General features: G+C 50.5%; 3 protein-coding genes and 1 pseudogene across 5 annotated transcripts; 1 reads left to right on the forward strand and 3 right to left on the reverse strand.

Moving 5' to 3' along the window:
- Window positions 1-1176: 1176 nt before the first annotated feature.
- Window positions 1177-27574, reverse strand: SRRT (serrate, RNA effector molecule). Its single transcript, XM_070767085.1, has 20 exons — window positions 27348-27574; window positions 25127-25264; window positions 20734-20862; window positions 18882-19028; window positions 13340-13528; window positions 9586-9755; window positions 8592-8779; window positions 8409-8504; window positions 7721-7832; window positions 7476-7642; window positions 7309-7370; window positions 5857-5935; window positions 5588-5779; window positions 5043-5213; window positions 4800-4953; window positions 2918-3111; window positions 2611-2767; window positions 2347-2436; window positions 1779-1875; window positions 1177-1455 (listed from the first exon to the last, which is right to left on the reverse strand). Exons 2-20 carry the CDS (start codon window positions 25243-25245, stop codon window positions 1380-1382), a joined length of 2589 nt encoding a protein of 862 aa, XP_070623186.1. The 5' UTR covers window positions 25246-25264; window positions 27348-27574; the 3' UTR covers window positions 1177-1379.
- A 1735-nt stretch (window positions 27575-29309) lies between these two features.
- On the reverse strand, window positions 29310-32440 carry LOC139155016 (stress-associated endoplasmic reticulum protein 2-like). The gene is made up of 3 exons (XM_070730200.1): window positions 32241-32440; window positions 32038-32110; window positions 29310-31946 (listed from the first exon to the last, which is right to left on the reverse strand). The coding sequence occupies exons 1-3, from the start codon at window positions 32400-32402 to the stop codon at window positions 31906-31908; spliced, it is 276 nt and encodes a 91-aa protein (XP_070586301.1). The 5' UTR covers window positions 32403-32440; the 3' UTR covers window positions 29310-31905.
- A 1055-nt stretch (window positions 32441-33495) lies between these two features.
- LOC139154924 (polyamine-transporting ATPase 13A3-like) lies at window positions 33496-59892 on the reverse strand. 3 transcript variants are annotated; one of them, XM_070730030.1, is made up of 33 exons: window positions 59808-59892; window positions 54051-54135; window positions 53613-53706; window positions 52810-52983; window positions 52185-52364; window positions 51940-52091; window positions 51729-51798; window positions 51491-51625; window positions 51328-51400; window positions 48040-48171; window positions 47781-47963; window positions 47540-47697; window positions 45979-46167; window positions 45826-45887; window positions 45197-45347; window positions 44216-44332; window positions 44114-44131; window positions 43843-43996; window positions 43357-43477; window positions 43144-43268; window positions 42367-42545; window positions 42096-42242; window positions 41915-41994; window positions 41768-41810; window positions 40037-40146; window positions 39816-39912; window positions 39212-39284; window positions 38577-38745; window positions 37279-37475; window positions 35987-36075; window positions 34497-34577; window positions 34308-34397; window positions 33496-34043 (listed from the first exon to the last, which is right to left on the reverse strand). In XM_070730030.1, the coding sequence occupies exons 3-33, from the start codon at window positions 53661-53663 to the stop codon at window positions 33876-33878; spliced, it is 3768 nt and encodes a 1255-aa protein (XP_070586131.1). In that variant the 5' UTR covers window positions 53664-53706; window positions 54051-54135; window positions 59808-59892; the 3' UTR covers window positions 33496-33875. The 3 variants fall into 3 exon arrangements, with proteins under 3 accessions (XP_070586131.1, XP_070586132.1, XP_070586133.1); XM_070730031.1 differs by lacking the exon at window positions 53613-53706; XM_070730032.1 differs by lacking the exons at window positions 33496-34043; window positions 34308-34397; window positions 34497-34577; window positions 35987-36075; window positions 37279-37475 and having other exon boundaries at window positions 38711-38795.
- Window positions 59893-61707: 1815 nt separating this feature from the next.
- On the forward strand, window positions 61708-65857 carry LOC139154319 (DNA repair protein complementing XP-A cells homolog pseudogene; annotated as a pseudogene).
- Window positions 65858-69202: the final 3345 nt, after the last annotated feature.

A 69202-nucleotide genomic window follows, 5' to 3' on the forward strand; every position in this document is an offset into this window, starting at 1 on the left:
GAATCCTCAATCTGAGTATTGTATTGGCAGTTCTGTGTTAGCAAAAACTTCAGAAGAGAAGGATTTAGGGGTCGTGATTTCTGACAGTCTCCAAATGGGTGGACAGTGCAGTCAGGCAGTAGGGAAAGCAAGTAGGATGCTTGGCTGCATAGCTAGAGGTATAACAAGCAGGAAGAGGGAGATTATGATTCCACTATATAGAATGCTGGTGAGACCACATTTGGAATACTGTGTCCAGTTCTGGAGACCTCACCTACAAAAAGATATTGACAAAATTGAACGGGTCCAAAGACCGGCTACAAGAATGGTGGAAGGTCTTAAGCATAAAACTGATCAGGAAAGACTCAATGGACTCCATCTGTAGAGTCTGGAGCAGTGTTTCCCAACCTTGGCAACTTGAAGATATTTGGACTTCAACTCCCAGAATTCCTCAGCCAGCAAATGCTGGGGAATTCTGGGAGTTGAAGTCCAAATATCTTCAAGTTGCCAAGGTTGGGAAACACTGGTCTGGAGGACAGAAGGAAAAGGGGGGACATGATCGAAACATTTAAATATGTTAAAGGGTTAAATAAGGTCCAGGAGGGAAGTGTTTGTAATAGGAGAGTGGACACAAGAACAAGGGGACACAATCTGAGGTTAGATCAGAAGCAACATTAGAAAATATTATTTGACTGAAAGAGTCGTAGATGCTTGGAACAAACTTCCAGAAGACGTGGTTGGTCAATCCACAGTCACTGAATTGAAACATGCCTGGGATAAACATAGATCCATCCTAGGATAAAATACAGGACATAGTAGAAGGGCAGACGAGATGGACTGTGAGATGGACCTTTTTTTTACATGACTTCCCCCTGACTTTTAAACATTTTAATAGTTTGGTATTTTTACATGATTTATTCAGTCCCCCCCCCCCCCCCCCCCACGAATTCCGACATTTCCCGAACTGCTGATTTCCCTGATAATTCCCCAATTTCCCTGTTTTCCAGGTTTGCTGGACACCTTGTACCTAAATCCCCCAAATGAGGCACACAGCCCCACCCCCAGCTCAGGGTCCAACTCCAGGAGGACCAAAGGGCCCCTGGTCAGCTGCCCCCGTTCCCAAACACCCTCGGTGGAATGGGGGCAGCAGGGGGGCACTCTGTCCGCAGAGGGGAACAAACAAGGTCCGAGGCCGGGAAGTGGAGAAGCTTTTTATTAAAATCCAAACACAGCTAAATACGTAAAACCGACGGACAGACCTCAAAAGACGGGGGTCCCGACCTGGCTTCACACCTCTACGTGCACGTACGGAGGGAGGGGCGAGAGCACCGTTTGCTTCTTTTTTAAAAAAAAGGCGAGGGGGGGGAGGGATGGGAGGGTGTGAAGCAGAGTGGGGGGGCTCAGAAAAAGTCTACGTCCTCAGGTGCGTCCAAGTCTCTGTACTCCACGATGGCACGGGGGTCTCCGCGGGACATCCTGGGGAGGGAGAGAGAGAATAACAGGGTTGGGGGTCTTCCAGTTCAACAGGGAGGAGACCCTACACCATTTGAGGCAAGGGGATGCCCAGTCCTGTGTTAAAAACCTCCAGTGTTGGAACACCCACAACTTCTGGTGGCGAGCTGTTCCACTGGTTAATATTCTAGGGGCTGGTCTTAGAAAATGGTGTTCACACTTCGCGGGGCCTCGATTGTGTCCCTCTGTTTAATGCAGCGTTAGGACTGCATGGCCACAGGTGAGGGCCCCCCCCCGTTCCTCCCGCCCCCATCCAGACCCGGAAGGCTCCCCTCCCTCCCAGCTACCTGTTCCGTGGCTTATTCGGGTACCCGGCCTGCCCTCGGAAGGTGTCGTAGTTGCCCCTCCCGGCTGCATAGGGAGCCGGAGGGTAGGGAGGTCCACCTGCGGAGAGAGGAGGAGAGACGCTGGACCTCACCTGAACCAACCGGAGAGTTGGAGGGGGCCCAGGCCCTGCTCAAAACGGGAGATTCTGGACAAAATCTAGCAGCATTTATTCATTTCTGTTCATTTACTAAATACACCTGTGCGCTGCCTGACTCCCAAAGTCCCTGGGCGGCTTCCAACAATTAAAAAGAACAATCCTGAAACAGGTAAAAAGACCTGAGTTTGCTCTTCACTAACGTTCTCCATTCCGTATAATAAGAGATGGAAACGCCAGTGTCGCCTTTTAAAAAGTGCACATCGGGGCTTGGCGGCCCCCAACCCATCTCCCGGCCCTGCCCATTGTAGGGTGGCTGTTCTCCCCCCCTCACTGCAGGGGCCCCTGGGGGGTCAGCCCAGGCCCACGAAGCAAGGGGCCCACGGACCCGAACGCTTCCAAAAACACCCCCCTGCCTTCCGCTTCCCACCTACCTCCGTATCCCAGGATGGGTGGGCGTGGCTGTCCGTAGGGCATCAGTCCCTGGGGGGCCTGGGGTGGGTAGGGCAATCCCGGTGCCAGGCCTGAAGGGGGGGCAAGATAAGGCAACATTTGGCCCTCGTCAGGGGAGCCCCAACACCTTTCCTCGGTCTCCTCATTGCCACTGTTCTCGTCTGACGCATCGCCCAGAAGGTGGGGCCACTCCCAGAACTCCCGCAAGGACCCTGAGGGCCGCCCTGCCTCCCCCGCCAACTCACCCTGTCCGGGAACGGGTGGCTGGTTCAGCTTCAACTCAGGCAGGGCCGGCCGCTTGGCGTCCATCAGGAAGTTGTTGAAGAAGGCCACCTCTTTCTTGACCTCCTCAATCTTCTCCGAGTGCTTGTTGAAGATGTGCTTGCGCACAAACTCAGGGCCCTGGCGGGTGGGTGGAGAAGAGGAAGGAGAGGGCGCATCAGGAGAGCCTCGGCCTTGGGGCTGCAAGGAGAAGGCCCCGCCTCCCAGGGGAAAGTAGGTTTTATTAGATTCAAAGACTCGGGGAGAAAGGGGAGGGGCAGGTGGGCGCACCTTGAACTTCTTCCCGCTGAGTGGACACTGCCACTTGTCTTTGCCCAGCTCCAGGGTGTTGGAGGTGACGAAGTTCTCCACTTCCTGCTCGGGGTCTTTCTTGCCCATCTTGAGGGCCTCCTCTTCCGACAGGGACTCCCGGACGCTGAAGAGGGGCATCAGCTTCTCCTCGAAGGCCTTCTGCCACTCGGCCACTGGGAGGGCAAGGAGTCCGTCTAACAGGGCCCCCCCCTCCTCGTGACCATCACCCCCCCTCCATCCCCTGGCACGGCACAACCCATGGAGCAGAGGGGCCTATCCAGGGGCAGGCCCTGCCCCACCCTTTCTTTTTTAATATCAATCAATCAATCATTGGATTTCTATGCCGCCCTTCTGCAGGGGACTTTACATTGTGGATTTTGTGTTTTTTAAGTTGTAATCTGCCAGGGAACTGAGGGCAGCTTGCAGCATTAAAAAATACAAAATCAACACTATAAAATCCCAGGCTAAAAGCTCCATTTCAAGAATCCAAATAGTTTAAAACTACTCTTAAAACTCAGAAACATTTAGGCCATTCGACCTACATTCGTCTCACCGTATATTATACTGTGTTATGGATTTTTGAAGTAATTTTTTATAATGACACCCCTATCTCATTAAGCGATTATCAGGCTGTATTAATTTCTCTCTTTCTCACTCCCCCCCCCCGCTCTCACCTTTCCACCCCTCCCCTCTTTCTCCTCCCCCTCCTCCCTTCCTCCGACTTTCTCAGCCACTACTCCCTCCCTCTCTTTCTTTACCTCTCCTTGAGCGGCTTCAATCCATTTAAAGTTTTACATTAAACTGGCTGATGATCATGTCACTAAATTACATTTATCGGGGTGTCCCCTCCCTTCCTATATACTACCTTTAAAAAGGCCATTTATTCTTTTAATCAAGGGCATACAGATTGAAGCTTCTGCTTACAATTTACTTAGAAAATATTTTTACAGTTCTGTCATCTGAGTCAATTCATTTCTTTACCACGCCTACTCTTGTAATTTTGTGATTATTTCAATCCAAATTCTCATTAGGACCCAGGCCCACTCTTTATTATTATTATTATTATTATTATTATTATTATTATTATTATTAATTAGATTTGTATGCCACGCCTCTCCGAAGACTCTTGGCCCTGCTTGGATGGGAGAGCCAACTTCGGTGTCCCACTCGGGGCAGGACGAGGCTTGGGTGGTCCTCATATTACGGCCAGTTAAGTGACCGTTTCAAAGGTCCAAGGGCGTTGGGAAAAGCTCACAACCGTTTTTCATACTTTACAACCTTTATGGCCAAAATTGGGACAGATGGCAAATCGGGTCAAGCAAAGTCGATGGGGAGGCAACACTCGCTTAATGACCACGTGACTAATTTAAGAGCTGCCGTGATTCACTGTGGCAGAGAAAGGCCGTAAACGGGGCAACACAACGGAAATGTTCGGCCTCCGTTGTGAGTGTTAAGTGGAGCAGTGCTTGTGGAGGAAGTCCTCGACCTACAACCACCAACCTGCTTAGCGACTGTCCGCGCTCACAAGACCCCTGGGGAAAGGGGCCCCCTCGGCCCACTTGTGGCTCCGGTGGCACAGGGTGGGTGTCCTGGGTAGTTGTCAGCCAGCAGACCTTGACCTCACTTGCAGCATCATCCCCGGGGGTCAAGGGGTCACTTGGCGGTGGGGGAGGGGGAGCCAGCTTTGCTTAACAACCTCCTGATTCACTTACCGACGGAAGCGATTTCTGGGACCGTCATGGGGCTCCCGTCCCAGCCGTCCTGCTTGGAGCCCCAGAAACTCCGGCCTTAGCGTTGCTCACCAGGAGGCCCCACCCCCAGCGCAGCCCAAGGGAAGTGGGGGGCGGCAGAGGCCCCGTACCTTCACGGTGGGTGACGCGGTTGGGGGGGATGGGCCCCCGCACGTGGATGATCCCGCACCGGTTGGGCATCTCGTCCTCGTTGAGGTACTCGGAGGTGTTGTAGTAGTCAACCGAGTGGACAATGCGCAGGTAGAGCAGCAACTTGTCCAGAACCTGCGCGGCGTAAGTGGGGAGAGGCTCAGCTCACCTGACACCCTCGAGGGGCAGCCCCCTCCCACCACTCAACACCCCTCCGGACTCACCTTCACCAGCTTCTCGTCCCTCTCCACCGTGATCTCCGCTGGGTTCCCCTCTTTCGGGGTCTCTTCCGAGGGCTCCCCGCTCCGGCCCAGCAGCTCCTCCTCCTCTGCGTTGACCTCCTCGATCAGGTAGTCCGTGATGTTCTTCAGGATGGGGTTCTGAGAGGGCAGGTTCTGGGGGAAAGGGGGGCACAGGATGAGATGAAGCCCCACATTCGCCCGTGGGGGGTCTTTAGCTAAGAACCGTCCATTTGGGGATGCTATAAAAAGTGACTGATGACCGCTTCTTTGCAGTGTCCCTGGGATCACCTGACCCAAATCTGGAGTCTCACTTAGCAACGTTTCACATTTATGACCGTCACAGCATCCTCGGGGAGCGCTGTGGGTCACGTAATCTGCTGACCTCCTGAAAGTTGAGGGGGAAAGTTGAGGGGGAGGTTGGATTCACTGAAGAACCTCAGGACGCCCTTGAAAACGGTAGTGATTCGCTTAACAACGGTGGGAGGGGAAGGTTGTAAAACGGGGCAGAAGCTTTTCCCGAGACTCACCAAGACTTCGGAAGGCAGCTGGGCCTCGCCGGCCCCCCACAGCTGGGTGCGGTCATCCATGGCATGGATGAGCTTGGCCGCCAGCTTGATGTCGTTGCGCAGGATCTGCTTGTGCTGCGTGATGCCGTTGATGTTGCGCACACGGCGGGTCAGGTCCCTGTTGACGCCGGGGCTCAGCTCGCAATCACGCAGCTGGAGGGGGGGGACAGGCAGGTGAGGGACTCTGCCCAGCAGAGAAATGGGCACCCCCCTCCCCACCTCTATTTTACCCGAATATTCTGGAGATTCCAACAGATTTCCTTGATGTTGACGGTGCGGTCGAAGGTCACCCAGCCCCTCCGGAAAAACCTGGGGACGGGAAAAGGGCCATTCAGGTGCTCCACTGGGTGTCTGGCAGGCAGAAAAACCCTCCCCCTCCCCTGCCAGAACAGCCCTGTAGGTCCAGAAGGGAGGGGGGATGTTTGGTGATGGAAAGGTCAGTGGAATCTAGCAAACCCCGGCATCTGAGCCCTATGGGCCTGGCTCTTCTGGATTTTAGGAAATGAGCAAGAAAAAAAATATTTCTTCTTCCCTTCCTTCTTTCTCTCTTCCATTTCCTTCCTCTTTCTCTCTCTTTACAACCCTTAGCTCCAAAATAATAACATTTCCTAATAATATAGACTAGAAGACATTTTCTCTTCTTCTTGCGATTGTTATCTCTCTCATCTGTTTTCCATCTTGCCTTCTTCTATATTGTTCTATTATTCTTCCAGTCAATGTCAGTTCATCTCTGGTCGAAGCTTCCAATGAAGACACATAATCATCATAACTTTCATCCAACAAAGAAAGAATTATGTAAGCTCACTGCCAACTCATAGAAACATAGAACATTGAGGGCAGAAAAAGACCTCATGGTCCATCTAGTCTGCCCTTTTACTATTTCCTGTATTTTATCTTAGGATGGATCTATGTTTATTCCAGGCATGTTTCAATTCAGTTACTGTGGATTTACCAACCACGTCTGCTGGAAGTTTGTTCCAAGGATCTACTACTCTTTCAGTCAAATCATATTTTCTCCCGTTGCTTCTGATCTTTCCCCCAATATTGCAGTAGATATGAGTCATTATCCAGTCACGCACACAGACACGTTAAGGTGCTTATAGTGCTCATTTTAAAGAAACAGCACAGTCCAGACAAACGGTTCTAGTCAGTCAATCTCCAGAAATACAATAACATTCTTACCGGTTTATCTTTGTTATATATCCTCAACAAAGATATTATAGCTTACAAACACGTCAGAATATCAGAGAGAATAACAGAGCGTAACACAGAGACCACTAGGGTCAAAGAGCCAATCAGAATGAAACAACGGAGAGAATGAGCCATGGTCTCTAGCTCCCTCTTATGGCCACTTGCAATACTACAGCCGATCAGAACATAGCATAAAGCCATATTACATCAATCCATACAACCATACATTGTTGGCTTGTTTATATATTACCAACCCAACCTTTTAGACAGAGTACTAACACTTCCTTCTTTTTCTTCCCATTTCTGTCTTGTTTATTTTATAATATCCCATTAATTTTTTTATTTATTAGATTGTATGTCACCCCTCTTCCAAGTCCTCCTTTCCTTCCTTCTCTCTTCCTTTCTCTTTCCTTCCTTCTTTGCTTCCTTTCCCTCCCTCCGTTCATTTCACTCAGAGGAGGAGGGGGAGGGCTGGGACCGCTGACCCTTACCTCCGTTCCGGCTGAGGGTCTGAGAGCGCCACCCGCATGAAGCCAGGGTACCTCTTGCAGAACTAAGGAAGCGGGAAAGACAAGGGGGGTGGGTGTTGAGATGGGTGCACGGTCCTTCCTCCCGGCCGGCCACCCACCCGCTTTCTCCCCCCCAGGGCCAAACTCACCGCCACGATCTCGGCCTGTGGGATGTTGGGGGCGATGTTGCGCACAAAGAGGGAGCAGGTCTTGTGTAGAGCGCGAGGCTTGGGCTCTCCGTCCTTCTCCTTGCCCTTGGGAGAGCCCTCCCCATCCTTCGGGCCAGCCGGCTCCTCCTTGGGCTTCTTGTCTGTGGCTGCAGAGGGACGCAGGTCAGGCCAGGCCTCTCCCTCCAGGCCTCCCAGGACCCTCACCACAGGGCCTCTCCTCTCACCTTTCTCCTCTCCTAGGGGGCGCCCACTCTCGGAATCGCTGTCGGACTCCGAAACGCTCCCCTCATCGTAGCTGTCATTCCCACTGCGCTTCCGTTTGTGCTTGTGGGTGGCCTGAAAAGAAGAGGGCAAGGTCCCTCAAGCTTCCTTGGGGCCAAAGACCCCCCTCCCCATAGTCACATTGGCCTGGTACCCTGGGAAGGGGGGCAGAGGGAAGGGCAGTATGTGTCCCTACATTCCTATTACTCCCCCCGTCCCAAAAGAGCTGGAAACGAGGAGGCCTGCCTCAATTTTGGTATGGATTAGAGAAATTCAGCTTAAAAAAATAAAAGACTTCTGGCTCCAGAAAGATACCACTATATATACCAAATTGGTTCTCGGGGATGGACATTATAACACCCACCCCAATGCTACAGATTTAGAGAAGATGGTCAAATGTTCAAGAGATTTTGGATGTAAAAGAAAATTTAAAATCAACCCAACAATTAAGAGAAACAGGGAATCAAAGTATACTGGTAGCCGTATTTTCAGATTAGGTCAGGATTAGAAAAACAATAAGAAACAATATGGAGTACAGAAACAAAATCCAGCACCAGACATAACCTTATTGGGGCAAGAAATTATGAAAATTTACAAATTGCTACTGATGGGGACCTGACGGGGGCAGAGGACCCCTGCCCGCTCACCCACCTTCTTTGCCTCCTTCTCGGGCTCTTCTTTCTTCTCCCCCCTTTTCTCCTCTTCCTCCTTCTTGCCTTTCTCCTCCACAGCTTCCTCCTCGGGGGTCTGCAAAAGGGGCCTGATCAGTCAAGAGACCGGCCTGGCGCTCAGCCTTGCCTCTCATCCCCCTTCCCCTCCTCTCCCCGTCCCCACCTTGGCCTTCTTGGCCTCCTCCTTCTTCTCCTCCTTCTCGGAGACTTTCCGCTCCTGCTCCGGCATCATCCGGTTGTTGTTGTTCTCCTCCTTCTTCCCTGGCTCCGCCTTGTCCGGGCGCTCCTCTTCCTCCTCCTGCTCCAAGACTTTCAAATCATGCTCGGTCCCGCCTTCCATCTTGATGACCGCTGGGGAGGCAAAAAGCCTTGACTAGTGGACGGAGGCCCCGGGGCAGACTGGAGACCTACCTGTCTATTCCGCTCTCCCTCAAAATTTAATTATTGTTTTTTTAATTGAATTTATATGCCGCCCAACTTCCCGAAGGACTCTGGGCGGCTCACAACAAAGACAACACTAGAATACAATTTAAAAGTAGCTAAAAATATTAATACAAATCATACGTATCATACTCAATATCTCTCATGGCCGGGTCTCATTTTATCAATGGCTCCAGAATATTCTATTCTACTCCATTCCATTTATTCTATTCTAAATTTGACAAATGTCTCTTTTCTTTTTATGTACTGAAAGCATCGCACTATAGACAAATTCCTTGTGTGGCCAATAAAGAATTCTATTCTCTATTCTGTATTCAATTGCATTCAATTCCGTTTATTCTATTCTACTCAATTTTTTGCTCTATGCACACTGAGGGCATCTGCACCAGAGACAAATTCTTAGGCCACGTGTGTCCAATCACACTTGGACAAGAAAGAATTCTGTTCTCTAAAGAGAGATTTTAGACTCTCTTGGATGATGGCAAAACCTTGTGGAATGCCAGTAGGGTGGGGGGGGGCAACGGAGGCAGCTGGCTCCCCAGGGGGCCAGGGAGACCGGCTCTGCCCCGTCCGTTGCCAGATCGCTTCTGCCACGGAAGAGCATCTTCGCAAGGTGGAGGAAGGCGCTCCACGACCACCAAGGGGCAGAGAGCCACAAGGCTGCCACTTCCGGAGCTTCAAGCCACCCAGCAGCCCCGTCGCCTCTGGGCACCTACCAGCGTCCAGCAGTTTGATGATGGCGTTGGCCTTGTCGATGTCCAGCTGAAGGCCTTCGAACCAGCCGTTGTCCATCAGGTAGAGGAAGACGTTGAGCCGGTTCTGCAGAGCGTTCTGGGCCTCCTGCTTCCTCCGTCCGGCTTCTTCCGGGTGGTACTTGGACCGGAACCTGAACGGGATCCAACCGAGGAGGGAAAAGGAACCAAAAACAGACAGAGAAAGAAGGCAGAAGGAGACAACACCTTAACCGGAGAGGGACGGAGCACGCTGCCCATCGGGCACCGTCCATGCATGCAAAGCTCGGGAAGGAGGTGGCGGGGAGAAGAAAGGGGCCTCGGGGAGGGACGGACGGACGGGACCTTAAAAGAACCAGCCAGAGGCGGCTGTGTAACTACACACTCCAAAATCCTGGTTAACAGCCCGGCTGTGTTGTTCAGCTCTCGGGGGGCTCTCCTGCCTACGGGGGGCAGCCGGGGGTCTCCTCCTGAACCTTCAATGCAGCTCCCTGGCTGCCTCTTTAACCAGCTCGTGGGATCCATTCGCAGCTTATTACCCTACCCAATGCTTGACAACGCCAATACCCATCTTCCCCAGCCTATACCTGGCTTCCAGGGGGAGAGGGAAGATGATGAGTGTGGTAGTTGTTCAGGGGGGGGAGGGGGGAGGAAGTGCATTGTACCCCATTCCTGGCCCCACAAAGCATCACTCCGACCCACTCTGGATTTCAGGCTCCCCCCTGACGCCCCCACGGAGCTGGGCCTGCTGCTTAGAGCAGGGGGTCTCCCACTTCACAACGCCAAGACCTTCGGGTTTCCACTCCCAGAATTCCGCATTCCGGGAACTGAGGTCCAAAGGCCTTAGAAGTTGCGAAGAGGTTCTAATGCTAGCTGGCTTGCGAGGAGTTACCGCCCCCTCCCCAGCCCTGGTTTTGCCCCCCACCCTCCTGAAGCCTGCCCCTCCAGGCTTCCCCAGAAGGATCAAGAGAGCCTTGCTGGCTGCCTTGGCCAGAGAGCTGTCACCTTGTGTGGTGAGCTTGCGCCCTCCGCTGGTTGGGCTGGGAATAGGCCCTCTGCTAGGCTTGGGCACCACACCTGATGGGGTAGCGCCCGGTGGGAGGGCTGTGGTGAAAGCGGCAGGCAAGGGGGGGGGACAAGAACTGAACGAGGGAGGGGCCGAGTGGGCAGAACCAAAGCCAAAGCACAGACTCCTACATAACTTGGCCTGGCCAACCGGAAACAAGCCCTTGGAAATCTCAGTTTCCTTTCTCTCAGCTCTGATTTAAGAAGACAGAACAGGTCGTCATACATACACGGAGGGAGCCACACTGCCAGCCTTCCAAGCGAAGAAGAGAGTTTTCTTCGGCGGGTTTTAAGAAACATTGGAACCTCTCTCTTTCTCTCTCTCGCGCTGGGTGCAGGGCTTGGAAAAGAGGAGGAGGAGGAGCCGGCCTGCACGAGCCCTGAGCTGTCTACCTCCTACCGGTTCACACTCAGCTACTCACTGCATTGTGCACAGCGAGGGCCCTGTCTGGCTAAAAAAAGTTCACCACTACCAGCCGAGAGAGGGAGGAAAAAAGAAACGCCAGATTGAAGGCTCTTGGGTGGGCTTGGAGGACGGCTGAGTTTTGGAGTCTCCTGCGAGAGGTTCGTGGGAGGAGGGGAGAAAAGGCTTTGTTATTACAGTTGACATCCAAAACGAAAGGAAAAAGAAAATTACGCCATTAATGAAATCAAAAGTGGTTAAAGCAAAGAGACATCAGATACACCCCCACAGAATATGAACAACAAACCCACCTCCACCTTCTCTCTCTTCTGCCACAGTCCATGCCTGAATGACCCTCTGATTTGGGGGGACGAGGGGTGGGTGGGAGGCCTGGCCCTATCTCTACAGACCCTGCTGGGACCCAGAAGGATCTTGGGGAAATGCCAGAGTCCCTTGTCCACCATCCAGCTGAGTCCCATCGGGTTGGACCTTTGCGAGGAGAGGGGCGTGGTCATGGCCGCAGCGAGACGGGACTCTTGTGGGGGGGGTGCCAAATCCCCGCCGTTTGGGAGTGACGATTCCTGTTGGATCAGCACCCCCAAAAGGCAGCCTCCCTGATGGGGAGGTAGAGAAGGGGTCTTTGTTGCCTTCCGGTTTTGGGGTCAGCATACCCCGTGGAGGGCTACCTTGTGGCCTCGGTCACCACAGTCATGGCGACTACATGCTAGAAAGTGAGAGTTAAAGCATTGGAAGGGTTGCGCCTTTGCGCCTTCTCCGTGGCAGTGGATCCAGGGGGGTCCTACATTTACCGAGGGGCTTCGGGAGATGAAATGCGATGCCCGAGAACCAGTTACTCCGAATCTGATTGAACACTATTTGGTCAGGACTTATTTAGTAGTGATATGGGCAGCAAAATGCACGTTTTCCCGCACTTATTGCATCTGTGGATTCGCACCCCGCTTCCCTTTTTAGGGTGACCTGCTCCCTTAATCCTTAATGTAGAGGGGGCGGAGTACCCCCCCCCCCCTTGCAGGGTGGAGCTGAGGAATTTGTGCAGTTTTTGGTAGACAAAGTCACTCAGATTCGGAGGGACCTGGACTCCGATTGGGCAATTCCAACCGAGATAACAGGGGCGGGTCTTAAGTCCTGTTGTGTGGGCTAAATTTGATCCTGCAACTCCTGAGGAAGTGGACAAGGCAGTGGGAGCAGTTCCTCCACTTGTTTACTGGACTGCGTCCCTCCATGGCTGGTTTCGGCCAGCAGGGAGGTGACACGAGGCTGGTTCCAGGCTGTGGTCAACTCCTTGATGGAGGGGTCCTTCCCACAACCATTAAAGGAAACAGTTGCGAGGCCCCTTCTCAAGAAGCCTCCCCTGGGTCCAGCAGAATTAAAGAACTATCGTCCAGTCTCCAACCTACCCTTTGTGGGAAAGGTTGTGGGGAAAGTGGTGGCACCCCAACCCCTACAGTCCTTGGGTGAAACAGATGGTCTAGACCTTTTTCAATACCGCTTCCGGCCTGGCTACAGCACACAAACGGCTTCGGCCACCCTGATGGATGGTCTCTGGCAAGCCTGAGATAGAGGCCATTCCCCTGCCCTGATGCTACTTGACCTCTCAGCTGCTTTCAATACCATTGACCAGGCGTCCTTCTGCGACGACTAAAGGAGCTGGGAGTGAGAGGCCCCCTTATGCGGTGGTTCTCCTCCCATCTCTCCGGTCAGTCGCAGTCGGTGTTGGTAGGAGGACAGAGGTCGACCCAATCATTTTCACACTTAAAACTGTTGCAGCACAACATGGACACCTGATCAAAGCCTGAACACTGGGCAATGTTTATGATGCTCACATTGTGCGGGGGTCACATGACCCACTATCGTGACCTTCTGGCAAGCCAAAGTCCGGGGGGGGGGGGCAGTTTCACTTAACAACCAGGTTACCAGCTTAACAAATATAGGGATTCACTTAACAACGGTGGCAAGGACAGTTGTAAAATAGGGAAAAACTCAGGAAATGTTTCACTTAGTAACCGAAATGCTGTCATAAGTCAAGGACTGTCTGTGTGTATTGTTCAGACCAGCCAGGATTAACAATAAAGAAGCCACGAATGAAAGCTGGCCTGAAGGAGCCGGCCACTCTCCTTGGGGGTCTAAACCCAGAAACAAGCAACGCCTGGCCAACCCGTTTCTCTCCTGGGGGTCTTCTGAGTCACTGCCTGCACCGAGTGCCCCCTCCCTGCCCTATGAGGTGGGCAGCCCAGCCCACGAGAGACGTACCACTCTTCGTCTTTGTGGGCCAGGAAGAAATTCTGCATCTGCTGGCGGCGGAAATCAAGCTTGTAGTCGTTGTAGCGCTTGACGGCTTCCGTCTCGTCCACGGAGTCATCCAAGGACAGGAGGAACTCCTTGAAATTCTTCATGACCGGCGGAGCGATGCCCAAATCCACTTCTGCAATATTCCCCAGCCTGGATGGAGGAGGAGGAGGAGGAGGAAGAGCAGGGATTAGCTCTCGCCACCACCGTTTCCTTTAGAAACATAGAAGATTTAACGGCAGAAAAAGACCCCATGGTCCATCTCGTCTGCCCTTATACTATTTCCTGTGTTTTATCTTAGGGTGGATCTATGTTTATCCCAGGCATGTTTAAATTCAGTTATTGTGGATTTACCAACCACCTCTGCTGGAAGTTTGTTCCAAGCATCTACCACTCTTTCAGTCAAATAATATTTTCTCACGTTGCCTTTGATCTTTCCCCCAACTAACTTCAGATTGTGTCCCCTTGTTCTTGTGTTCACTTTCCTATTAAAAACACTTCCCTCCTGGACCTTATTCAACCCTTTAACATATTTAAATGTTTCAATCATGTCCCCCCCTTTTCCTTCTGTCCTCCAGACCAGCGTTTCCCAACCGGTGTGCCGTGGCACACTAGTGTGCCGCGAGACATGGCCAGGTGTGCCGCGAGAAGCTCCAGCTGGGCGGGGCGCTGCCTGAGTGTCGTCCTGTGGATGGTCTTGGGCTTCACAGTCGCTTCCTGGTTCCCTCTCCTCCCACCGCCTGTGTCTCCCACCGTCGCCTCCACCAAGCCGGTGCCCGTTGCCGTGGGTTCCTTGAGTGGGAGCTGCCGCTTCCCTCCGTCCAGCTTAGCCACGCTGCCGTAGAAAGCACAGAGGTTATTGCCACCGCTTCTGCCTCCACTCAGGGAGCCACTGTGGTCACCGCGCCTTTTCCTCTCGCTCAGCTCAACCACGATGGCTCCCTGAGTGGAGGCAGAGGTGGCGGCAATAACCTCTGCACTTTCTACGGCAGCGTGGCTGGGCTGCCTGGAAGGAAGCGGCAGCTCCGAGGAATGAGGCGCTGGCGGTAGACACAGGCGGAGGGAGGAGAGGGAACCAGGAAGCAACCGTAAAGCCCCAGACCAGCCACAGGACGACCTTCAGCCAGGGGCACCGGGACCCGCTCGCAGCCATGGTGGGAGCAGCATGAGAAAGAGAGGATTCTATCCCACGAGGAGACGCCCACCGAGCTGCAGGTCCCGCTGCCGTCGCCTTCTTTCCCTCCGCCTCTTTCTCCTCGTGCAGCCTTTGCGAGTCCGCCCTGGCTTTCACTTCGCCCCATGATTTCCCCGCAATTTCATCCAGGCCACCTCTTGCCTCCTTTTGAACTGCGGGGAAATCTGCGGGCGAAGCAAAAGCCAGGGCGGGAGAGAAGCACGGGGGTGGGGAAGGAGGAGAGCCCCTCAGCGCTTCCCCTCCGCCAAGCTGCCTGCTTGTCCTCGCGCCTCGTTGCGACCTCCTGCCTTTTTCCAGGGGCCTTTGGAAGGCACCCAGGGAAGGGGGGGGATTGGGGGTGGCTGCAGCGGCTTCTCGTCCTCCTCATCCGGCTGCTAACGCCCGCCCGGCCCCTCTTGCAGTCCCTTCACCGAGCGCTTTTGTCCCAGGCTGTCAGCGAAAGGGCTACAGGACAGGCGGGGCAGGCGTTCTTCTCACAGCTGAGGCAGGATTTGGAATGTCGGGGGTGTGTGCGTGCGGGCTCCGCATCCCCCTGCCACCCGGAACATTTAAAATAAGAAAAACCTTCGCCGGCCTCCGCAGAGAAGGAAGAGAGAGAAAGAGAGAGAGAGAGCAAGAGAGACATAGCAAGAGAGGCAGAGAGAGACAGAGAAAGAGAAAGAGAGAGAAAGAAAGAGAGCTAGCAAGAGAGAGAGAGACAGAGAAAGAGAGACAGAGAGAGAGACAGAGAGAGAGAAAGAGATAGCAAGAGAGAGAGAAAGAGAAAGAGAGAAAAAGAAAGAAAGAGAGAGAATGAAAGAGAGATAGCAAGAGAGGCAGAGAGAGCAAGGGAGAGAGAAAGACATATAGGGAGGGAAGGAGGGAGAAAGAGCAAAAAAGAGAGGAAGAAAGAAAGAGGGATGGAGAGAGAGAAAGAAGGGAAGGAAGGAAGAGAGAGAAAGAGTGAGGGAGAAATAGAGCGAAATGGAGGAAGATTTTTTTTTTGTCAAAACTTTTCTTTAGCCACCCCACCCCACCCCCCCGTTCAGTGTTCCCCAGGATTTTGAAAATATGAATAATGTGCCGTGGCTCAAAAAAGGTTGGGAAACACTGCTCCAGACTATACAGATGGAGTCCATGAAGTCTTTCCTGATACGTTTTATGCTTAAGATCTTCCACCATTCTTGTAGCCCGTCTTTGGACCCGTTCAATTTGATCCATCTCTTTTTGTAGGTGAGGTCTCCAGAACTGGACACAGTATTATTCCAAATGGGGTCTCACCAGCATTCTATATAGCGGGATCATAATCTTCCTCTTCCTGCTTGTTATACCTCTAGCTATGCAGCCAAGCATCCTACTTGCTTTTCGGCTTTGGTGTTCGGCTTCGGGAGACAGCTGGGAAGCCGCGTGGCTGTTTTAAAAGGTCACAGCCACGCTGGGGGGCTTCCCAGCACCCCCCCGAACCCCGAACTTTTGCCGAACTTCCGGGTTCAGGGTGGAGGGGTGGGAAGCCCCCCAGCACGGCTGTGACCTTTTAAAACAGCCGCGCAGCTTCCCAGCTGTCTCCCGAAGCTGAACGCCAAAGCCGAACTTCCGCATTCGGAGAGAGCTGGGAAGCCGCGCGGGTGTTTTAAAAGGTCGCAGCCGGCCTGGGGGGCTTCCCAGCAACCTCCCGAACCGAACCCGGGGTTCAGAAAAAATTTGTCTCTTCTTACGAACTTTTTTCGAGTTACGAACCGGCGTTTGGGAGGCTGCTGGGAAGCCCCCCAGGCCGGCTGTCACCTTTTAAAACAGCCGCACGGCTTCCCAGCTGTCTCCGAACGCCGGTTCGTAACTCGAAAAAAGTTCGTAAGAAGAGGCAAAATTTTTCTGAACCCCGGGTTCGTATCACGAGTTGTTCGTAAGACGAGGGGTTCGTATCTTGAGGTACCACTGTATATTTATTTTAAATATAATTTTTTAAATTGTTCTTAGCTTAGTTGTTGGAAAGATGGAATTACGATTGATGAAATGAAAACAGAATTTTGGGATGTTTTGTTAACTTTTTAAAGGTAAGAAAATTTTATGCCTGTATAACATTGATGTGCTTTTATTTATATGTGTTTTTTGAAGATGGAGAAAAAAATTATATCCCCCTCAAAAAAATAACAATTCACAGGTCCTTGAAAGCAGGCAGAGTGAAGACTGAAGGCATGAAAGCAAGAGAAACCTTGAGAAAATTGAAACACCAAAGTTTGCCACCTTTTAAGACTTGTGGACCTTCTCCTGGTGACTGGTCCAAAGGCACCCAGTCAGCTCTCACTCCTATGGCGGACACTAGAACTCACCATCTCCTAGATACTGGTTCAAAGTCACTTCTAGGATTTGGAATTCTAGGGGGTTGGAAGTCTTCAAGTCTCCAAATTCTAGGTTTGACCGCTACAGAAACAACTGTGTTTCACTTTACAAATGGAATGGGGACAGAAATGGGAATAGAACAGAAAATAGTGGAATAGAATAGAATAGGAGTAAGAACAGAACAGGAATAAGAATGGAAGCGATGTGCCGGTGTCTGGAGGCTGTTGGGGCCTGGATGGGTGTCAACAGACTCAAACTCAACCCTGATAAGACGGAGTGGCTGTGGGTTCTGCCTCCCAAGGACAATCCCATCTGTCCGTCCATCACCCTGGGGGGGGGAATCACTAACCCCCTCAGAGAGGGTCCACAACTTGGGCGTCCTCCTCGATCCACAGCTCACATTAGAGAACCATCTTTCAGCTGTGGTGAGGGGGGCGTTTGCCCAGGTTCACCTGGTGCACCAGTTGTGGCCCTATCTGGACCGGGACTCACTGCTCACAGTCACTCATGCCCTCATCACCTCGAGGCTCGACTACTGTAACGCTCTCTACATGGGGCTACCTTTGAAGAGTGTTCGGAAACTTCAGATCGTGCAGAATGCAGTTGCGAGAGCAATCATGGGCTTCCCAAGGTATGCCTATGTTACACCAACACTCCGCAGTCTGCATTGGTTGCCGATCAGTTTCCGGTCACAATTCAAAGTGTTGGTTATGACCTATAAAGCCCTTCATGGCATCGGACCAGAATATCTCCGAGACCGCCTTCTGCCGCACGAATCCCAGCGACCGATTAGGTCCCACAGAGTGGGCCTTCTCCAGGTCCCGTCAACTAAACAATGTCGTTTGGCGGGACCCAGGAGAAGAGCCTTCTCTGTGGCGGCCCCGACCCTCTGGAACCAGCTCCCCCCAGATATCAGAGTTGCCCCCACCCTCCTTGCCTTTCGTAAACTTCTCAAAACCCACCTCTGCCGTCAGGTACGGGGGAATTGAAATATCTTCCCCAGGCCTATATAATTTATGTATGGTGTGTTGTGTGCATGTTTTTTAAATTATGGGTTTTTAACTTTGTATTATTAATTTGTATTGAACATTGTTTCTATCACTGCTGTGAGCCACCCCGAATCTACGGAGAGGGGCGGCATACAAATTAAATAAATAAGTAAGTAAGTAAGAATAGAACAGAACAGAAAACAGAACAAAATATTTTGCTATACCAAAAAAGCACACAAAATAACAAGTAGACATGAAAGCTCAGCCAGCATTTAAGAGCAAACAGAACTGAACGTGCAGAGAAGCACCATGCAGAATCAACCGTGCAGATGGGCAAGAGGAGAGGTGGGGCGCATTGGCCTCAAAATCCAGGCGCCTGGGCTTTCCGTCCTTTGCTTTCTTCTCCAGCCAGCCATGACCAGAGCGTGTGGACTCAGAAGGAGGAGGAGGAGGACGCAGCTTCCCTACCCGGGGCTCCCTTTGGCATTTCAGAGCTAGCAAAGGTCCACTTTGGTCCCGCCACTCAAGCACCAGGCCAGAAAATCAGGAGACGAGTTCTAGTCCTGCCTTAGGCATGAAAGCCAGCTGAGTGGCTCTAGGCCGGTCCTCCTCTCTCTCAGCCCCACGCACCTTGCAGGGGTGTTGTGGGGAAAACGGGTGGGGGCAGCCTTGTTGGGCATGTTTGGCCCCTGGAGCTATTTGTAAAGTAGCAACAGCAACAGCACTTAGACCTATAGCCCACTTCCTAGGGCTTTCATGGCCCCCTCTAACCGGTTCACAGAACCAGCCTCTTGCCCCCAACAACCTGGGCCCTCCTTTGACCCACCCTGGAAGGAGGGAAGGCTGAGTCAACCTAGAGCCGGTGGGGAGATTCAAACTGCTGAACTACAGCTGGCAGTTAGCTGAAGTCGTCTCTGCAGGGCTGGCGCCAAATGATAAAAGGTGTGGGGGGGGGCAGGCAGACAGAGGACAGAGAAGACAGAACAAGCCCCAAGAACCCGCTTACCTGGCTTGGATGGGGAGGATGTGGTGCTGCGTCACGTGCATTTCAGGGTGGGCCCAAGGCTGGGGGGGCCCATAAGAGGGGCCCGTAGAGACCCCGCTGTAAGGCATCTCGTAGCCCGAGTGGTAGGGGTCGGTGGTGTGCTCATCCCTGCCGAAGGAAGAACAAAATACTTTCACGCCTGCCTCCCTCCAAGACGAGGGCGGGGGCTTGCCACTGAACCCAGCAAGCAGGAGGGGGGTCACCTCTCTCCGGGGAGACAGACCCAAAGCCCACCCGACACAAAACTATTCTTTTATCATAAGGGCGCATCCACATTGATATTTCAGGACGAAGCAACACAGGAATAAAATACACAAAAACACAGAATGTAAAATGTCAAAATTTTAACAGGGAAATTACCAAGGGGTCTTCGGAGAAGGAGGGCGCACTAGCCCAATTAATAAGTAACATTAAAATTAATAAATAAAATTTATGAAATTGCCAAAATGAATAAGCTGACATTGGAAATACAGAATTCTATCAGACTTGGAGCAGGTGGTACGAATGGGTCCATCAGGAAAAATATCTAAAAGTTTGAAGAGTTATAAACAATTTGAAATAAAATGAATATAAGTAATCTTATTAATCCATCAACCAAACCATGATGGATATATAGTATTAAGAAAAGGTGTTGTCTAGCAATTTTTTCTTTTACTATTCATGACATAGGTAATACCACTAAAAAATACAAGATTAAGATTTAGCAAACAAGTGATACATTAGAGCAAAGTATAAATCAATAGGCTGATTTTATTAGGCTGTAATAAATGTCAACAGGATGGTTGACCTCTGCGTAAATTGTCAAATGTTTAAGATTTGATATGTAATTGTAAATATGATTGATTATATACACTGCTCAAAAATAATAAAGGGAACTCTCAAAGAACCCATCCCAGATCTGAAGGAATGAAATATTCCCATTGAATCCTTTGTTCTGTACAAAGTTTTAAACCTGCCTGGGACAAACATAGATCCATCCTAAGATAAAATACAGAAAACAGTATAAGGGCAGACTAGATGGACCATGAGGTCTTTTTCTGCCGTCAGACTTCTATGTTTCTACGTTTCTAAAGTTGAATGTGCACAACAGCAGGTGAAATTGACTGTCAATCAGGGCTGCTTCCTAAGTGGACAGTTTGATTTACTTGGAGTTATATTGTGTTCTTTAAGGGTTCCCTCTTTTTTTTGAGCTGTGTATTTATTTATTCATTCATTCATTCAATTTTTATGCCGCCCTTCTCCTTAGACTCAGGGTGGCTTACAATATGTTAGCCATAACACTTTTTAAAAACAGAGCCAGCCTATGGCCCCCACAATTTGGGTCTTCATTTGACCCACCTCGGAAGGATGGAAGGCTGAGTCAACCTGGAGCCGGTGATGAGATTTGAACCGCTGACCTTCAGGTCTAGTCAGCTTCAGTGGCCTGCAGTACAGCACTCTACCTGCTGCGCCACCCCGGCTCATATATGTTTATGTTTATGTGTTTGTATAAATCATGTTTTGTCTGTTTTTTTATGGTTTTTGTTTTGAATGCAAATACTTAATAAATATTATTTTAATAATAATAAATAAATAAATTGCAAATATTATTTTTTTTACTTCGTTTGTCACAGCCACAAAAACCAGGGGAACCTCTGTTATACAGGCTCCATTTAGACGCTCAGTCACCACAGGTTGGGGCTCTTCGTTTTTCGGCCCCAAAGTCACAATTAGTAATCGGGCCCCACTTGTTGGGGGCTCTGGGGCCCCTGCCAGGGTGGTGTTTTGGCCGAATGCAAAATAGCCCCACAGAAGACACGACAAGAGAACTCACCAATCCCGTCTCATGCGTTTCTGGGGCGGGCTCAGGTCGTGACGAGGGGGGGAGAAGCGTTCACGCCTGCTCCGGTCATAATCCCGATATTCCCCCCTGCTCCGGCGTTCCCGGCCTCGGTCCCATTCCCTAGCGGAAAGGAGAAATTTTTCGGGATTTGCATCCTGTTGGCCCTGCCTGCGTCCCTTGCAACCGTAAAAATGGCAAGAAAACAAACATCCCCTCGCGACTTCACGAAACCAAATTGCCTCTGCAAGAGAGTTTGTTTGGATGGGCTGGCTAAGCGCCGTTCGGATTTTCAGGGGTAGAGAGAGGGCACCGGAAACGTGGTGGTTTTCTTGCAGAAGTTTCTCTACTAGCTCCACTTTTAAAACTGCGGGAGCATCATCTATGACCCTTGTTTGGTTTAGCCCCTGCTAAATATTCCTTTGGCAACGGGCAGGACAAAGAACGCCTCTTTCCAGGCGGACGTGCAAAAGCCTCGAGGTATTTTGTGCAGGTCTCTTTGCTAGCAAGCCCTGCATATTTCTTTTTTTAAATTGTATTCAATTTATGTACATTTTAAAAGATGTTACATAATCCATAATTTTCAATCATAATCATTGTGACATTGTGACCAGGGGAGACAGGATAGCAGCCTTCCAATATCTCAGGGGTTGCCCCAAAGAAGAAGGGGTCAATCTGTTCTCCAAAGCACCCGAGGGCAGAGCAAGAAGCAACGGGTGGAAACTAAACAAGGAGAGAAGCAACTTAGAACTAAGGAGACATTTCCCGACAGTCAGAACGGTTGACCAGTGGAATAGAAGTTGCCTCCAAAGGTTGTGGGTGCTCCAACACTGGAAATATGTTGGAGAATCATTCGCCTGAAGTGGTTTATGGTTTCCTGCCTAAGCAGGGGGCTGGACTAGAGGACCTCCAAGGTCCCTTCCAACTTAGCTGCTGTTGTTATATTTATTATTACTACTTCCCAAAGGCCGATTAGAGCCCACAGGATTGGTCTTCTCTAGGTCCCATCAGCCAAACAGCCAATAATAATGTTATTATTATAACATTCAGCACATCTAAACGAAAGCCAATCCTGCTGTCTCTCTTGATAGCTGACCCTCTTTCTTTTAATTTATCTTACAGTGCAAGATACCAACAGTTTACATTCAGTTTTATGTGAAACTTTTCTCTTCCACTCTCTTCCTATTAATTCCTACAGTAACATGTTTATATCTTCCTATTTTACTTATTATTTCACTGAAAGAGTAGTGGATCCTTGGAACAAACTTCCAGCAGACGTGGTGGATAAATCCACAGTCACTGAATGTAAACCTGCCTGGGATAAACCTATATCCATCCTAAGATAAAATACAGGAAAGAGTCTAAGGGCAGATGGACCATGAGGTCTTTTTCTGCCCTCAATCTTCCATGTTTCTATGTTTCTAACAATGCAGTTTACTTCATTAACCATATACAGTAATACTATATCTATTTAACATTTCATATATATATATATCTTCCCTTTATTTTCTCCTTTCTAGCCAATCATAAAATATACTCCACACTTCACAGAAATTCAAGCCTCCCTTGTCGTTTAGTTCCAAAGTCATTTTATCCAATTCTGCACATTCAAATATATATTTTTAATAACAATTCTATTGCCGTTCCTTCTTGTTTCCAATGTTGAGAGACAAATTCTTACTGCCATGATGCGCTGTATAAGATAGTAATGTTCTTTTCTCATTTTTTTTGTTCTATTATGCCGAGTAAAAAAAATTCCGTTTCATATGAAGTTCTTGTGTTGTAATTTCCTTCATCCAAGTCTGGATTTGTACCAATTTTTTTTTTTTTTAATTTGAGGGCAGGTCAACCACATACTGTTTGTCTTTACCTACCGGAGGAATCCTTGGTGCTGCCTAATTTCCCTTGTTTTCCTGCAGATATTTCATTACCTAAGCTGGCTAGTATCATTAGTGCTAGAAGGGAGGAGGGTTTGGGGGAGGAAGGAGAAGACGACGGCTGTGGGATCGTTGGTGCTCACTAAGGCTCAGTGGTTTTCTTGCAGATGTTCCAACTAGGGGACATTATCAGTTGGGTCTTGAAATATCTGCCAGAAAATAGCCCAGCTCAGAACGCACAGAACAGTGTTTCCCAACCTTGGCCACTTGAAGATATCTGGACTTCAACTCCCAGAATTCCCCAGCCAGCGTTCCAGATATCTCCAAGTGGCCAAGGTTGGGAAACACTGGCATAGAGGACTCCTGATTTCAACCTTGACCTACAAACGTTCTCCTTCATTAGTCCTACCTGTCCGGATATGTATCTATAAGCAGAGTAACGCAGGAGGACGAGATAAGACATCACAATCTATTGTGGCAGGGCAAGACAGCAAAGAAGACTATTATTTAATAACACATATACTAACATGGGCAAGATTGGCATTCGCACAAAATCGGAAACAAGAAAAGACACCAAATGAAGAGGTGGTGATCAACAAAATGTTAGACTGCGCTAAATTAAGTAAATTAACATATGAATTACAAGGTGAACAAAATAAGAACTACTATAGAGTGTGGGAGAATCTGTATAAATGGATAAGAGGAAAAAAAGAATAAAACAAGAAAAGGAATTAGTATTAAGGAAATATAATGGGGGGAAAAACCAGAATTGTTAAATATTATTATGTATAACAGATAAGTATAAATGTTAAATGTTGTTTGTATGTTTGGTGATATAAAACAATAAAAAAAGAATAATAAAAAAAGAATCTATTGTGGCAATTTAATGAACCAGATAAATGAACAAAGACACGTTTGTATAAAACAGTAGTTTACTCTTCAGTGAAAAATATTATCTTCCATTACAGGAATTTCACATCAGCCGTATTTGGCTTACTTACAAGAAGATATCTTCGGGACCGCCTCCTGCCGCACGAATCCCAGCGACCGGTTAGGTCCCACAGAGTTGGCCTTCTCCGGGTCCCGTCGACTAAACAATGTCGTCTGGCGGGACCCAGGGGAAGAGCCTTCTCTGTGGGGGCCCCGACCCTCTGGAACCAGCTCCCCCCTGAGATTAGGATTGCCCCCACCCTCCCTGCCTTTCGTAAACTCCTTAAGACCCACCTTTGCCGTCAGGCATGGGGGAACTAAAACACCTCCCCCTTGCCCATGTTGTTTTGTTGATTGATTGACTGTGTGCCTGTTTTTTATATATACTGTTTTTTATGAGATTATTAATTTCAATTGGAATCTGGATGGGTGGGCATTGGATTTGGTATTGTGTACTGTACTGTTTTTTATTATTGTTGTGAGCCGCCCCGAGTTTGCGGAGAGGGGCGGCATATAAATCCAATAAACCTAAACCTAAACCTAAGATATTAGATGTTAAGACCTGGCTTTGCCGACAGGACTGGGGGCCGTGAACTCTAACATCAGACGTGCCCGAATAATGTTTGGCTGGTGTGTATGTTTGTTATTGATTTTTTTTTTTTGGGGGGGGGGGGTTATAATGGGTTCATTAGGGTTATGAGAGGGTTTTAATCTACTGTTGATGTTTGACTTCGTTTTATTATTGTACTATTGTATTATTTTTTCTTGTTATAAGCCGCCCTGAGTCCTACGGGATTGGGCCGCATGGCAATTGAATAAATTAAATTAAAATTATATTCAACCATTCCAGGTTACAAGTAGATACTAAACCTATCCAGGTTTCTCCCTAGCACTATCTCAGTTCTACTCAATATCTAACTCAGGCTCACACTGCTCCAGCCACCACCACCAACAGCAAACGACCAACAAAGTGTTGGCTATGACCTATAAAGACCTTCATGGCACCGGACCAGATTATCTCCGGAACCACCTTCTGCCGCATGAATCCCAGCGACTGATTAGGTCCCACAGAGTTGGCCTTCTCCGGGTCCCGTCAACTAAACAATATCTTTTGGCGGGACCCAGGGGAAGAGCCTTCTCTGTGGTGGCCCCGGCCATTTGGAACCAGCTCCCCCCAGAGATTAGAATAGCCCCCACCCTCCTTGCCTTTCGTAAGCTCCTTAAAACCCACCTCTGACGTCAGACATGGGGGAACTGAGATATTTCTTCCCCCTAGGTTTATAAAATTTATGCATGGTAGGTTAGTATGTATGATTGGTTTTTAAAATAAGGGTTTTTAGCTGTTTTAGTATTGGATTGTCGCATGTTGTTTTTACCACCGTTGTTAGCCGCCCCGAGTCTACGGAGAGGGGCGGCATACAAATCCAATAAATAAATAAACAAGGATATTTCCAAATTGGAAGGCCAAACCTTCAGCCTGTCCAGTGGACCCAAAAAGCAAAGAAGAGCTTTGCGTCCATTTGGGTCTTTCTCTAACTCCCACCCCCTGCCCACCCCCTTCTCTGTTCCCCAGGGATCACCTGTCACTCCAGTCATCTCGGCGTCGATCATCTCGCTCTCGAGAGCGATCGTAGTCACTTCTCTCACGACGGAATTTGTCCCTGCGCCTCCGGTCATACTCATCATCGCTGTCCCCCATTGCGTTGGGCCAAGACCATCTGGAGAGGAGAGGGGGGAGGACAGAGACAGAAGGAAGCAGAAGTCACTCTGGCCCCAGGGAAAATGGGTGGGTTGCCTGGAGGGAGCAGAGGGACCCTGGGCACCAGTGCTGAACTCCCCCCAGCCACCCCCCCTCCTTAGCATCAAAGGAAGCTTCAAAGAACTGAGGGTGTGCGGAAGGGATACTGTGTTTGCAGGAATTTGTTTATATTAAATTTATAAGATGCTGATTGTTATTTGCGAAAACTAAAAAGTTGATCATATACCTTTATTAAGGATTTTACTGCATCGGAAAAAACTGGAAGTCATTGCTTTTTACCTCTTTATTTTTACACACACCACCACTGTCCTTAATTTATTCCTTCTTTATTTTTCCCCATATTTCCTCATGTCCTTGCTCGTATTTTATGTTAAGAAAAAAAGCCCTTTACTGATTATCTTATTTGCTGCCGATTTCACCTTGAGGCTACTCTAGGCAGCCACAACAATAAAGTGGAAAACATCGAAAGGAAACTGAAACAAATTGAAAGTAAAATAGTGTACGTATACATATAATAATAAGGCCGAAATAGATCTATCCTAGTCTCCCTTAATTTTCAAATTCAGCCAAAACATGTGACATATACTATATATATATGTGCATAGACATGCATGTAACACACATACGACACACATACACACAACACACATATCTGTATGTGTAACATACATGCCTACATAAGTATACATACTTATAAACATACATGTGTGTGTATATAACGCACAAACACATATCTGTACATGTAACACATACATGCCTACGGATGAATACTTACAAATATACATGTGTATATGCACACACACATATCTGCATACACATGTACATAACCCCCCCCCCCCCCACACACACATATCTTTTAGTTGCTTTTGTTGTCTATTTATTTATTAAATAAAGATATCAGTTATCTTTTATTCGTATTTGGCTGTGAAACGCCCAGAGTCCTTCAGGAGTTGGGCAGCATATAAGCAATAGCAATAGTAGAAGTAATAATAATAATAATTATTATTATTATTAATAGTAATAAATAAATAATAATAACTCCGTGGGGAGTTGGGTGGCATAAGTAATAGCAATAGTAATAATAGAAATAATAGTAGTAATAACAATTATATCTGTACATGTAACATACATGCCTACACATGTATACATATTTACAAATTTACATGTATATGCACATAAACATGTAATACAGACAACACGCATATCTGTACATATACAGATGTACATATACATACAAACATAGAAGACTGACAGCAGAAAAAGACCTCATGGTCCATCTAGTCTGCCCTTATATTATTTCCTGTATTTTTATCTTAGGACAGATCTATGTTGATCCCAGGCCTGTTTCAATTCAGTTCCTGTGGATTGACCAACCACGTCTGCTGGAAGTTTGTTCCAAGGATCTACTACTCTTTCAGTCAAATCATATTTTCTCACGTTGCTTTTGATCTTTCCCCCAACTAACTTCAGATTGTGTCCCCTTGTTCTTGTGTTCACTTTCCTATTAAAAACATTTCCCTCCTGAACCTTATTTAACCCTTTCACATATTTAAAAGGTCAAATGAGTTTCAGGAGGGAAGTGTTTTTAATAGGAAAGTGAACACAAGAACAAGGGGACACAATCTGAAGTATACATGCCTTTACATGTATGTGTATACGCACACACATATGCGCATACACCTGTACATAATACACATCCTTCATTTCCCTTATTGTCTATTTATTTATTAAATAACAGGGATCAGTTATCTTTTATTCGTACTTGGCTGTGAGTCGCTCAGAGTCCTTCGGGAGTTGGGCGGCTTACAGTAACAATTACTATTATTACTTATGAGTCCTTCGAATAAATAAATTATTATTATTATTATTATTAATAGTAATCAATGAATAATAATACTGGCAACAATAGTAATGATGATGATAACAGGGGCCCAAGCGGGCCCAGAACCAAGGAAGGCTTGTCGCCCCCCACCCACCCACCCGGGGGCCCAGAAGGCCCAGCCGCGGATGATGGGCCCGGCGGGCGGGAACCTCCCCCTCACCGGCGACTCGCTGCAGGATCCGAGAGGCGGCCTCAGGCGGCGCGGTCACCTCCTCGCTATCTCCGCGCGCGCCGGAAGCCAGCAGCGTCTGCAGAACGCATTTCCGGTTACTACCTCCAGACGAGGTGCAAATGCGCCGGACGCCACTCAACAGAGGGAGGCGGGGCTTAAGTGTGCTTCCGCCGGTTCTCTTTAATCAGCCGGGTCTTGTCTTGCGCAATGCTTTCGGGGAGGGGGGAAAGCGGGGAGACAGTTCCCTCATCCACAGCCCTTTGGGCCAAATTGGCGGGCGGCCTGTCACCCGGGTGCGGGTCCATTTAGGAGGAGAGAAACTGTAGGACGCTCTAGGCTCCTGAAGCTCTATTTCCGCCAAATTATTGGGCGAAGCGCGCTTCACCATAAAGACGAGGGACGCCTAGAACGGCACAGACTAGGTTTGAATAGCCCGCCAAAAGCGGCGGAACGGAGAGCTAGGAAAGTGAAGAGTCATCTCACGGACCTCCACAAGGGGTCGCTGACCGCTTCCGGTCGCATATTCCGGGCCACGTGGAGAGAGGCGGGGCTTTCGGGGCTGTTTCAGTCTCCTTTTGCAAACTTTTGCTTCGCTTCCCTTTCGGGTTGCAACCTTAGAAAGCAGGAAATTCTGCATCCTTTAGATCAGTGTTTCCCAACCTTGGCCACTTGGAGATAACTGGAATTCAACTCCCAGAATTCCCCAGCCACCGAATGCTGGCTGGGGAATTCTGGGAGTTGAAGTCCAGATATCTCCAAGTGGCCAAGGTTGGGAAATACTGCTTTAGATGCAATTCTAGGTGGAGACCTAGAATTGCACATGGATGGGAGACCACCAGGAGAGCCTAGAAGCTGGCGGGGGGAGGAGACTACAGGCAGAGACCAAAGGGGAAATTCCCACGGATGGAGGCTTGTTTGAAAGCCAGTCAATGAGATATTTCATGGGACACTTTGTAAGGAAAAGGACTTAGAACCATAATGATAAAGAGACTAGAAACTAAAATATAACCAGAATGATAAAGATAATAGAAACTAAAACATACGAGGAAAGTTTGCAGGAACTGGGCCTGGATAGTCTAGCGAAGAGGAGATCCAGAGGGGACAGAACAGCAGTCCACAAATACTTGAAGGGCTGCCACGGGTAGGAGGGGAACACATTGTTTCCCAAAGCACCAGAGGGCCAGGCTGGGAGTAACGGGTGGAGGCTGTCCAAGGAGAGATTCAACTTTGAAATAAGGAGGAACTTTCTGATGGTGAGAGCGATCAACCAGCGGAGGTTGTGAATGCCCCAACTCTGGACACATTCAAGAGGAGACTGGACTGCTACTGGACTAGTGCAATGTAGGGTTTAATTATTTGGATTTCTATGCCGCCCCACTCCCAAAGGACTCTGGGTAGCTTACAACCAAATACGATGATATAAATACCTCTTCAGTATAAATTATAACTCTCCCTAAAAGTACTACAGTATAAAACACTTTAAAAAATAGCACAAAACCATTTAAAGCCCACAACTGACACAACAACTAAAAACTATACATATCTTTCCTGTTCAGATCCTGATGGCATCTGGTCAATGACCCCAGGCGCACCAGAAAAGCCAAGTCTTCATGGCTTCATGGAAGGCTTCCCTCATTCTTTAGAGCCAGAACAGGTTGGCAGTTTCCAGCTGTTGTTCTGAAGAGTTCCTGGACTGAAAAATAGTTTGAAACCTTTCCTGTCAGCCTCTCTGCATTATTCTTCATATTTTTTTAATATATATGTGTATATTTAAAATAAATCTTTATTGAAGAAAAAAACTTTATATATGTTTACATAGAGATCACAAAAATTTGAACGTGAGGAATATGAGAATACAAACATGTAACTTTTGCATTAAACCTCTTTATACCACAATAGATAGTTGATGTCTTAGTTAAATAAAAAAAGAGCACATTGAGATGGAAAAAGAAAAAGAAAGAAGATTTAGTTTCTTTTCTCTCTCTCTTTTTTCCCTCCTTTATTCTTCATACTTTCACTGCCATCAGGAAATGGGGGTGCAGGGAGGCATTCGGGATTTGGGGGCTGGGAAAGCATGCTGAAGGAGCCCACCATGAGTTCTGAGTTTGTATGAGAAACAGAGAGAAGGGGGGGGGAGTTGCAACCTGGCAGAGATGTGCAGAGCAGACCTGTTTATCAGCAGCTCAAGGTTAACGGCCTGTGCATTCCAGAACTGTGACAAGCCGGGCGAAGATGCACCCACCTGATGCTTGTGGACATTTTGGATGAGGTGTGCTGCCCAAGGGGGAAGTGTTGGGGTTACTTTGTAATGGGCATCTTCCGTGTCTTTTTCTTCTGATTTAGTAAAAGTGACCGTTGAAGTTTTACTTTCCTAAATTCTGAGCCAAGCAAACCTATCATTCCCTCTTTGAGCACTCTTTATCCGCTCTCTGAGGCTGCTTAAATCTGGGACACCAGGAGGTGGACGTGGAGGCAACAGCTGCTCTGTGGAAGTCCCACTGGTGCCCCAATAGCTGCCTCACCCCACAGTGTGGAGGGGGCCAAGCAGCAGCCCAGCTGTTGGGGGTGGGGTTGGTCTTTCAAGGCTTAAGAGGTTGGTGCCATAAACAGACCCCTGACCTGGGCAGGGGGCAGAAGCCAAGGGGGCACCAAGGGATGCTAGACCCCCTTCTGGAAGACCCCTTTGCAGGGGGTGGAGAAAATGTAGCAGCTGGGCTTTGGGTGGTGAGATTGAGCCTGACAGGAAAGCTGTGCAGCAGCTGCCAAAAAAGCCAACACAGTTCTCGGCTGCATCAACAGAGGGAGAGAATCAAGATCACGTGAAGGGTTAATACCACTTTACAAGGCCTTGTTAAGGCCACACTTGGAATCCTGCACTCAGTTTTGGTCACCACGATGCAAAAAGGATGTTGAGACTCTAGAAAAAGTGCAAAGAAGAGCAACAAATGATGATTAGGGGACTGGAGGCTAAAACATATGAGGAGTGTTTGCAAGAACTGGGTTTATGTCTAGTTGAATGAAAAGAAGGACCAGGGGAGACATGAGAGCAGCCTTCCAGTATCTCAGGGGTTGCCCCAAAGAAGAGGGAGTCAATCTATTCTCCATAGCACCCAAAGGTAGAACAAGTGGAAACTAAACAAGGAAAGAAGCAACTGAGAACTAAGGAGACATTTCCTGACAGTTAGAACAATTAATCAGTGGAACAGAAGTTGCCTCCAGAAGTTGTAAATGCCCCAACACTGGAAGTATTTAAGCAGATGTTATATAACCATCTGTCTGAAGTCGTGTAGGGTTTCCTGTCTAAGCAGGGGGGTGGACTAGAATGGGTAGGCAAAGTTTGCTCTTCTATGACACGTGGACTTCAATTCCCAGAATTCCTGAGCTAGCATGATTGGCTCAAGAATTCTGGGAGTTGAAGTCCACAAGTCATAGAAGAGCCAACTTCGCCTACCCCTGGACTAGAGCAGTGTTTCCCAACCTTGGCAACTTGAAGAGATTTGGACTTCAACTCCCAGAATTCCCCAGCCAGTGAATGCTGGCTGGGGAATTCTGGGAGTTGAAGTCCCGATCAGTTCAAGTTGCCAAGGTTGGGAAACACTGGACTAGAAGACCTCCAAGGTCCCTTTTTATTTATTTTATTTATTATTAGATTTGTATACCGACCCTCTCTGAAGACTCGGGGCAGCTCACAACAATAATAAAACAGTGTAACATTGAAACAAATCTAATATTGAAATAAAAAATATATAAAAACCCCAGCAATTAAAACCATACAACACATACATACCAAACATAAAATATAAAAGCCTGGGGGGGATGTCTCAGTTCCCCCTTGCCTGGTGATATAGGTGGGTCTTGAGTAATTTGCGAAAGACAAGGAGGGTGGGGGCCATTCTAATCTCCGGGGGAAGCGGATTCCAGAGGGCCGGGGCCGCCACAGAGAAGGCTCTTCCCCTGGGGCCCTTCCCACTCTGTTGTCGCAGGGCTTTCTGATGAATAAAATAAAGCATCTCTGGTTCTCTATTCACTTCTCGTGACTTTTTACTTCCCTAAAGTAAAACCTTGCTACTTTTTACATAAGTTAAGTTTATACAAACTGCTACCCCCCCATGCAAGTTTGGCAAACGAATAAAATAAAACCACATCCACTTATAAATACTGTGGTTTTTTTTTTAATTCAGCAGCTCAATGGCAGATGGCGATAAGGGCAAAAAGAGGCGGTGGGCTTATGATTAACACAGTGGAGCAAAAAGCAGGCGCCCCAGCAGCCCCTCCCCCGGCTGCAGGCCCCTCCCCCGAAGACCCCCGCCCCCTGGTTTTTCCCTCCTTTAAGGACCCGCTTCAACTCCTGGGGAAGGCAGCCCGAGGGCTTCAGCCCCGTTGTCCATCAGTTCGAGGCCCGCTGGGTCCAGGCAGAAGTTGCTTTGAGGCGGCAAGGAAAGGAAGACGATGCTCGTGGCTGTAAACATTTCCAAGGCGGGGGGCGGGTTGCAGAAAAGGGGACCCCCTCCTCCTCCTCCTCCTCCCAAGGGTCTCCATCGGCTGCTCAGCCTCCCAGGCGGATGCTCTGGATCATCTGGAAGATGGCTGGAACAAGGGGGGGGGATGGAGGGGGGGTCTTCAGGGGGCAGAGGCAGGAAGACCCCCTCCCTCCCCTCGAGGGCTCCCGCAGCCTTACCTGACCCGCAGACCACGAAGACGAAGAGGGCCAGGAGCCACGGCCCCACCGGGGTCTTCTCCTCCTGCGGGGTCTGGAGATGGGGGGGGAGTGGGGAGGTTAGGAGGCGACCCCTCCCCATTCTGCTCCCTCCCTCTTTCCCCCCTCCCCTGCTTTCTCCCAGCCCCCCTCCAGCCCCCTCCCCTTTCTCGCCCCCCCCGTACCGGGGCTCGGTGGGGGCCCCCCCGCTGCGTGATGCTCTTGCTGTGCCGCTCGTTGGCCACTTTCATGCGCTGCACGCCGGACATGGCGGGGGAGGGGGAGCAGCGGGCGGTGGGGAGGGGGGTCTGCGCGGCTGTCGTGGCGTCCCCGCCGCCTTTTCTCATTCTTGGCCCGCGCAGGCGCAGAGCTCCCTCCGCCCCTCCCCCGGGGCCGTCCCCTCCCGCCTCCGCAGCGCAACCTGACCCAGACGCCCTCCCCTCCAAGCCCCCAGAAACCGAAGCAGAGGCTGCAATGCCCCCGCACAACACCCCCCTCCCAGGTGTCTCCCCCTCCCTTAGGCTGGCCCCCTCCCCACACTGCCCCCCCCCAAGAAAGCCAAGAGCGGCTACTATCCGACTTTTAATGTCCTTAACAGGGACCCAAAGTGGGCCTGAAAGGGTGGGGCAGGGTTGCCCTGGGAAGAGGCTTTGGAGGGGGGGGGTCCGTCCAGGAAAAGGTTTGTGGGGACCCCAAGTTCAACCCATTTTTGGATCTGGAGAATTCCAGCCTCACAGCAGCTTAAGAAACCCCCCTGCCCAGCTCTTCTGTGGACAGGATGGACAGACTTGGGGGACACCCCCTCCCCATCCATCTCCTCAGCTCTCCCCCTCCCGACCCCCCCCCAAAAGAGACCCAAGGGGGGCTGGTTGCTGGCTTTTAATGTCCTTAACATGGGCCCAAGGGACCGTTTGGATGGGCACCAGAGGGCCCCAGTTAGTCCTGCAAGGGGGTGGGGGAAAGGGTTACCTGGGAAGAAAAGGAGGGGAGGCTCTGGGGGACCCCAAGTTCCACAATCCCAAATCCCACAATTCGGGGTGTCCCAGCCTCATGGCGGTTTAAACGCCTCCCTCTTTAATAGTCCTGAAAGTGGTGGCGGGGGGTCTGTAAAGGGAGGGGGTCCTCCTGGGAAGAGGCTTCGAGGGCATCTGTCCAGGAAAGGGTTCGAGACTCTGGGGGACCCCAAGTCCTGCAATCCAATTTTCTTCGCAGAGGGGCAGCATACAAATCTAATAAATTATTATTATTATTATTATTATTATTATTATTATTATTTCAGATCCAGATCCAGAGGCTTAAAACAGGTCTCCCTGCCAGTCCAAGCAGGGCTCTTCTGTGGACAGGATGGACAAACAGATGGACGCAAGGAGACCCCATCCCCGTGCATCTCCTCCCCTTGGCCCACCCCCCTCCCCTGACCCCCAAGAGAGTTGAGGCGACTGGTGTCAGGCTTTTAATGTCCTTAACATGGATCCGGGGGGGCCACCAGAGGGCCCCATTTAGTGATGAAAGGGGTGGGTGTTTGTCCAGGAAAGGGAGGGGGCTCAAGGCTCCAGGGGACCCCAAGTTCTGCAATCCCAAGTTTCAGATCTGGTGGATTCCGGCCTCACGGCAGCTCAAAAGAGGTTTCCCTGCCCATCCAAGCCGGGCTCTTCTGCGAACAGATGGATGGACACAGGGGACCCCCCGTCCCGGTCCATCTTCTTCCCGCCCCCCAAGTTGGAGAGGGGGATCCCCGGAAGGGAGTCTGTTCCATCCTGGCGTCATTCTTGGGGACTGAGGGGCTCCACTCCGTGCCAACCAGAAGGGTCCGGGGTCGGTCAGGCATGGGTCTCGGCAGGAGGCACCCTCGCCAGGGTGCTGGTCTTTGACTGGGGGGGCCAGTCCGGGTCGAAGAGAAGCTCCTGGGCCAGGCGCTGGTACTTGGCCTGGGGGGCTGCTTGCCGGCAGCAGGACGACATGGGGGCCCCCCTCTCCCCCAGCTCCAGCTGTGGGGGGCAGAGGAGAGAGCAGGGGCTGAGTGCAAGGCCAGGCTGAGGGACCCACCGGTTGCCTCGGAGCCCCTCGCCCCCCCTTGCCCCCAGATGGTGCGTGGATCCAGGAGGAAAAATCCAGGATTCTCGCACAAGACTTGGCTGGCTGCGCATGAACAGAAGCTAAATCTTGCACCAACGGCCGCAACGGCCTCCAAGGGAGCTCCGGTAGGAGAAGCCCCCACCCACCCACCCACCCACCCAATGGAAGGGCTCTACCTGTGGGAAGGCAGCCTGCCTGGGACAGTCTTCCTTCTGCCTGCCGGAGCAGAGCCGCTGCCAAAGGACTTCGCAGTCGCACACGAACGTCTGGGGAAGTTTGAGAGAGAGAGAGAATGAGAGGCACCCGTCGGCTGTGTGGGAGGGCTGCCTTGCCAGCTCCAAGCCCCCCAAGGGAGGGGAGCTTACCTCCAGGCAGAGGGACAGCACCAGGTTGCTAAACGCCAAGGCCAGCAGCACCAGGCGCCACTTGTAGGGGATGCAGGCCAGCTGTGGAGACAACAGGCGGAGGGTTCACAGGTAGGGCCTGTGCCCTGTTGGGCTCCTCACCTGGGAGAACCTAATCCCGGCTTCGTTTCCGGTCCCCCAACTCCACCTTGCCCAAAACATGCAGGCAGTCCTCGACTTACGGCAGTTCGTTTAGCAACCATTAAAAGTTAAGATGCCACGGAGAGAAGTGACTTAGGAGTGTTTTTCACACTTAATGACCCCTGCAGAATCCACAATGTTCACACACTGTACATTGTTATGGACTCTGTCCATAACTGTTGGGTTGGCAATATAACTGGCTGCAGGCCTTGCGGACTGCCACAAGAGGGAGCTAGAGTCCATAGCTTTGCTTCTCTTTGTCTGGCTGTTCACTGTTAATGGCTGGCTCTGCAATCTCTCTGCATTGTAATCATGTATTGTAGCTAAAATGTGTTTAAGTTTGATATCTTTGCTGATTATGACAAAGACAACTGATAAGAAAGACTATGTACGTGGTAATATTTGAATTGTTGTTCTGATTTATTATGTGTATGATTTTAGACTGTTTCTCTGAAGATGTTATTTCTCAACGTGAACTTGTATGTGCATATATGTATGATTGTATATATGTGTGTACGTGTGTGTATGTATACCATTTGTGGCCAGCTTTTAAGTGCCTAGCTAATTTATACGACAAATGTGGCAACGGAGTTTATTCCTTTCCTTAATAGTCTCAAACTGAATATAGACCTCACAGCTTATGGGTTGTAATTTTAGTAGTAGTGACAATGCACAACAGACTGGATTTTATTATGGATTTTATCTGTTATTTATCATTTTATCCTACAACTTTTGATTGTGTATTCACTGTGTTTTTATTTGTTTTGGTCTATGACTGTAATAATAAATTTGAATTTAATTCAAGCTAGTATATCTGTGTGTGGCTGAGTAGTTACCCACAACTAATCACAATCCAAACATTCCCTTGTGTGCACAACCTTTGATAAACAGGGCCTTCTCTGCCCCTCTATTAACATTTGAACGTGTATCAACCGGCTGGTATTTATGGTGGTTGTGGCATCCAGGGGTCTTGTGGTCCCCTTTTGCGGCCTTCTGACAAGCAACGTCAAAGGGAGTTGGATTCTCTTAATGACCGTGCGACTCATTTAACAACAGCAGCAATTCACTTAACGACCGGGGCCAAGGAAAATGGGACAAAATTCACTTGACAAAGGTTTCACTTAGCCACCGAAAGGTGTGGTGGGAGGGAGGCGGCCGGCCACATCTATCTGCCGCTTCTTCTTGGAGGTGGGGGCCCAGATAAGAGGGCCAGGTGGGGGAACGGAGAGCCCACATCCCTCACATCTTCCTCCACTCCCCACCCCCTATGTGCCATGCCCTTGGACACACGGAGCCGGCAGAGGGCCTACCTGGAATAGCCTGTCCAAGATGGGCAGCGGCCAAAGCAGCAACAGCAGAAGGAAGCCGGACACAAGCAGCAGGGAGGCCAGGAAAGGGCCTGCAGGAGAAAGGAGACCAGGGTCCAGTTGGGTTGGGGTTTTCTGAGGAGCAGCCCCTACCCCGCCCCACCCCAGTCTATGGAGAGGCTGAAAGATTGTAAGGGCCCTGGTTGGATTTGGCAATCTATAAACAAATGATCAATGTATGTTTAAATGTATTCAAATACTATAGCTTTAAAAAGTAGTGTTGCAGTTAGCCACAAGAGGGAGCCAGCAGCACCTCTCTCTCTCTGATTACTCTTTGCTATTTCTGCTTTGTCTATGTGACTATGCTGTAGAACTGTGTTCAAATTATGGTTTAATGTATTTATTTATTTATTGGACTCAGGGTGGCTCACAACAAATCAAAACAATAAACAATATAAATATCTTAAAAATCCAATTAATATAGCTAAAAAACTTTAAAAACTCTAATAACATTTAAAATCCTTCATTCCCTTTCACAACAGCAAGACATACTACACTTATTGTGTAAGAAAGGCTGATAGTATTGTTTAATGTATTGAGAGAAGCTTATAATATTGTCTTTTTATTGCGGAATATCGACTGATGCAATTGTGTATGACCAGGATTGTTCTTGACCGAGCTAGTTATTATTTTTTATTATTATTTATTAGATTTGTATGCCGCCCTTCTCCAAAGACTCGGGGCGGCTCACAACAGTAGTAAGAAACAGTGTAACAATGGAACAAATCTAATAATAAAAATATATATAAAAACCAACAATTAAAAACCATACAGCACATTCATACCAAACATGAAATATAAAAAGCCTGGGGGAGATACCTTAGTTCCCCCATGCCTGGCGATATAGGTGGGTCTTGAGTAACTTGCGAAAGACAAGGAGGGTGGGGGCCATTCTAATCTCCGGGGGGAGTTGGTTCCAGAGGGCCGGGGCCGCCACAGAGAAGGCTATTCCCCTGGGGCCCGCCAAACGACATTGGTCGACGGGACCCGGAGAAGGCCAACTCTGTGGGACCTTATCGGCCGCTGGGATTCGTGCGGCAGAAGGCGGTCCCGGAGGTATTCTGGCCCAATGCCATGTTGCCAAAGGAAATAATGTTCATACACTTAAATGTATCTGGTTATCTGAATTACTACTGGTATCTCTGGGCTATCAGCTGGATTATCTCCTACCTCCGCTTTTCCTCTGGGCATCCTTGGTGACTCAGGGGCTACTCCGCACACTCCTTAGCGCTTACCGTTGGTGCAGGTGGGCTGCCGGAAGGGGCGCCCCTTAGAGAAAGTCAGGGCCACGAAGACATACTGGAAGCAGGACAGGAAAAACAGGGTGGTGTTTTCATAGCTGCGGACCAAGTCGTAGTCCCGGCCTCCGGCATCAGAGGGCGCTGTGGCGTTCGGAGAGGTTGAGCCGTTGGGGGAGAGGCCACCGCAGCTCCTAAACGGGGAACCGAAAGGGGTCATCGCAGCACTGCCACGGTGGGTGACAGGGAGACGCCCACCCTTGAACCCCACTCAAGCCTGGGAAATCCAAAATCCAGGCGGTTCATAAAAGATTTATGGCAAGCCTAAACTCTCTACGAGAACCTGAACTACAGGTAGTCCTCGACTTACAAGGCTTCGCTTAGTGACCGTTTGAAGTTACAACGGAACTGGGGGGAAAAAGGTTTTTCACACTGATGATTCAAAATTCAGATGCTTGGCAACTGATTTGTATTAATGACGGTTATAGGATCCTGGGGTCACGCGATTCCCCTTTTTAATGACTTTTTGACAAGCATTGCTTAACGACCGGCATGACTAACAGCTAGTGATTCACTTATTCAACGAATAATGAATGGATTCACTTAACAACCGTGGCCAGAAAGGTCATAAAACACCCAAAAAATGTCTCACTTAGTGACAGAAATGTTGGGTTCATTTGTGCTGGTAAATTGAGGACAACCTGTATTAATATGTTAGCACTATGTACATAACTGGTTGGATTTGGCAATATATAAAACAAACCAACAATGTATGCTTAAATGTATTGAAACACTATTGCTTAAAGAGTTAGTTTTAAGGATGACCACAAGAGGGAGCCAGAGGCATAATTCTCTCTCTGCTATTTCTATTATGTTTTCTCTGACTGCTGTAGTAAGAACCCTGTGTTCAAATGCTAGTTTATGTATTTGTAAGCTAAGCAAGTACGACTTATAGTTTTGTATATGTATTGACTGATTTAATTATGTATGACTAGAACTGTTATTGACTAAGATATTTGCCAAAGTAAATAATATTTTTATACACTTAATGTATCTGGCTTGTATCACTGGACTGGTACTATCTCTGGGCTATCAGCTGGATACCTGCGAGACCTCCACGTTTCCTCTGTGTACGTGTATCTTTGACTACTCAGAGATTACTCTGCACACTCCTTAACACAAGCAAACTGACGGCAGAGGAGAGTCGGTGGAACCGAAGGGGAGCCAGACTCTGATCGTTTGTGGGCACCCTCCCTTGGGCTTGGCCATCTCCTACGCCCCACTCCCCCACTTACCCGTCCTCCTGGGGGTACCACGGCTGCCGCTGGACAAGGAGGAAGCCCCCCACCTGGAAGGCCAGCGACAGAAGGATCTGGATGAGGACGGAGAGCAGCAACTGTGGAGAGACCAGGCTGTTCGGCGGCCGCTGGGGGACCAACTCCTTCCACGCGCTGTTCAGGCTCACTGGGGGAGAAGGGGGGGGGAGCAGCCATGGTGGAGGGTCAGAAGCCGGCCTAATAAAAGGAGCAGACACACCGGCCTCTCTGTGCACCCTAAAACCCCACAGCTACTTCAGGTTATAACAGCAGCACCGGCACCCTCCCTGACCAGGACACGCCCCCCACCCCCCACCCAGTTCCTGTCTGGACAGAGGGGTCCACGGGCGCAGCCAGAAGGGCTCCGTGTGCAGCCCCTTCACTTGGATTTGTAACTCTATTCATTTTCTATCCAGTTATAAAACTTCATCCAAACATTATAAGAGTCTAAGTAGAAGGTCGGCACAGAAATCAAATGAATAAACAAAACTAAATATTCAGATTCTTCCCTATCTTTAAATTTCATGGTCATTCTATTCATTTCGGCGCAGTCCAAAAATTTTTTAAGCACAATAAACTGGACAACTGACCCGGGTGGCCCGAGGAGCACTTACTGCTGAAGGCCAGGGAGAAGATAATGGCCATGTCGATGAAGAGGTACTGGACATCTCCCAAGTTGCTCAGGACCTGGAAGAGAGAGAGGGTAACGGCTCCCATCGCCCCCTGGCTTCAGCTTTTGGCTGCCCCCAGTATTCCCACCGGGATCACCATACGGGTAGCGGAAATGGCGAGGTGTGCACATCTGGGTCCTCGCGAGATTTCAGCGATTTTCACCTATTTCATGGCTTCTGCGCATGAGCAGAAGCAAAGAAAGAATCGGCAAAAACCATCGATATCTCATGCGAAGACGCTTGACCGTGTGCGATTTTGGTGGTCTTCGGCCCTTCTTTGCTTTGGCTGCATGCATGGAAGCAAAGAAATCAGTGAAAATTGCCAGAATCTCGCACGAGGACATTTGCATGTGGGAGATTTCGGCAATTTCCGGCCTTTCTTTGCTTCTGCGCATGCACGGATGCAACATCTCGTGTGTGTGTGTGTGTGTGTATGGTGCTGGTGTCCAGGACGGATGCGGTAGGAAAAGGTAAGTGCGGCGCATCCCTGCCTGGCTTCACCCCCCACAACCTCAGCGAGCGGGGGTCCCCGAAGGCCAAGACTCACCGAGTAGAGAAGCAGGACGCTGAGATACTGGATGATGCTGTAGAGGGACATGAACTTGAAGACGCAGAAGGAGGTGACCAAGGCGGCTCGGCCCTCCCTGCAGGCAGAGAGAGAGAGAGGCGCCTTCCAAGCGGGTGGACAGCCAAAATCGCCTTCCTCCACCGGGGCAGATCTTCCCCGGAGAGGGTCTCGTGCCAGCCCCCGTGGCAGCAGCCACCTACCGGATGAGGTCCGGCACGCAGGAGATGCTGGGGCTCTTGGAGGTGAAGGGCGAGGCGACCGAGGCCTCCAGCTCCGACAGTGAGATGCCCGCGTGTGCCCGCTTGAGAGCCTGCGGAGGGGAAAGACGCCATGAGCCCGGGCAGGGTCCAGCTGGGAAGATTTGGCCCCAAGCCCCCAGTTAGATACACACCCACCCACCTACCCACCCACCATAGGGTTGCAATAAAAATCACAGGTTATATTGTCGCCTGCTCACGTCCTGCGGTGAGATTGGCTAGAAAATAGCCGCCTCCCATGAGCTCTGCGAAAACCCAGCCTGAAGAACCATTGTCAGGAGATATTCAGACCAGAACCGTCCTGTGAGGACAGTGAAGAAGGAGAGTAATCTCGGACAACCAAGAGGAGCAAGTTCCTGGATCGGTCAGAGACAGCTCTCTGGACTGGCAGCGATGGCCATTTTTAAATGACCGCTATAAAGCTGGGCTAACTGGACTTATGTACAAGAGTGGTGTTTATGTACAAGAGTGGTGTTTGGACGGAGTGCTCAAACCGAGTGAGAGAGTGGCCAACTCACAGGTAAAATGCAATTTTGAATTTGGTCTTTAAAAGAATTTCCTGAGCTGAAAACAGCAGTTAATTGGCATTTGGGAACTGCATAGAGGAATAGGAAAGAAAGCTGGGGGTCCAAAGACGGTCTACAAGAATGGTGGGAGGTCTTAAGCATAAAGACTTAATGAACTCCATCTGCCGAGTCTGGAGGACAGAAGGAAAAGGGGGGACAGGATCAAAACATTTAAATATGTGAAAGGGTTAAATAAGGTCCAGGAGGGAAGTGTTTTTAATAGGAAAGTGAACACAAGAACAAGGGGACACAATCTGAAGTTAGTTGGGGGAAAGATCAAAGGCAACATGAGAAAATATTATTTGACTGAAAGAGTAGTAGATCCTTGGAACAAACTTCCAGCAGACGTGGTTGGTAAATCCACAGTAACTGAATTTAAACATGCCTGGGATAAACATATATCCATCCTAAGATAAAATACAGAAAATAGTATAAGGGCAGACTAGATGGACCATGAGGTCTTTTTCTGCCGTCAGTCTTCTAGGTTTCTATGTTTATAGCTGAAATTAAATAGAGAGTTGATGTAAACTGGATTATGTATATGAAAAGATACACAAGAATGATCTGGACAACACTTTGTTTATAAAATATGGTGGGGGGGAGACAAAAAAAATTGTAAAAAAAGTTGATTAAAATTAAAAAACGAAAGAGGATACTGATATGCTGGCTGGGGAATTCTGGGCCTTGAAGTCCACAAGTCTTAGTGGCCATGGTGGAAGGCCCTGTCCTAGATCTTGGCTGACGAGGTCGCTCTTCTGCTGGAGTGGGTAGGGCGCAGACCACTCCGATTGGACAGTGAGGCAAGAGCAGGGGTGGGCTGCTGCCCGGATGGGGAGGAATGCAGTGGGGCAGTGAAAACGGAGCTCCCCCCCAGAGCACCCAATTTGCGCTGAAAGAGGTTGAAAGAAAATGCAGGGCGTCCTGCAATAGCCACGCCCACCATGTGGTAGTAACAATTTTGGTAGTAGCCCTTCACTGGGCGAGACCCTTCCTCACATAATCTACTCCCCAGTTTAGATTCTCCGCCCTGCCTCCGGAACCAGTAAACTTTGACCAATCCCCCCCTCTTCGTTCCATCTGGGGCCGCAACCTGGATGGGGCCACTTACCCCGCAGTCGTTGGCGCCATCTCCGCACATGCCCACGCAGTAGCTGCAATAAACATCTGGGTCAGGAGGGGGAAGGGGAGGAGAGGCTCCCACGGCCCCCTACCCTGATCTGCTGGGACCACCCTTCTTCACCCGCCCGAGACGTACTCCATTTTCTGCAAGGCTTCCACCAGCTGCGTCTTCTGACCAGGGGCCATGCGGGCATAGATGGTGCCACAAAGCAACAACTGCAACACAAAGCAACAGCTCTGACTTGAGGGAGGGGGCAGGATCTTCCTCCAGAAAGCCAGCCCCCGCCCCCCCCCCCACGTTCCTGGTGGGGCCGCACCTTCGGCAGTAGGTCGGGGAAATGATCCAGGAGGACCGCAAAGGATTTCCCCCCCATGGCAAAATGGTAGCTGATGTCCGGCACAACCGGGTGGGCAGCCATGGGGGGCTCTGCCTCCTCCACTAGCAGCTTCATCTCCAGAGGCCCCTGAGAGACGAGAAAAGGTGCCGTGGGCAAAGATCGTGGCCCCCTCCGGCGGATCCTGCCGGAGCACGGAGTGAGTCCTCCGTCGCGTTCCGGTTGCAGCTCCGTCCCCTCGCCTCCTTCTCACCTGCTGCTCCGACTGGCTCAGCCCCGCCTCCACCGCGGGGAGCTCGTCCACATGTTGCCAGTGGATAGTAGCCGGCTGCCCATCCCTGGGGGGCAGAGCCTCCGTCAGGACCACCTTCCCCTTGGCTGGGATCATGCCACACTCCCAGCCCACGGAAATGGCGGTCAAGAGGTTGTCTCCTGGGCCACAGAGAGGAGGAAGGGAAAATGAAGACCATCACTGCAAGACCTCCCCCCCCCAATTTCTCCCCACTCAAGGAGAGTAGCCCTTCCCTTACAAACTGCCCCCTCCCTTGTAGATTTTGGACCTGCTTTGCAAATGAGTGTTGCAACAGATTCACCAGTGTTCCCACCAGGGGAGGGGGAGACAAGGCCCCCCCTTCTGTTGTTGTTTTTTTCCCCAGTTCACTTCTTAAAATATCCCTATCTCGTCCTGCTCCATTTCTGTTTTAATTTTCACTTTTGAAATTTTGTAGTTTTAATCTTTTGAATAAGATTTTAAAAAATCAGAAACTGCCGAGTGATAGGTAGGAACGCCTCCTCCCCACAGGTAGAAAATGGGGTGGAGGAAGGAAAGATTCATGTCCCTTCCTTCCTTCCTCTTCCCTTTCTTCTTCCTTCCTTCCCTCTCCTTTCTCTCCTTTCCTTTCCCTTCTTCTGCTCTTCTCTCCTTTCCTCTTTTCCTTTTCTCTCCTTCCCCTCTCTCAGAGCTTCATTCATCCCCATAAGGGCAGATATTTCTCCCCTTTGCGCCCACCCACCCACTCGCCAGTCACACCTGTCACCATGACGGAGTGGATGGCGGCCCTCTGCAGCTCGGCCAGGATCGACACCGTGTCCGGTTTCAGCTTGTTCTGCAGCACCACGAAGCCCAGGAAGGCCATGTTGACCTCAATGGCGTCTCTGGGGCAGAAAGGGGCAGCCGCTGGCACCGGGCTGGGCATGCAGGGACCCCATCAGAAGTGGGGGGCACGGGGGAGCCACAACTCACCGGGAAACGTGGTGGATCTTGTGCCACATGTATCTGCTTTCCAGCTGGCGGCTGGCCAGGCCAATGACGCGCATCCCCCTTCGCGTGTAACGCTCCAGCACGCAAGAGAAATCCTCTGGAACTGGGGAGAGGGGCATAGTCAAATGCCGCAGTGACACGGAGTTCCCTTCCCTCTGCAGGGGAACCCCGAGTCCCCATCGTCCAGGAGTCCTGATTCTACTGGAACTGAAGGGAGGTGTTGGGTGTCTGGGGAAGGGAAGGGGCCACGCCACCCTACTGCCGGAGAGCTACTCTGGCTATTACCGAGACCCCCAAGGAGTCCGTGTCCCACAGCCATCCCTCTGTGCGCCTCTCAAACCACCCCTAGCTTTTGCGGGGGCTTCCTTGGAGGGACGGGCAGCTCGGCTGGCCATGGGGCACTAGCAACCTCTGCCAGGTTCCCCCTTTCACCTCCGTGTCTCTTGTTGGCAGAAGACAAAAAGTTACCAGACTCCTGGCAGCAGAGGCTGGCCACCGTCTCTGGCGCGCCTTTCATGTAGGCCACCAGGGGCTTCTCGCCCAGCGTACGGGTCACGACGCTCATGCGCCTCAGGCTGGAGGAGAAGGGGAACTGCGCCAAGATGCCAATCTGGCTGCCTCTCTGCAAGGGGGGTGGGACGGACAAGGGAGGGTGGCAGAATGGGTCAGAACATTGGGCTCAGGAGAAGGCAGTAGAGCCCTCTGGTTGCCATGGATGAGAAGGGGCTGCCCCACTTACCATCATGTCCAGGAGCTCCTGAAAAGAAAGCAGAACGTGGGGGGTCAGAGCTGGGCCCCCAAAGCTCATTCTCGTGCCCCCCCCCCAAGTCCCTCTGCTCACCTCGTCCCCAACAGGCACTTCTGACAGTGCCGGGAGCTGGCAGTTGGGAGGGTAGACGACGGTGGGCTGGATCCGGTCGTGCAGGGCGGTTTCCTCCTGCGTGGGTTCCTCCAGGATCTGCTCAGGGAAGAAGGAACATCTGAGCCCCCCATGACTCCCCAAAGCACGGGCTTCCTTCCAAGAGCCACTTAGCGTCGGGCACCCTGCACAACCTCCGGCAGCCTGTATCTGTTGCGTCCCGTTCACATCCTGTGCAATTAGTCACAGACCCAAGGACATTAAGACACTGGAGACAAGGTACAGACGTCCGGTGTTCCTGGCACCCGAGACATATAGTGAAGATGACGTGGTTTTAGAGGCTGAAGTGCAACCAGGGCCTTCTGCAGCTCCGGAGTTGAGAAACTCAGCAGCTTTTTCTTGATACTATGGTTCGCAGGGCCTCTAGGAGGCATGAGTGGTTACTCAGGAGGAGGTTTAGTCATAAATAGCACTGCTGGCTACTGTGCCACCCTCTCAGGTTATTTAAGGAGGAGTCAAGCGATGCTCCTGAGCAGAGAACAACGCAGTTCATCCTAGAAATCTAGTTTTCCTTCTTCTGTTCGGTTCGTGTTTGAAAGAACCACATTCTTGGTTTCCTTGAGGAGCTCTGGGCTTCCAGCCAACTTCTGTAAGTCTATGCTACTGAATGTTGCTTCAACTTGGTAATTACTGTTTATCTATTCCTGGGACTCTGGCCAGCTAATAAGACTTTATAATCAGTGCGGTGCAGCCCTTGCTGACGTTTGCCTTCTTTTCAAAAAGACTCAAGAAGTAAACGGTAAAACTGTTTATTAGTGAATCCGGTGGTGTGCATCTGGTTTTGATGGGGGGCTCGACGCTGGGACAGAACAGTATCGCTTGGATGCCCTTATGACAAAAGTGCCACAGAGGGGAGGACAGGGAGGAGGGAGGGGCTCACAAGGAAACATGCAAAGGCCTTACCCAGCCGGTGGCCTCAAACATCTTGAGGTCCAGGGGGTCCCCCGAGAGATGCCCCTCCAGAGTGGTAAGCGAGTGGCAGGCAGCCATGGCAGCAACAAACGGGGAACTGGCGACGTGGGGGTCACGGGGATCGAGTCTCGCCGGGAGGAAGCTGGGAAGGGAAAGAACAGCGAATTGTGGCTGACCCTTGCCGGCTGGCAAGCCCAGAGCATCCAGTAGGTCCTCTGGGTCCTCGGGGATTGGGTGGCACATAAGTTAAATAAAAGAAATGAATAAATAAATTGCATGAGGGACATCTGCATGTAGCCATAACCAATTCCTTCTAGATCCATGATGGCAAACCTAAGACATGCTGTGCTACAGGTGGCATGCGGAGGCATATCAGAGGGTACATGAGGCATTGCTCTACATCAGCTCCAGCGCGCATGTGCAGACTTGGGGAAGGCTGTTTCGCTCTCGGGAGACTTCAGCGAAGCTTCCGTGAAGCACCAGAGTGTAAAACCTTGCCCAATAGGCAAACTAGAAGTTTGGAAAAAGACACTTCTGGATGTATTCTTCACCCTCCCAGTTTTCAGTGGGGTTTCCCTGACTACTCGGGGCCCATGCTGCTCACTCCTTAGCGCACTCACCGCCCTTCCTCTGCTTGCACGAAGCCCCAGAGGTCAAGGCCGTCTTCGGTCAAGGTGCCGGTCTGCAAAGGACGAGAGCACCCCGGTCAGCCAAGGTCCAAGGAAAGCCGGCCCCTCCCCCTGTCTCCCCGGCAGAGGGGGGGCTATGGGCACCTTGTCGAAGCACATGAGGTTGAGCTGCCCACAGAGGTTGATGCGCTGGGGGCTGAGGGAGAAGATCTGCTTGCGGCGCAGGCGGCGCTGGGCGTAGACCACCCCAGCTGTCATGGCTGCTGGCAAGGCCGGGGGCACCGTGATGGTCAGGATGTCCAGCGATTCCAAGATGATGCGGCTAATGGGCTCCTGGCGAGAAAAGGGGGAGCCTTCGGTCAGAGCTCCTGATCCCCCGAGTTCCAGAGAGGCCCAATTAGATTTATTGCCTGTCTATTTACATCCATCCATCCAACCTCTCTCCATTCTATCATCCATCCATCATGTTTCTACCTACCTACCTACCTATCATATATACAGTGATCCCTCTATTATCGCGAGGGTTCCGTTCCCAGACCCCTCGCGATAATTGATTTTTCGCAATGTAGGGTTGCGGAAGTAAAAACACCATCTGCGCATGCGCGCCCTTTTTCCCATGGCCGCGCATGCGTAGATGGTGGAGTTTGCGTTCCCCGCCGCCCACGCAAAGGGGAAACCCCGATTTGGCTCCTCGCTGCTGCTGCGCTACCGAGCAGATCAGCTGTTGGGCGGCCGAAGGAACCTTCCCTGGGTCTTCCCCTCTTGCTGGCGGGCGGGCGAGCGGCGGGCATCAGCGAGGAGCCGGGGTTTCCCCTTTGCGTGAGCGGCCGGGAAGACCCAGGTTGGGGGTTTGGGGGGGTGCTGGGAAGCCCCCCATGCCGGCGGCGACCTTTTAAAACAGCCGCGCGGCTTCCCAACTGAGTCCTGAAGCCAAACGCGGAAGTTCGCCTTTGGCGTTTGGCTTTAGGACTCAGTTGGGAAGCCGCGAGGCTGTTTTAAAAGGTCGCCGCCGGCATGGGGGGCTTCCCAGCACCCCTCCTGAACCTGGGTTGGGGATTCGGGGGGGTGCTGGGAAGCCCCCCAGGCCGGCGGCGACCTTTTAAAACAGCCGCGCCGCTTCCCAGCTGACTCCCGAAGCCAAACGCGGAAGTGGTTTTTTTTTTAATTAATATTTTTCAAAAATCGCGATATAGCGTTTCGCGAAGATCAAGATCGCGAAACTCGAGGGATCACTGTGTGTATATATACAGTATATATATCTCCTATATCTACCTACCTATTATCTATCTATGACATCTATCATCCATAATCTCAATCTCTCTCTCTATCTATCTACTGTATCTACCTATTATCTATCTATGACATCTATCCATCCATCTATCTATGTATCATTTATCTATCTATCCGTCTGTCTGTCTACCTGTCTCATCCATCCATCTTTACCCTTTTCTCTCCCTTCTTCTCCCCCTTAAATCTGCACGCCACACAAACTCCCCCGGTGACTCTGGGCAACATCCAAATTGTGGTGAGATAGGTTTCTTTGCCCCCGTGTGCAGATGCTGCCTGTTATACAAACTGAGAGGGGTGGTGGGGATCTTATTCAAGAGGTCCCCCCCACCCCTTTCTCCCTGCTATCCATTCACGGGGGGCAGGTCCCCCACCAGCCCCCGCCCCTCCATGCCAACCTCCGCCTGGGCTCACCCACCGCCTGCTGGATGCTGCGAATCACGGAGTAGAGCATGCCCACGCCAGCCACGCCAACCAGGCAGAGGACGAAGCGGAAAGCGTCTCGGTAGAGGCGGAAACCGAGGGGCTTCGGGAACAGGACGGAGCAGACCAGCTGCCCCTTGGAGGTGGAGAAACCTGGCGACGGAAGAGGCCGGAAGTCCAGAGCCCAGTCGCGGCCCCTTCCCACCCACCAGAAACCTGTGCCAAAAGGGCCTCACCTGTCCGGATCACCAGCGCCCGTACCCGCTGCCCGGAGTAGTACCGTGTTTGGATGACGGCGGTGCCGCAGAAGAGGGTGTGCCGCTTGTGTTCGGCTGGGTCGTAATCCGGATCCCGGAGGGGCCCGTCGGCTTCCTGGGCTGGGACTGGCAAAGCCGTCTTGGTGACGGGGACGCTCTCCCCTGGAGAGGGAGGAAGGTCAGGGGCCAGGAAGGATGCGCCCACCCCCCACCTGCCCCAGAGGAGCCCCCGCCCTACCCGTCAGCATGCTCTCGTTGGCGATGGCCGTCCCGCTCAGCAGCACCGCGTCACAGGGCATGGCGAGTCCCTCGGGGGGCACCAGCAGCACGTCCCCTGGCACCAGATCCGTGGACAATATGGCTTCCGTCTCTGCAAGGAAGAAAGCGAGGGTCCGCATTTGGGGGGGGGGATTACACCGTGGGCGCCAAAGAGGGCAGAGGGCTCTCCAAACATCGTCCTGCCAACTGCGGCAGAGGGGCTTCGTTCCAACCGGTATTGGGTTCCCACTAGGATGAAGGGGGGAGGAGGAATGGCGTTCTGGTAGCAAAAATGGAGCTGTGCGCACAGCTCCCAAGCGAGAGTTTGCCTCCGCGCATGCAGAAGGAAGCAAAATCTCGCGAGCGGACGTGGATGCACAAGATTTCGGTGGTTTTCTTTGGCAGAAAACCTGCTAAAATCTCGCAAGTGCAAGCGTCACCTCGTGGGAATCTGCTCCACGCTCATGCGCAGAAGCAAACTCTCGCTCAGGAGTGTGCATGTGCATCGGGGGCGTCCGCCCGATTCTGACCCTTGCCCAATGTGGGCCCACAAGCACCATTTCCTGACACCCCCTCCACACACACTGGTGCTTCTCTCTCTGAACCAAAGCTCAGAGGCTGGGACATGAGCCAGCCATGTGCCACCAAAAAAGGCTAATGCATTATTATTTTTACTATTTAATATTTGACTTTGACTGTAGAGTGCCGCCTCTGTTTAAGAACTTCATTCGTTCCGTGACCAGGTTCTTAGGTAGAAAAGTTTGTAAGAAGCCGCAATTTTTCCCCTAGGAGTCAATGTAAAAGCAAATAAGGTATTCGATTGGGGAAACCACAGGGAGGGTGGAGGCCCTCTTTCCTCCCAGGAGAGTCCTAGAGAGGCCCCACGGAGGCTTCTTCCTGCCTTTTCCAGCCCTGTTTCCGCCCAGGAGATTCCTAGAGAGGCCCCTCCCTGCCTTTACCAGCCCTGTTTCCTCCGAGATTCCTAGAGGCCCCACGGAGGCTTCTCTCTGCCTTTTGCGGCCCTGTTTCCACCCAGAAGATTCCTAGAGAGGCTCCATGGAGGATTCTCCCCGCCTTTTCTGGCCCTGTTTCCTCCCAGGAGGTTCCTAGAAAGGCCCCACGGAGGCTTCTCCCCACCTTTTCCAGCCCTGTTTCCTCCCAGGGGGTTCCTAGAGAGGCCCTACAGAGGCTGCTCCCTGCCTTTTACGGTTACAGTTTCGGAGGCTCGGGTTTGTAAGTGGAAAACGGTTCTTGAGAAGAGGCAAAAAAATCTTGAACACCAGGTTCTTATTTAGAAAATTTCGTAAGTGGAGGCGTTCGTAGGTAGAGATACCACTCTAACTGTATTGTATTATTTCATTGTTGTAAGCTGCCGAGTCTCATCAGATTGTGTGACATATAAATCAATTAACTTAACTTAAATTATTATTATTATTATTTTATTATTATTTATATTTGTATGCCACACCTCTCCGCAGACTCGGAGTGGCTCACAACACAAAACATTACAAATCCAATGGTTAAAACAATTTAAAACCCTTAATATAAAAACAACCATACATCTCATACAAACCATACATAAAACGGAAGCAGTCCAGTGGAATTAATGTCCCCATGCCTGACGACAGAGGTGGATTTTAAGGAGTTTACGAAAGGCGAGGAGGGTGGGGGCAATCCTGATCTCCAGGGGGAGCTGGTTCCAGAGGGTCGGGGCCGCCACAGAGAAGGCTCTTCCCCTGGGTCCTGCCAGACGACATTGTTTCGTTGACGGGACCCGGAGAAGGCCAACTCTGTGGTTGTATAAACAGAGGCATAGAATCAAAATTATGGGAAGGATGAGATCCACTTTATTAAGTCCTTAGTAAGGCCATGCCTGGAATACAGCGTCCAGTTTTGGTCACTATGTTACAAAAAAAATGTTGAGACTTTGGAAAAAATGCAAGAGAAGAGCCACTAAAATGATTAAAAGCCTGGAGACTGAAACAGACGTAGAACGGTTGCAGTCTAAAGAAAAGATGCGGGATGTTAGTACTATGTTGGTTTTGGCAATATGTAACACAAACCAACAATGTATGCTTAAATGTATTGAAATACTACTGCTTTAAGAGTTAGTCTTACAGATGGCCACAAGAGGGAGCCAGAAGCCTGATTCTCTCTCTGCTATTTCTCTTATGTTCTCTGTGACTGCTGTAGTAAGAACTGTGGGTTCAAATGATGGTTTACATATTTGTAAGCTGAACAAAAAGGGCTTAGAGTATTGTATGTGTATAGAGTTATTGACTGATGCAGTTGTGTATGACTAGGATTGTTCTTGACTGAGATATTCGCCAAAGTAAATACTATTTTATACACTGAGTGTATCTGGATTGTATTACTGAATTATTATTATTAGTGTGCTGTTAGCTGGATATCTACCCACCCTCCACATTTCCTCTGTGTACGGGTATCTTTGACTACTCAGAGATTACTCTGTACATTCCTTAACACTTAAAGGGGGGGGGCATGGTAACAATAGTGTTTCGGTATTTGAGGGGCTGCCACACACAAGAGGGGGTCAATTTATTCTCCAGAGCATCCAAAGGCAGAAGAAGCAGCAACGGATGGAAACTAACCAAGAAGAGAAGCAACCTGGAATTAAGGAGAAATTTTCTCACAGTGAGGACCATTAACCAGTGGAACAGCTTGCTACCAGAAGTTGTGCCTGCTCCAACACTGGAGGCTTTTAAGAAGTGGATGATAATAATAATAACAACAATAACAATAACAACAACAAAACAACATTATTATTATTATAACAACAATAACAATATTATTATTATTATTATTATTATTATTATTACTATTATTATTAATTAGATTTGTATGCTGCCCCTCTCCGAAAACTCAGGGTGGCATACAATGTACAAATCATACACAAACCAAGTAATTAGGGGAGGTGTCAACTTCCCGATGCCTGGGGGCACAAGTGAGTTTTCAACAACTTACGAAAGACAGGGAGGGTGGGGGCAATTCTAATCTCCGGGGGGAAGCTGGTTCCAGAGGGCCGGGCCCCCCACAGAGAAGGCTCTTCCCCTGGGGCCTGCCAGGCGACATTGCTTAGTCGACAGGACCCGGAGAAGGCCAACTCTGTGGGGCCTAATCGGCCGCTGGGATTCGTGCGGCAGGAGGCGGTCCTGCCCCTTGGCCTGAAATAGGGTCACCCGCTTGAGCAGGGGCTGGACTAGGAGACCTCCAAGGTCCCACCCAGCTCTGATTAGGGCTGACTCACCGTAGGGTCCTCGGAGGACTGTCACCTGGACGACGTTGTGGTCCGAAACCATGCCCCGCAGCAGGACGTATTGCTGGAAGAGAGGAAGGGCCCGGCCTCAGTGCCAGCCGCGGTCCTTCCCCCCCCTGCCCCGCACTGCCCTTCCCTGTCGCGCCCCCCCCACCTTGCGGATAGTGTAGAGGGAAGAGCAGATGGAGACGAAGGACATGAAGAGGATGGCTGAGGCGTACAGGTAGTAGTCGTCCAGAGACCACAGGACAACGCTGAAGGCTTGGAAAATGTAGAAAGGGTTCAGGACCTGAGGAGGAGGAGGAAGGAGAGGTGGCCGGGAATCAGGACTCGAACTCGTGGCCCCTGGAGTGGGGTCCCCTCTCCCATCGGGACCTCCACCCCCACCCCACCTCTTTGATGAGCAGGTGGGCCAGGGAGGGCACTTGAACGTCGATCTGGTTGGTGCCGTAGAAGATTTTCCTGGAAAGAGAATTGTGGTGCTTGCCCGGCTCCGGCACCACTCGTGCCCCCTAGAGGCCCTGCGCACTCTAGCATCCAGAAGAGGCTAGATAGATGGATAGACTCCTGCAGCCCCGCCCAGCTCCACTTGCCCCTCCTCACCGGTAGTCCTGGGTGCCACGAGGGAGGCCACTCCCGTGGGCAAAGTGCAGGGAGGAGCAGGGCTGCCCTCGGTCCAGAGCGGAGAGTCGGCGGAAGGCCTGGGCCTCTGCATCCCAGAGGTAGCGGATGTTGTGGTGCGTGAAGAAGCAGACCTGCGGCACAGAGGACGGTCAAGCAAACATCTGACCGGGGCAGGAAAAGGGTTGGTGCAAGGACACGGACCCTCCTGCCCACCCCCGGCTCACCTGCACCTGCTCCCCACAGGTCAGAGGGGAGAGAAGCCGCTCCTCACAGCCCATGTCGTCCATCGGCCTTGCCGGGCCCAGGGGCCCCTTGTTCTCTGGCCGCTGCGGGAAGCCCAAGGGGTCAGTGCCCGGGGCAGAGAGAGAGTGGACCCGTTCCCTGGACCAGGTCTGGAACTCGTCCTGGAGGAGGGGAAGGAGAAAGAAGAGGAGGAGGAGGAGGAGAGGAGCAGAAGGAGGTGGAGAAGACGAGAAGGAAGAAGACATAGGGGGAAGAGGAGGAGGAGGTGGAGAAGGAAGAAGAGGAAGGAGGAGAGAAGGAGAGAGAAAGGAGAAGGACAAAAAAGCAGGCGGGAGAAGAGAACCTCAACTGTGCGCTGGGGCCCCCACCCGCCAGGCCCTGCCCCACAGCCCAGGGTCAAAAGGAAACACCCCACAGCTGGGGCACAGAGCAGCCCACCTGTGGGGTGTTGAACCCAAGGCCACGCTCCACCCCGCTTCCTTGTGGGCGGGGGCGGAAGGCGGCCTCTTTGCCCAGCTCGACCAGGCACCCTCGCTGGCCCCCCGGCACATCCGGGCATTCCCCCCTCATGCCTACCCAAGGGGGAGGATACGCTGGGGCCCCTACCATGGATCTCAGCAGCACAATCTGGGCGTCGCGTAGCGGCACCACCCGGCAAGTCCACTTGACGCTCAGCTCCGGCAGCCAGTAGAGGAAGAGGAGGAGGAAGCCGCCACTGCAGACAGTGCCCAGCAAGACCAGTGCCAGTTTCCAGCCACAGGGGCAGTAGCCACGGATTTCCTGGGGAGGGAGGGAGGAAGGGCAGTCAGACCAGCGGGGATCCTCGAGGGGGGTCCCTGTGGGTGGGTGGGGGGCCCAGAGCAGCCCCCCAGGAGCCATGGGGACCCATCTAGCCGCCTACAGTCCCTAGGGCCATGATGGTGAACCTATGGCAGGTGGGGCACACTCAGGGGGGGGGCGTTTTCAGCCTCCAGAGGGCCCAAGGGAGCCCATTTTCGGCATGCAGAGGGCCAGAGGGTGCCGTTTTCGCCCTCCCCAGGCTCCTGGGAAGCCTCTGGGGGCAGGGTGAAAAACCTGGCCCACCGGAAATGGGGAAATGGGGAGCAGGGGGTGGGTGGGTGCATGCATGCGCAGGGGGCGTGGCGTGTGGGAGAGCACTGAATTATGGGCGCTGGGCAACAGCACGCACGCACGGACTTTGGGCCCCCCAGGAAAGAAACGTTCGATATCACTGCCCTGAGGGGGCTGCATTAAATAAATCCAATCGAATCAATCAATGCCCCCTGTGGCTCCTGTGGTGGTGGTGGGGGGGGGGGTAGATGGCGCCCCCCCCGGGAGAGGAAAGGCGCATAGTGCCAGCTCCTACCGCTGCACCAGGGGCCTCGTGCCCAGCGGGTGGCGCTACTGACCATGTTCCCCTCCTCGTTGCCATCCACGTAGGCTGTGGCCGTCCCCTCCATGCTTCCTTTCTGTGGGTCACGCACCTACCCCACTGCCAAGCTCCTGTGGGGCAGGAGGAGGTCAGAGCTGCCCAGCCAGCCAATCGCAGCCTGCCCCAAAGGTGGCTGGCAAGGGGAAACCCCCCCCCCCCAAAACATACTCCTCTGATCCCCCACCCCCCAAATTGCAGCCGAGCCCCATAGCTGCCCTCCTGCCTCTGGCACCCTGCCCTGCCCAGGTTGCCTTGGACGGACGTCCTGGTCATGAATGAGTCCCTTCAAGGCTGTGGTTTCAGGCAGCCGGCCAGCGAGCTGCGGCCACGGCTCAAGGGCAGCCAGAATTAGGCAGAGGGGCCAGCCCCGTCTGCCCAGCCGTGGGGCCATGTGGGTGGATGACGGCCAACTTACGGCAGCTCTTGTCACTGTGTCAGCTGTAGGGGCCTGGGTCCACCGGCCACATCCAAGAGGGGGAGGCGGGCAGCGTGGTCAGCAACTGCAAGGGCAGAGGCCAGATTAAGCAGGCGAGACGTCGTTTCCTGGGCACGGACGATGCCGCCACGGAGGCCTCTTCTGCAGGCAGCTGCCTTGGTGCCCATTGGCGGTGGCTTCGGCCCCAGACAGCCCGGCTCCTCCGGCCAGCGTCTTCCAAAGTCAGTGCCCCCCTCCCTGACCCCCATCCCCTTGCAAACTTGGGAGGCTGCATTTTGCCCGACAGGCCAAGTTTGAAACCAGGAGCATCAACTTTGGTGTCCTAAGACCTGTGGGACTTTGATTCCCAGAATTCCCCAGCCAGAAATCTCTGGGAGATTTGTTTATTGTGTGTTTGTTTATTTATTTATTTATTTATTGCTTGCTTGCTTAGTTACATTATAATAATAATAGCAGAGTTGGAAGGGACCTCAGAGGTCTTCTATCCCAACCCCCTGCTTGGGCAGGAAACCTCACACTCCTTCAGACAGATGGTTATACAACATCTGTTTAAAAACTTCCAGTGTTGGAGCATTCACAACTTCTGGAGGCAACTTCTGTTCCACAGATGAACTGTTCTGACTGTCAGGAAATTTCTCCTGAGTTCTAAGTTGCTTCTCTCCTTGTTTAGTTTCCACCCATCGCTTCTTGTTCTACCCTGTTGCTTTGGAGAATAGCTTGACTCCTTCTTTGGGGAAACCCCTTGAGTTACTGGAAGGCTGCTCTCCTGTCTCCCCTGGTCCTTCTTTTCATTCAACTAGCCATGGTCAGTTCCTGCAACCGTCCTTCATATGTTTGAGCCCAGTGATGGTGAACCTGTTTTTACTTGGGTGCCAAGAAAGTGTGAGTGCTATTGTATATGTGCAAGTGCCCACACCCATAACTCAATGCCTGGGGAGGGCGAAAACACCTCCCCCCGCCCCCCCGGGGGCCAGAAACAGCCTGTCTCCCAACTCCTGCTGGGCCCCATGGGCTCGTGTTTCGCCCTCCCCAGGCCCCAAAGGCTCCCCTGGAGCTGAAGGGGGGTCAAAACGCCCCCCCAGAGCCTCCGTGCGAGCCAAGAATCAGCTGGCGGGCACACACATGCTCGTTGGAGCTGAGCCAGGGCAACGGCTCATGTACCAGATAGGGCTCCATGTGCCACCTGTGGCCCCCATCCCCTAAGTTCACCCCATCGCTGTTTTAGCCTCCAGCCCCCTGATCCCCTTTGTGGCTCTTCTCTGCCCTTTTTCTAGAGTCTCAACAGCCTTCTTGCATCATCGACGACCAAAACTGGATGCAGGATTGCAAGTGTGAAATTTGCTTGTTTGTTTAGTTATTTATTTGTTCATGTGTTGGGAGGGACCCTGCAGGTCATCTAGTCCAACCCCTCTTCGAGCAGAATACACCGCCCTAGACAAATGGCCGTCCAGTCTCCCCTTGGACATCTCGAGTGTTGGAGCATTCACACAACCTCCGCAGGCAACTCCTGTTCCACGGGTTGATCGCTCTGACCATCACAAAGTCCCTCCTTATTTCCAGGTTGGATCTGCCCTGGGTCAGCTTCTATCCATTGTTCCTCGTCTGGCCTTCTGTCGCTCTGGAAAACATCCTGCACCCCCTTCCTCCTCTCTGGGGCAGCCCCCCAAGCCTTGGGACCCTCCTCGGAGTTGGGAGTCCACAAGTCTTAAAAGTCACCCAAGGTTGCAGACCCCTGTGCCAGACAGAGTCGGAGCAATGAAGCCTCCCCGTACAGCAGCAGTCTACCTCTTTTTTAAAAACAGGGCAACTGAAAGGAAGGGGAGGGGGGAGGGGTCCTGCAGGAGGAGCCTCAGGTGTGGCTCACTTAAAATTTCAGGCTAGGGAACCTGGGAGGCCTCTGACCCCCCTCCCCCCTCCCACTATGCGCTTCCTCTTGGCATGGAGCGCTACCCACAACCCCTAGCAGCCTCCCCCACCCCACCAGGGGCCATTGAGCCAACACCAGACCAGCCTTTCTGGACAGGCAGGTTTCGGCTGGGCAAATAACGCCCCCCACCCCCACCCCTCAAGGCCGCTTCAAGTTCCTGGTCCTGCAGGAGGTAGGCGGAAGAGCCCGGAGCCACCTGGCAGGAGCTTCTTGGCATCGACTTCCCACCTGTGGCTTCACGTCCTGCGGGACCCGTCCTGCCTCCCCTTCCGCTGGAACAGCCGCTCTCAACCTTTCTAACGCCACCACCCTTTAATGCAGTTCCTCATGTTGTGGTGACCCCCAACCATAAGTCGAGCGCCAATTCTCCCAACAGACCTTTAAACTGATTGGCAGGAAGTTCAGAGGGACCCTGGGACCCCCGCCCCCCCCCCCCCCACTGTAAACACCTGATTGGTCAGATTGTAAAAATAGGTCCCAAGGCGCCAAAATAGAAGCTTTAGTTCTTAACACCGTGGGGAATTTATCTTTTCCCTCCAGGGTCTTAGGTGACCCCTGTGAAATAGCCTTTAGACCCCGAAAGGGATCCCGACCCCCAGGCTGAGAAGCACTGTGCTAAAAGGTAGACTGCTCCTGGACTGGGAAGATCCATTCTCTGGGGACCCCCGTCTCCGATCTTGCCCACTTTGAAGGCTTACGGACTCACCCCAACTCCCTTACTTAGGGGGCAGAGCCCAGCAATGCTAAGGGGGACAATGGAGATTTTTGCTCTCTCTTCCTGCCCACGGCCATGGTTCAGCCAGCTGGACGGTCATCCAGTGAATCTGGCTTCCCCGTCGACTGGAGCTTGTTGGAAGGGCCCGGGAGCCCAGGGCAGGGCGAAGGTCATAAATACGAACCCTGCATTTGGCGTCCGGAGGCCACGGGGAATGTTGCATTGGCCGTTAAGAACAAAGCAAAATGCCCAGGTAGAGTATTGGTGGTACCCTGCTCAACAGGAGTAACCGTGAGAGGGACCTTGGGGTCCTGGTGGACAAGTGTTGAAATAGGAGCCAGCCGTGTGCAGCAGCTGCCAAAAACGCCAACACGGTTCTCGGCTGCATCAACAGAGGGAGAGAGTCAAGATCACGTGAAGGGTTAATACCACTTTATGAGGCCTTGGTGAGGCCGCACTTGGAATATTTGCATCCAGTTTTGGTCACCACGATGCAAAAAGGATGTTGAGACTCTAGAAAATGTGCAGAGAAGAGTCACAAAGATGATTCGGGGACTGGAGGCTAAAACATACGAAGAACAGTTGCGGGAACTGGGTTTATGTCTAGTTTAATGCAAAGGACCAGGGGAGACAGGAGAGCAGCCTTCCAGTATCTCAGGGGCTGCCCCAGAGAAGAGGGAGTCAAGCTATTTTCCAAAGCACCTGAGGGTAGAACGGGAAGCAATGGGTGGAAACTAAACAAGGAGAGAAGCAACTTAGAACTAAGGAGGAATTTCCTGACAATGAGAACAATTAACCAGTAGAACAGCTTGCCACCAGAAGTTGTATATGTTTCAACACTAAGCAGATGTTGGAGAACCATCTGTCTGAAGTCGTGTAGGGTTTCCTCCCTAAGCAGGGTTGGACTAGAAGACCTCAAGGTCCCTTACGTTGTTGTTGTTGTTGAAGTCCATGCATCTTAAAGTGACCCAAGCTTGAAAAAAACCACAGCGCCAGTTCTCGTGAAATCACAGGCGGTCCTTGACTTTTCAACAGTTTGTTTAGTGACCATTCAAAGTTACAACCTCACTGAAAAAAAGTGACTGTGACACATTTCCACACTTATGGCAGCCGTTGCAGCCACCCCCAGGGTTACGGGTTCAAGATTCACCTTTACGACAGTATCACTCCTTTAAGAACCACAATGATTCACTTAACAACTGTGTGAAGAAACGTCGTAAAACAGGCTAACACTCATTTAAGCAATGCCTCGCGTAGCCAGGGGAGGGGTCTTCCTTCACAATACCTGCTTGGAAACCCCCCCAAAAGGCGGGGCAACCCTAGGAAGTTCCCTGGCAGTGGGAGAGGCGCCACTCGGGGCCAATTTTCCTTCCTCCTCCTCCCATAACGGTTTCCCCTCCAGGGCCCGGTCGGCTGCCAAAACCACATTGACTTCCTGGGCTTGAGTCAACCGTTGGGCGCCCGCACCCACCTGCCCCGTGCCAAGGGACTCAGCATGACCCCCCACACACACTTCAGCTGGGCCTGGCACATGGCGGGCGCTTGAACCTCAAGGCCTGGCAGGGAGGGGGCCCAAGGTGGGGTCTGCACCCACACAAACGCAGGGCAGGCAGGGTCCCGTCTCATGGCAGATGTATCCCAAAAGTGGCAGGCTGGGATTCAAACCTATGAGCCCGGGGTGGCCCAGTGGTTAGAGCGCAGCACTGTTCAGGCTACTTAAGGGCTTTACCTTGGGCAGAGGGGTCAGACTATAAGGCCTCCAGGGTCCCATAAAGTCCCTGTGACTTTCCTGGGAGATGCCTTAGGCAGAGAAAGGGGTGGGCCAGCCCCCCCAATTCCTGTGCCCAGAGATGCCCCCCACCCCTTCACCACCACCCCACCCAACCCCCCAGGCTGTTCTCTGCCATGGCACACGCCTGCCCCAGCCCCCCCATTGCAGAGCCTGGCTTAGGCGTGGCCCCGTGGCACGTGCCACTGTGTGGGTGCAAAGGAGCCTCTGGGGTGGCAGATTCTATGGGGAGACCCCACCTAGACGCTTAGCTTGATTTATTTGCAGCTGAGGCCTGGGGGGCAGGGAGGGAGGGGCTGCCTGGCTGCTTTCTCTAAAATCTTAGGTTTCCTTCCCCCCCCCACTGCTGTGCCCCACTTGACAGGGTGTCCTGCACCTACACACGCACACACAGAGGCCAGGCCAGAATCTTAATCTTGGGCGGGGTGGGGGTCAGACTATAAGGCCTCCAGGGTCCCACACCCAGTCCTATGAACCTGTCACCTTCCTGGCTCAGTGGTTAGAGCGCAGCACTGCAGGCTACTTTCATCTAACAGCTAGCTGTGCTTCCGCAGTTCGAATCTCCCCACCAGCTCCAGGTGGACTCAGCCTTCCCTCCTCCCCAGGTGGGTCCAACGGGGGAGGGAAGAGGCCCAGTCTGTAAAGCACCGCGAAGTGGTCCAGGTCTAAATGCTCTTGCTCTCCCTCCCTCCCTCCCTCCCAGGTGGGTCCAACGAGGAGCCATGTTGATGGGGGCAAATACACAGGGGCTGCAGCTCCCTCTCTGGGAGCCTCCTTCTGCCGAAACACTGGCTGGGCACATGTGCCTGCATGCTCAATTAAGTAATTAATTAGCAATTAACCCGTGGCGTGGCCTCCCTGCAGAGGTTGGTGGCTGCCCCCATCCCCGGAGGCTTTACAAGAGGAGGCGCCCCCCCTTTGCCTGAAACGGGCTTGAGAGGGGGGTCAGACTAGACGACCTCCAAGGGTCCCTTTCCAACTCCTCCGATTACGGTGATTTGGGGCCCGTCCTGGAGTTGAAGCCCGCCCATCTTGAACTTGGGCGAGAAACGGCAGAGACACTGCACCGAGAGACACGGGGACTCCCCGACACTGGAGCAAGCGCTCCGATGTCCTGGCGGCCGTCCCGGGGCGCAGCGAGGCTCTGAGGGCTCCGGGGGGCTCGGGGACTGGCAGACTCCCAATCCCATGCTCCCCTGCCCGGGACTCCACAGCCGAAGAACGAGCCTTTTCGCAGGCGGCCACCTTCGCTGGAGTCCCCCTGCCCCCCCCTCCGATCTCCCCTCCCCTCCGCACGCGAGTTACCTTCCCGGGGCCGCGTTCGCACGAGGCGCCGCTTTCCCGCTCTCGGCCCACGTGACTCACCCGCTGGAGGCTCCTCATCACATCTCCCAGAGGGGAGGGGGCGCGAGAGGGGCGTGGCCGGAGGGAGGGGGCAGAGCGCAGGCGCGGCCCGAGAGGGGCCCGAGAAGGGGGCGAAGGAGCCGAGGCCGCCGCGTTCCATCGGGACAGGAGCGCGAGAGTTTGACCCCTGTGCGCATGCGCCGCCTGTTTCCCCCTTCCTCCCCCGCTGCCCCTCTATGCCGGCCGGGCCATGCGCAAGCGCAGGCGCACATTGGCCCTCTCTCTCTCTCTCGCCCCCGTCCACCCGCCCACCCCCATTTGCCGGGAATCCTGGGAAATGTAGTCCGGCCGGCCGGGGGGGGGCAGGGAGGGATGGAGGGCAACCAGGTGTCCACGAGGGTCTCGAGACATGACAGATTCACAGAATTGGGAGGGACCTTGCAGGTCATCTAGTCCAGCCCCACTGCCCAAACAGGGGACCCCACGCCTGCCTCTACCTGGGATCGAACTCGCCACCTCCTGATTGTGACTACAAGCGTATATACAACAACCTGCAGAAGATACGATTTCAGGTCAACGCCTGGAATTCACTACCGGACTCTGTGGTTTCCAACCCCAAAATCTTCAGCCTCTCCCCTTTTCTAAGATTTGTATTCATTCATATTTGTATGACAAAATAAATATATAAAATAAAATAAATGCAAATGTCTCTTTTCTTTTATGTAATACTGAGACAAATCCCTTGTGTGTCCAATCACACTTGGCCAAAAAAGAATTCTATTGCTATTCTATTCTACTCTACTGTATTATTATTATTATTATTATTATCATTATTATTATTATTATTATTATTATTATTATTATTATTATTATTATTATTTATGGGACCGCCTCTTGCCACATACGGTACCTCTCAGAGACCAATTTGAGCAGTGGCTACTTGAAGATATCTGGACTTCAACTCCCAGAATTCCCCAGCCAGCAAATGAAGTCCAGATATCTTCAAGTGGCCAAGGTTGGGAAACACTGCCTCAGAGCACACAGAGGTGGCCTCCTACAGGTCCCATCAACCCAGCCATGCAGATTGGCAGGACTGTGCAGTAGGGTCTTCCCTGTTGCCACTCTATGGAACCAACCCCCCCATGTCCATGCTACCCCCCACCCTGCTGGCTTTCTGTAAGGCCACGAAGTTCTGGCCATGCCAGCAGGCCTGGGGGCCCTAAATCAACAACTAGCGTGACCACATGCTTGTATGTGTATGAGTGGTGTGTCTGCGTGTTGTTGAGTTGTTATACTACGAGTTTTCATTAAGGTTTTCTTTCTTGACTTCTTTTTATTGCTGTGGTCATTTTATATTGTAAGCCGCCCTGAGTCCTTCGGGATTGCGTGGCACAGAAGTCAAATTATTTATTTATTTGTTATTAGAGTTGAAAGGGACCTTACAGGTCATCAAGTTCAACCCCCTGCCTGAGTAGGAAATCCTGCAGCACTCCAGCCAAATGGCAGTCCAATCTCCTTTTGAAAGTGTCCAGAGTTGGGGAGTTCACAACCTTAAATAAATAAATAAAAATAAATATCTATCCTATTCTATTCTACTCTACTCTACTCTACTCTACTCTCTTCCATTCCATTCCATTCTATTCTTGACCAATGTCTCTTTCCTTTTATGTCCACTGAGAGCATCTGCACCAAAGACAAATCCCTTGTGTGTCCAGTCCCGCTCGGCCAATGAAGTATTCTGTTCTTAGAGAGGGGGCCATTGCCAGCCATGCGCCCCCTGTTCAAGAACTCTGTGCTACCTTTGCCTCTGCCTACCCCCTCCCAGTTTTTTAAATGAGTGGTTCTGATTCGGATTCTGGCCATGGATCCAGGTTTTGCGCAAGGAGGAAAGAACCCATTGTCCGAGACCATGGGGGCAACGATGGAGAGGAGCCGTTTGGCGAAGGCAGTTCAAAAGTTAAAGCACCTTCAGAGACAATAGATAAAGGAGGGGGGTTTTTTCTGGAGGAGGAAGAGGAAAAAGAGACAAATCTTTTTTAATTTTTATTTATTTCACTTGTTTTGTCAAGTAGAAACATAGAAACATAGAAGTCTGACGGCAGAAAAAGACCTCATGGTCCATCTAGTCTGCCCTTATACTATTTTCTGTATTTTATCTTAGGATGGATCTATGTTTATCCCAGGCAGGTTTAAATTCAGTTACTGTGGATTTATCTACCACGTCTGCTGGAAGTTTGTTCCAAGGATCTACTACTCTTTCAGTAAAATAATATTTTCTCATGTTGCTTTTGGTCTTTCCCCCAACTAACTTCAGATTGTGTCCCCTTGTTCTTGTGTTCACTTTCCTATTAAAAACACTTCCCTCCTGGACCTTATTTAACCCTTTAATATATTTAAATGTTTCGATCATGTCCCCCCTTTTCCTTCTGTCCTCCAGACTATACAGATTGAGTTCATGAAGTCTTTCCTGATACGTTTTATGCTTAAGACCTTCCACCATTCTTGTAGCCCGTCTTTGGACCCGTTCAATTTTGTCAATATCTTTTTGTAGGTGAGGTCTCCAGAACTGAACACAGTATTCCAAATGTGGTCTCACCAGCATTCTATATAGTGGAATCATAATCTCCCTCTTCCTGCTTGTTATACCTCTAGCTATGCAGCCAAGCATCCTACTTGCTTTCCCTACCGCCTGACCGCACTGTTCACCCATTTTGAGACTGTCAGAAATCACTACCCCTAAATCCTTTTCTTCTGAAGTTTTTGCTAACACAGAACTGCCAATACAATACTCAGATTGAGGATTCCTTTTCCCCAAGTGCATTATTTTACATTTGGAAACATTAAACTGCAGTTTCCATTGCTTTGACCATTTATCTAGTAAAGCTAAATCATTTACCATATTACAGACGCCTCCAGGAATATCAACCCTATTGCACACTTTAGAGTCATCGGCAATTAGGCAAACCTTCCCTACCAAACCTTCCCCTATGTCACTCACAAACATATTAAAAAGAATAGGACCCAGAACAGACCCTTGTGGCACACCGCTTGTAACCTATCTCTGCTCAGAATACTCGCCATTAACAATAACTCTCTGATGTCTATGCTTCAGCCAGCTGCAAATCCATTGAACTATCCAGGGATTAAGTCCAATCTTCACTAATTTATCTATCAGCTCTTTATGTGGAACCGTATCAAAGGCTTTGCTGAAGTCCAGGTAGGCAATATCCACGGCACCACCTTGATCCAACACCTTTGTGACATAGTCAAAGAAATCAATGAGATTAGTCTGACATGATTTGCCTTCAGTAAAGCCATGCTGGTTTGGGTCCAATAAGTTATTGTTTTTTAGGTGCTGATTTATCCTCTTTTTGAGTAGAGTCTCCATCATTTTAACTACCACTGATGTCAAGCTAACTGACCTGTAGTTACCAGCTTCTTCTCTACTGCCCTTCTTGTGGATAGGCACAACACTGGCCATTCTCCAATCCTCAGGAACTTCTCCTGTTAACAAGGATTGGTTAAACAAATCAGTCAGGGGGGTAGCAATGACAGATCTGAGTTCTTTAAGAACTCTGGGGTGGATGCCATCTGGACCCATTGCCTTATTTATCAGTACGCATTGGTAGTATTATACAAAGATAGAACAATGTTTATATACATGATACCAGTAAGAGACAAACATTAGGACAGGGGAGGGAAGGCACGCTGGTGCACTTATGCACGCCCCTTACTGACCTCTTAGAAATCAGGAGAGGTCAACAGTGGACAGTCTAAGGGTGACGTTTTCGGAGTTAGATGGTGATACTACAGAGTCCAGCAGTGAGTTCCATGCATCAACTACTCAGTTACTAATGTCGTATTTCCTGCAGTCAAGTTTGGAGTGGTTGACTTTGAGTTTGTATCTGTTGTGTGCTCATGTGTTGTTGTGGTTGAAGCTGAAGTAGTCATCGACAGGAAGGACGTTGTAGCAGATGATTTTATGGGCTGTGCTTCGGTCGTGTCTAAGACGACGTAGTTCTAAGCTTTCTAACCTAGGATTGTGAGCCTAGTTGCGTAGGGGATTCTGTTGCGAGTGGAGGGGTGGAGGGCTTTTCTGGTAAAGTATCTCTAGATGTTTTCTAGAGTGTTTATGTCTAAAATGTGGTTCTTTATGCATATGCTCTGGAATGCCCAGTAGTGCAGAACCTTTGGCAAAAAGTGCAAGTGGATATTAATAGGATATTAAATATAAGATGGACGATTACTAAGGAAATGGCAGTACATTAGTTAAAAGTAGTGAGATTTTAGAGAAATAAAACAAGGATAGAAAGCGCTCAGGCGGTCATAGTCTTGGGGTGGAAAGACATGACAAAATGGACAATGCAAAATTGGTACAGGTACATGGTGGACCACATTCAATTTGAGATTATGGACAAAAGGATGGATTTGACTAATGAAACTGATTTGCAACGGCTGATGGGGCGATGGGACAAAGTAAGACGATATATGGTGAGTAGGATCCGAGACCAAGCTATAAGAAACAAGTTGGAATCACTTTATAATATGTAAATAAATATTTCACTCTTGGGTTAAAATGATTTATACAAGAAATGCCCCCGACTGGTGGTGGCCTTATGAAGAGTGCCCGCTTTGCAAACCCTTTTTGGTATACCCAGAGAGAATAAACATTTCTGTTCTCTTTGTCCAAACGTCTCGTGTGGACTTTTTCATAAAATTTCAGCGCACAGTATGAGTGATTGTTTGGTAGTGGACACAATCACTGAGCTCATGTTATATGTCATATATTGTGCGTGTGTTTTTATGTTATAAAAATCAATAAACCTATTTTTTTTTAAATGTGGTGTGGGTTCCAGACAGATGAGCTGTATTCAAAAACTGCTCTGGTGAAAGTTTTGTATGCTTTACTTAGTAGTGTAAGATTGCCAGAGCAGAAGCTACGTAGGATTAGGTTCACAACTCTTGAAGCCTTTTTTTAAAATATTTATTTATTTATTTATTTATTTATTTATTCATTCATTCATTCATTCATTCATTCATTCATTCATTCATTTATTTATTTATTTATTTATTTATTTATTTATTGTTAGAGTTGAAAGGGACCATGAAGGCCATCAAGTTCAACCCCCTGCCCAAGCAGGAACCCTATAGCACACCAGTCAAGTGGCAGTTCAATCTTCTCTTAAAAATGTCCAGAGTGTTAGAGTTCACAACGTCCGCTGGTAGATTGTTCCATTGGTTGATCGCTCTGACCGTCAGGAAGTTCCTCCTTACCTCCTTTTTGGCGATGTTGTTGCAGGGGGCTTTGGCACTTGGGTCATTGGATAGGAGTCTTCCAAGGTCTTGTTTATTCAGCTTGTATTTGGAGTTCTGATTCGTTTTGCCAATGTGCAGGACAGAGCATATTTTGGGTTGAGAATCGACAGCAAACTCATAGAATTGTGTGTGACCCTGGCCCAGTATGAGAGTCTGATTATCTGACCTGTGAAGAATGTGGGAAGGAATTCCTGGACTCATATCTCATGACCCATTTTGACCTGGCGACATGTGATAATTGCAGAGACTTGAAAACAAACACAAACTCCCAACAAGGACTGAAGCCAAGTATCTTCTCAAAGACGGTGATTTAGACAAGAGCGAGGCAGCGCTTAGGTCCATTCTGAAGAAAACTCCTCGTAATCCACACTGGGGTGATAGGGGACCTTATCTAAAACTGCAGGTAATTAAACGTCCCCTTGAAGTTTGAGGCGGTGGAGAAGCATTGAAAGAAGCTGAAGAAAACCGCCAAGATCACAGAGAGAAGATGAAACAGAAAAAGTTTGGAAAGACAGTTAAAGAATTACGGGGAGCTCTGAGAATTAGTTTGTGGGAAAAACACACGCAAGTGTCCATCAACATTGATAACACACAGAAAAATCTGCAGCAGGTGCGGCCATGAAATAGCCTGTGAAAAGATGCACAAGGGCTTGTGTTTACATTCGAGGCATTTTTGTGTTCAAGTGTTTATGTAAGGGATCGCATTCTTTGTATACCCTAACCTTTATCCAGAAATAACTGAAAATCTGGTAGAAAAGGGGCATAATAATCATAAAGGAGGTTAGGGGCTGCATACAACTCCAATAAATTATTATTATTATTATTATTATTAAATTATTTCTTGAATAATAAAAATATTTAACTGTATAATACTTACACAGTTGTAAGGGGCTGTGGGAGAGATTGTGCCATGCCCGACTGGACAGATTTAACAGCTGGGGGGACCTTGGAGGTCATCTACTCCAACCCCCCACCCGCCCAATCTGGAGACCCTACACCAGGGATGGAGAACCTATGGCACGCGTTCCACAGGTGGCACATGGAGCCATATTGGAGGACACGCGAGGCCTTGCCCTACTCCAGCCCTCGTGCACACACTAGCCAGTTGATTGTCAGCCTTGGGGAGGGCAATTTCACACACCCCCGTGTGAAAAACGGCCCGACAGGCAAACCAGAAACATAGAAACATAGAAGTCTGATGGCAGAAAAAGACCTCATGGTCCATCTAGTCTGCCCTTATACTATTTCCTGTATTTTATCTTAGGATGGATCTATGTTTATCCCAGGCATGTTTACATTCAGTGACTGTGGATTTACCAACGCCTGGTGGAAGTTTGTTCCAAGCATCTACTGCTCTTTCAGTGAAATAATATTTCCTCATGTTGCTTTTGATCTTTCCCCCAACTAACCTCAGATTGTGCTCCCTTGTTCTTGGGTTCACTTTCCTATTAAAAACACTTCCCTCCTGGACCTTATTTAACCCTTTAACATATTTAAATGTTTCGATCATGTCCCCCCTTTCCTTTCTGTCCTTCAGACATGAATGAAATTTTGGAGATTTCCGGCAAGTTTTTGCTTCCGCGCATGGGAAAACCAACAAAATCTCACGCATCCACACACGACGTTTGGCTTCTGGTGCATGAACGGTGGTCTCCAAAAGATGGCTAGATGATTTGTGGGGGGGGGGGGATTTGGAGGATTAAACATACAAAGGGCAGTTGCAGGAATTGGGTAGGTCTGGTTGGATGAAAAGGAGGCCCAGGGGCGACGTGATAGCGGTCTTTCAATATCTCAGGGACTCAACCTATTCTCCAAAGCACCTGAAAGCAGACCAAGAAGCAATGGGTGGAAACTAAACAAGGAGAGGAAGTAACTTAGAACTAAGGAAAAATTTCCTGACAGTTAGAACAATTAACCAGTGGAACAGAAGTTGCCTCCAGAAGTTGTGAATGCTCCAACACTGGAAGTTCTTAAGCAGATGTTGGATAACCACCTGTCTGAAGTCGTGTAGGGTTTTTTGCCTAAGCAGGGGGTGGGACTAGAAGACCTCCAAGGTCCCTCCCCTTATTTATCATCATCATCACCATCATTATCATTATTATCGTTAATATTATTATTATCTTTCAGATATCGCAATTTCTTTTCATTGTTGTGAGTCACCCAGCCTTAGGTCGGTGGCGGCAGAGTTTGAATCATTGCACAATATGATAATTGCACGATGCCTCCGCAGGGGGTTGGGCTAGAGGACCTCTAGGGATCCTGACCGCTCCGTCCTTCCGCTTCTCACCTCAGGGCACGGGAGTGAAAGTTGGGTGCATTGCAGGAAGAGGCCCTGGAGGCCCTGTCGCTTGGATGGAACAAGAGAAGAGGCGGAATCACCCGGAGGGAGGGAGGGTCCGGGGGGGGGGTGGAAGGAATGTTGCCGCCAACACAAAAAACAGAAAGTCCTTGAGAAGTTTTGCTTAGATAAAAGGGAGGAATGAGGAGCGGCTCCAGGTGGAGGGGAGGGGGGCTGAGTGCGAATCCCTGGGAAAAAGGAAAGCCAGTTAATTAGTTAGCTAGTTTATTCATTCTATTATTTATTCATCCGTTCATTCGTTTGTTTGCATTTAGAGGCCGCCCTTCCGCAGTGGACTCAGGGCTTCGTACCGGATAAAAAGAATAGAAAAGAACAGAAATTCTTTACTGGCCAAGTGTGGTTGGACACACAAGGAATTTGTCTTGGTGCAGATGCTCTCAGTGTACATAAAAGAAAAAGAGACATTTGTCAAGAATCTTGTGGGACAACACTTAATGATGGTCATAGGGGTCAAATAAGCAATGAAGAAACAATCAATATTAATAAAAATCTTAGGGTACAAGCAACAAGTTACAGTCCTACAGTCCTAAGTGGGAGGAAAAGGATGATAGGAAGGATGAGAAAAGGATGATAGGAAGGTTGAGGGAATTATTTGTTTAGCAGAGTGATGGCGTTCAGGAAAAAACTGTCCTTGTGTTGAGTTGTCTTGGTGTGCAATGCTCTGTAGCGACATTTTGAGGGTGGGAGTTGAAACAGTTTGTGTCCAGGAGGCAAGGGGTCAGTCAATATTTTCCCCGCCCTCTTTTTGACTCGTGCAGTCTACAGGTCCTCCATGGAAGGCAGGTTGGCAGCCATTGTTTTGTTCTGCAGTTCTGATTCTCCTCTGAAGTCCGTGTCGGTCTTGTTGGGTTGCAGAACCGAAGCAGGCAGTGATGGAGGTGCAGATGACAGACTCAGTGATTCCTCTGTAGAAATGGATCAGCAGCTCCTTGGGCAGTTTGAGCTTCCTGGGTTGGCTGGCGCATTTTAATTTTAAATTTTTAAACCCCAAATGTCAAAGACATACAAATCTAATAAATAAATAAAATTTAAAAATGCAGAATTTGCACCAGAGCCGTGTGGAACGAAGGCTTCCTTGTCCTTCCTTTTTTCTGAGTCTTAACCAACCGAGCTGCTTCATGCTGCTCTAATTCACTCCTGACTCATCTTCCCAGCAGGCTGCATAAATGTTACATTACAAGCAACTGCCTTCTCTTTGCAAACCGATGTAAAACTTGTCAACACCGCTGATAACACAGCTACTTCCCATAAAGACCTTGACTTTGTAGTCTGAATGGTCCAACATCTGGCAATTCCAAAACTCAACCAAGAAATGCTCTGTCCTACACATTGGCAAAAAGAATCAGAACTCCAAATACAAACTGAATAAACAAGACCCTCACTCCGTAAAAGACCTTGGAAGACTCCTATCCAATGACCTAAGTGCCAAAGCCCCCTGCAACACCATCGCCAAAAAGGCTTCAAGAGTTGTTAACCTAATCCTACATAGCTTTTGCTCCCGTAATTGGGGGAAAGTTAGTTGGGGGAAAGATCAAAAGCAAGAAGAGAAAATATTATTTGACTGAAAGAGTAGTAGATGCTTGGAACAAACTTCCAGTAGATGTGGTTAGTAAATCCACAGTACCTGAATTTAAACCTGCCTGGGATAAACATAGATCCATCCTAAGATAAAATACAGGAA

Source organism: Erythrolamprus reginae, chromosome Z, assembly GCF_031021105.1.
Source record: "Erythrolamprus reginae isolate rEryReg1 chromosome Z, rEryReg1.hap1, whole genome shotgun sequence".
Taxonomy (NCBI): Eukaryota; Metazoa; Chordata; class Lepidosauria; order Squamata; family Dipsadidae; genus Erythrolamprus; species Erythrolamprus reginae.

Excerpts from the sequence above, each read along its gene's own strand:
- SRRT (XM_070767085.1), bottom strand. The coding sequence starts at position 25,245 with ATGGGGGACAGCGATGATGAGTATGACCGGAGGCGCAGGGACAAATTC. Across the intron at positions 4,954-5,042 it reads GGGACGAGAAGCTGGTGAAG|GTTCTGGACAAGTTGCTGCT; the intron begins GTGAGTCCGGAG and ends TACGCCGCGCAG. Across the intron at positions 2,437-2,610 it reads GCCACCCGTTCCCGGACAGG|GCCTGGCACCGGGATTGCCC; the intron begins GTGAGTTGGCGG and ends CCCCCCCTTCAG.
- LOC139155016 (XM_070730200.1), bottom strand. The coding sequence starts at position 32,402 with ATGAGAAAAGGCGGCGGGGACGCCACGACAGCCGCGCAGACCCCCCTC. Across the intron at positions 32,111-32,240 it reads GGGGCCCCCACCGAGCCCCG|ACCCCGCAGGAGGAGAAGAC; the intron begins GTACGGGGGGGG and ends CCCCATCTCCAG. Across the intron at positions 31,947-32,037 it reads CTTCGTGGTCTGCGGGTCAG|CCATCTTCCAGATGATCCAG; the intron begins GTAAGGCTGCGG and ends CCCTTGTTCCAG.
- LOC139154924 (XM_070730030.1), bottom strand. The coding sequence starts at position 53,663 with ATGGAGGGGACGGCCACAGCCTACGTGGATGGCAACGAGGAGGGGAAC. Across the intron at positions 52,365-52,809 it reads TTGTGCTGCTGAGATCCATG|GACGAGTTCCAGACCTGGTC; the intron begins GTAGGGGCCCCA and ends CCCCTCCTCCAG. Across the intron at positions 51,799-51,939 it reads CGTGGCACCCAGGACTACCG|GAAAATCTTCTACGGCACCA; the intron begins GTGAGGAGGGGC and ends TTCTCTTTCCAG.